Source organism: Tubulanus polymorphus, chromosome 6, assembly GCF_964204645.1.
Source record: "Tubulanus polymorphus chromosome 6, tnTubPoly1.2, whole genome shotgun sequence".
Classification (NCBI taxonomy): domain Eukaryota; kingdom Metazoa; phylum Nemertea; class Palaeonemertea; order Tubulaniformes; family Tubulanidae; genus Tubulanus; species Tubulanus polymorphus.
In genome coordinates, this window is record NC_134030.1 from 4281712 (window position 1) to 4353800 (window position 72089).

At 37.6% G+C, this 72089-nt stretch overlaps 3 protein-coding genes and 1 long non-coding RNA gene across 15 annotated transcripts in view; 2 read left to right on the forward strand and 2 right to left on the reverse strand.

The window, feature by feature from the left end:
- Nucleotides 1–860: 860 nt before the first annotated feature.
- LOC141906761 (CLIP-associating protein 1-B-like) lies at nt 861–38472 on the reverse strand. 10 transcript variants are annotated; one of them, XM_074796106.1, is made up of 42 exons: nt 38416–38472; nt 36752–37116; nt 36193–36271; nt 35364–35407; nt 34856–34912; nt 34618–34709; nt 34022–34195; nt 33855–33919; nt 27517–27642; nt 26557–26705; nt 26092–26237; nt 25514–25649; nt 25350–25420; nt 24975–25112; nt 24386–24583; nt 23945–23994; nt 23216–23347; nt 21910–22029; nt 20979–21161; nt 20287–20382; nt 19889–19950; nt 19701–19805; nt 18762–18824; nt 16776–16805; nt 16155–16258; nt 15701–15764; nt 15181–15344; nt 14706–14784; nt 13455–13514; nt 11436–11579; nt 11021–11107; nt 10759–10886; nt 9904–10150; nt 9399–9465; nt 8803–8856; nt 8216–8254; nt 7705–7771; nt 7200–7335; nt 6673–6801; nt 6039–6245; nt 5459–5575; nt 861–5116 (listed from the first exon to the last, which is right to left on the reverse strand). In XM_074796106.1, the coding sequence occupies exons 2-42, from the start codon at nt 36929–36931 to the stop codon at nt 5021–5023; spliced, it is 4485 nt and encodes a 1494-aa protein (XP_074652207.1). In that variant the 5' UTR covers nt 36932–37116; nt 38416–38472; the 3' UTR covers nt 861–5020. The 10 variants fall into 10 exon arrangements, with proteins under 10 accessions (XP_074652207.1, XP_074652206.1, XP_074652214.1 ...); XM_074796105.1 differs by having other exon boundaries at nt 19889–19953; XM_074796113.1 differs by lacking the exon at nt 23216–23347 and having other exon boundaries at nt 19889–19953.
- Nucleotides 38473–56994: 18522 nt separating this feature from the next.
- Nucleotides 56995–64377, reverse strand: LOC141907379 (cystathionine beta-synthase-like). Of its 3 annotated transcripts, none has more exons than XM_074797000.1 (16): nt 64305–64377; nt 62368–62490; nt 62171–62277; nt 61889–62023; nt 61405–61484; nt 60946–61150; nt 60741–60832; nt 60180–60305; nt 59986–60070; nt 59762–59873; nt 59479–59559; nt 59259–59393; nt 59068–59176; nt 58945–58971; nt 58106–58193; nt 56995–58028 (listed from the first exon to the last, which is right to left on the reverse strand). In XM_074797000.1, the coding sequence occupies exons 2-16, from the start codon at nt 62481–62483 to the stop codon at nt 57925–57927; spliced, it is 1602 nt and encodes a 533-aa protein (XP_074653101.1). In that variant the 5' UTR covers nt 62484–62490; nt 64305–64377; the 3' UTR covers nt 56995–57924. The 3 variants fall into 3 exon arrangements, with proteins under 3 accessions (XP_074653101.1, XP_074653102.1, XP_074653103.1); XM_074797001.1 differs by lacking the exon at nt 64305–64377 and adding an exon at nt 63388–63496; XM_074797002.1 differs by lacking the exon at nt 58945–58971.
- Nucleotides 63544–64693, forward strand: LOC141907382 (uncharacterized). Its single transcript, XR_012619477.1, has 3 exons — nt 63544–63727; nt 64069–64391; nt 64675–64693. It is a non-coding gene; the product is annotated as an uncharacterized LOC141907382 (long non-coding RNA).
- The window catches only part of LOC141907378 (uncharacterized), an 8032-nt gene continuing 632 nt past the window's right edge, over nt 64690–72089 (forward strand). The window contains exons 1-15 of the mRNA XM_074796999.1: nt 64690–64773; nt 64999–65089; nt 65512–65612; nt 65820–66052; nt 66556–66703; nt 67167–67322; nt 67400–67514; nt 67751–67907; nt 67986–68085; nt 68340–68523; nt 68878–69032; nt 69190–69332; nt 69593–69684; nt 69802–69846; nt 69929–72089. The exon at nt 69929–72089 is cut by the window's right edge and continues 632 nt beyond it. Coding sequence (XP_074653100.1) covers nt 64690–64773; nt 64999–65089; nt 65512–65612; nt 65820–66052; nt 66556–66703; nt 67167–67322; nt 67400–67514; nt 67751–67907; nt 67986–68085; nt 68340–68523; nt 68878–69032; nt 69190–69332; nt 69593–69684; nt 69802–69818 — 1776 coding nt within the window. The 3' untranslated portion in view covers nt 69819–69846; nt 69929–72089. The remainder of the gene's footprint in view (nt 64774–64998; nt 65090–65511; nt 65613–65819; nt 66053–66555; nt 66704–67166; nt 67323–67399; nt 67515–67750; nt 67908–67985; nt 68086–68339; nt 68524–68877; nt 69033–69189; nt 69333–69592; nt 69685–69801; nt 69847–69928) is intronic.

Consider the following 72089-nt stretch of genomic DNA (forward strand, 5'->3'; position numbering starts at 1 on the left):
GCTAGTATAGCTTATTCAATGTTTCGACTAAATTCTAGCATATATATATAGTCATCATCTTCTCTACTGACTTACTGAACACTGAGTTACAACAGACATTATGAAATTTATGTATATACAATCCAGAACAAAGAGACAACCAAGTAATCATAAGTGAGTGGGAGTTCACTCCCACCTCCCCGGTGAAACAAACGAAGGGAAAATCAATTTCATCAAATATTTTACCTAGAATTTGTCAAGGCTTGCGCAGTATAACTTCAAGCGAATAATAATTCCATTCAATTATAATCCCCGCCTCTTCACCATATTTTGATTTCAACCTATATATATTAACATTCGTGTATGGCAGTATACGCACATTTTGGTACTAATGGCATATATAGTACAGTAGACCCTACTTTATAAATATGATCATTTCGAACCAATGACATCAATCATGTTTATCATGAAAAATCTGTTGAAGCATCATATTTTACATGGAATTAGATTTGCACCATTAATTTCAAAGATCACCTAGTTCCGCCGCGCGAATAATGATAAATAAAACCAGGTTTCAGACTGATCCTTAGAATAATGCGGGATTTATCTGGAATACTGTACCCAGTTCCACAATTGTTCAGTTATTCTAATTTGACTTTTGTGCGCTGAAATTAACTTTATGTACTTCCAACTCTAGTTTCAACTGTAGTAACTGTGGAACTAGATCCAGTATCAAATACGATAATAAATCAATGATCCGATCGTATTATGTCGTCCCCAATCGCCTGCAGTGTGCTCAGACCGCATCGGCCTGCCTTCCGGAACATTGTGAAAAAGCCAGCCGAATGAAACAATGATAGCATAAAACGAAATCATATGATAGCATTGACATTTATTAAATTTACAATTTACATCCGAATATATTCGATATAAAGTATCTTAAGAGGCGATAATAAAAACAAGGCGTTCCTAATTTGAGAAACGAATTATAAAGTTTTTCACCACAAAGTGCATCTTCTCGTGTCCTTTCGCACACGCCAGAAATTACATATTTTACAAAACGAGGAACAAATAACATCGACCATGAGCTGAGCATTTCGCCGGATTCGAAACCGGTTCAGTGACAACTTCTCCCGCATGGCAGGAAACGCTTTCAAAACATGTACTTGTTCACATTTACAATAAGTCCGCTACACTGCCACAGGATTTACATATACATATATATCATCGATTTAAGGTGATAATCATCGGATGTTGTACAGATACGTCAATTTTGTTTGTCATGGAATATAAAATAGCATTATTTTCCTTCATAATTTATTTCTTTCAAGACTCCAGTTGAATGAACATATCTAATAACAAAATTATACTCATGTTTCGCATTCGTTTGCTTTTCCTTTTTTACAAACATTGACAGGATTTTGAGTACAACGTTTTCATTCATCATCGCATTATCAATCCTCTATTCTCTTTTAGCATTTTTCTAGTTTTCAGTTTTTTTTTATCGCCTGGTTTTAAACGTGCGTGTGTGTGTTGACACAGTGGTACTGGTTTATCAAACTAAAATTGTCGTGAGAATTACAGTAGTTGATAATGGAACATTTCAATTTTTTCTAACTAGGGCATTATGAAAGAAGTAATGTCATTTCAGAGCTTTAACCGAGTCCAGAAATAATGGCAAAATCAGACATTGATTTCATAAAGGACATACTTTATCGGGTTCACTAATGCAGAGGTTCAGGCAGTTTGATACAATGTTCCCGCAGTTATTTGAATTTCAAATTCCCAAGTTTTTCCCAAGTATACATCTGGTGATTTATCAATTTTCCCAAATGAAAATGTGGTCTTCGTAAAAGCGAACAGATACCATCATACCACAGTTGTGACTGGTTGAATGAGGCGATTTTCAAGAAAAAGAGTTGCCCTATGGTAATCAGTTGATATCCCGGAACAATGCTAGATGAAGTGAAGAGAATTTGGCAAATAATTCCAAGATTTTAGGGGAAAATTTATATAAAATTCCCATCATGAAATATTTCTAACATTTTTAGATAAACCTTTTAAACTCATTCAACAATTGCGTGATTTTTCATTCATTGTTTCTATCATCACGGATATCGAGATCTACCGATTCATACAAATCCTAAATATCTCTAAAGTGGAAAAACATAATTTTGAAATTCCAACTGCGGGAACCATGTCGATGCCGGCAAATAAATTAATATCACGTAAACTCTTTTTCACACGATATCGATAATGAAAACAACTATTTTACAATGAGAACAATATGATATTAATGATATAAAATGGTTTAAACATTAATTCATTCATTGATTCACAGCCGATTAATGAATTACGTAAAACAAAATAAATTAGCAGGTTACAATGCCGGGTTTCACATTTACGCAAACACATCATATGCACGAGAGGTGGTAACGAGTTTTTTTTTTTCATAGGATTTTTTCTCACAGTTAAAAAGAATGGATAAAACGTTCCACGTACTGGAAATTATATACAATAGTCATCGATAAAACGGACGATGGTTATCATTCAATGTTTGACGAGGAGAATAATATTCAATATCTAACGCAATTTCGTCCTATTGATCAATCGATCCATCTATCTATTTATCACTTTTTAAATACATATTCTCCCAGCGAACTACTAACTATTGACACGCGCTACGTGAAATGAGGGAGACGATAGTCACTGAATAGCTGGGTTTTTTTTCGCTCCTAAGTTATGCTTAAAACGCTAAGCTATAGAAATCCACCATAAATTACTTTTAAATCATACGATATTTTCTAAGGATACACCTGCGTGGACCAGGCTCACGAAGCTAAGCGGTGTCTTACAGGATGCATGTGTTAAGACTTCCCCTAACAGAGCATTTTACATATACTTGTATATATTTAATACTGTCCCGGGCAGGGCACATGACACTGAAACACTAAAGCTATTTTTAATGACCTTGAAAGACTACAATTAATGAAACGAACAATATTTCTATAATAATGATTATAATAAATCTGGAGCCAGTTGTTCAAAAGTTGTTTATAGCAGGGAGGTCCACCTCCCTGGTTAAAGAAAACCGGCGGATAATATCGTAGTAAGAATGAACTTTGAATTGTCATTGTGATGTATTCACTGGTTTACTCTAACCACTGACTGTAAAACAATCATTTTAGAGTTAATGCTCAAATCAACTTTCGAGCAACCGGCGCCAGGCCGCTAATATTTAAATTACTGAATTCCTTCACAAGGAAATAAAACAAATCCAGAGGGACCCGCCGTGGATCAATTTAGTAACGAAACACATGAACATAAACCACTCACGAGAGAGCGACACAAAATGAACTAAATATATGACATCATCTACGTACTTTGATATAGATTTTTTCTAGTCGGCAGATGTTCAACTAAGACTAAGTATGCTGTAAACCCCGGTATATTCGAGTTACAGCACAACAGGGTTTCAATTTCCAATTCATACAGTGGAACTGGGATATATAATGATTTTATCAGGTGCAATTGAGAATTTCACGCAGCAGTGAGTAGAGTGTCATGAAAAATCTGTTCGCCAACTACTTAAACGTAATATAGTCGGATTGGTTTAATCAACATTTTGCTCAATGTCCTTGTATTTCGTCTAGCAGTAAGTTAATTGCCACATTTTTTCATACAGATTTTCATTGAATCGTCTGAGGGTATCGAGCGAACTAAACAAGGCTACTCTCACCGATAAAAGCGCCAGTAGTTGCCACGTATGGTTTCCTACATCAACCTATCATCAAAACAAAATTGATTCACAGAAAAACAGTTGAACGATCTGTCATATGACATTGTATACGTAGCTGTTATTGTAGGCAGAATTTGAACCCAAATGGTATCTATGTATGATCACCTGAACAGCTGGTTAAATATTTTTCCCCTAAAAATATGGCATATTTTCAATTTTCTACAACATAGCCAACGATTGATTAAACAAGATTTTTTGTTTAAACAAGGGTTCTTTATTTTTTGCCACCAAATGTTATCCTAACTTGTGTCAGAAAGGTGACTTCTGCTGACTGACTTCTACTAAGTGCTATCAGAAAGATATTTTCAAAAAAGAAAATGTCTCTTACCGGTAATCTCTTTACGTAGGACCCTCAGAAAGAAATAAATGAATACCAAAGGTTTCGTAAGAGGTAGGGAGCATTATGTGTACCCTTACCATAATTAAACTGGAGTAAAGGAACTTAGATCTCGGTTAAAAACTGACTCAGAAATTGAACATGGGAAATGAACTAAATGGACTCCGCAATCGAACTTTACCAACATCTGTCGAAACGGAATCGATGTAGATATGATGTCATAACGTGAACTGACTCGCCACAGCTGGGAAAAGCGATAACACAGTTATAATATTTGTTCGGTTATTTTACAGCCAGGTGCCACAACAACTCTTGCATTCGCACGAATTCATTCTATCTTCAACTATTCACGTAATTACTCAGGTCTACATTTTACGTTTTAAAGTCAACATCTAATATAATCTTACAACACCGATTCACTATTCTCAAAGTCGACAACACTAAAGTATTAATATTATATACTGTACATTAAATAGGACGTCACCGCTCAGCTGTTTACATTAATACGCACGTTGTAATCAGTATTTGCAGCCGTAACACCGCGTAGAAGCAACAAAGAGTCTATGACGTGAGCGCTCGAAAACAACACCGCCCGAACCACTTCACCTTTACATCTGCGTCACTGATCCTAATCGAGGTCGCATTTATACTCAATGAAGTATGTTCGTATGTTTAAAACATCCACTGATAATAGCATACTATCCCCCGCGCAACGACGACATCTCAGCCCCACGACACGAATACAGTAATCCGTTTTCTATTTCCATATCTCCGTATAGTATTCATCATCGTTGATAAACGAAGCTGAGGAAACATCAATGATAATGATATTAATAGTTAGAATAAGCAGTCAGCTCGACGTGATCACGCGTCGTTATAGCACCGCGGGTCGGCTCGTCGAATATTCAGCTGTGTCCTTCCGATGACGTCGGTGAAACGATTCCAGAGCGGTTTTCACGACGAGCCTGTTCACGTTCGATGTAAACATTCACAAGTTTCAACTGTAACGAAATAAATTGACACAACAATCGGTTAGTCCAAACTGAGGAAGGAAATATCTATACAGGGTGGCCACTTTGATTAGACTTGCTCATTCTCTGACTTTTCGCCGACATGCACGTTGTTTACCCTGACTTGATCTGCTAATTATCCTATCAATTTACACAATCAATGTAAGACATAGATGATGGAAACAGTTTCATTTTACGCACGATCTAGCTATTTCAACAAATTTCCCCGCCTTCTAGTTTTTTTTCTAAATTCCCCGAAAATTCCAACTTGTCCGTGATTTCCAGGTATCGAGCGGCCAACCTGACTACTTCGTCAACTCGTAAAAATCTCACCTTGCTTCCATTCAATTCGGATAAATAAGATCGTAGCTCCTCACCAATCACCATATACACGGCAACAATACAGAATACACTAGCCTTCCGTACGGGACTCTCTTTATCATTACAGCCCTACAATCAAAATATTATACATTAAAGATCGCTAACAACGGATATAAAAAGCATTTGTCACAATTGATGAAATTAAAAGCATTTGTCGATCTTTTTGTCATCCATTGAATAATCTGAAGAGCATATTCGCATACTCCGCACAACGGCATAACACATGAGACGATTTAGCCCGGATTCAGGGACCGAGTCAAATTTGACCGGTGCGTTATCAGAGCGCGCGTTCACACGCAAGTCACTCACTCGTTACTAAAATGCTATCGGAACGATGAGGTGAGATACTTCCAGAGCCAGTAAGCATTCACGCAGAATAATTTGACCTGAGCTAAAATTTAGCACAGGCCTGATCCCGACATTCTTCAAATTTGGCCCTCGTCAAACAAGCACGGACCCATTGGAAGTGTAAATGATTGGCCCAGGTTAAAAACATTTGTTTGATCACAGTTCTTGGGTATATTGTATATACCTTTATCAGTCCGGGCATGATATCCGGTACTAATTTCACCAGGTCATCGTATTGCATTTTTTCGATGACTTTGTTCTCGATTTTGATGGCGGCGTGATTGATCGGCCAATCAGCTGTCTCGACGATCGGGCGTAAAATGCGTAAACACTGGTCGGCAGGTAGTGACTGTGATATAGTATTCGCACACTCCTCGGCAACTCGCACCACCTAGTGGAGAAAATCAGAATCAGATAATACATTCCCTATGTTATTCCTTCACACCTGATGATGGCCTCCTGAGAGAGAGAGCTTCTAATCTTTTATTTTAGTTCTTGATGAATAAATATCGTTTTTAATCTTCTAAATTTATATATGGCGAGTTTTAATCTTATCTTTTCTCCACGTCTGAGTGAACGGGTTAAAATGGTAATAACCATAATCATCATCTATCAGTATTATGACAAATGCAGAATAAAACAATCTCTTGTCATCCTCTTCCTATTGCGTAATTTCACTACGATTTTTTAATGATAGTTGAGATTCCCTATAACTATGGTGCTGCTGCATGGCATTTGTTTATAGACAAAAACTTTTTCAAGATTTTTCAAGATAAGCTATCACTGATAAATGCAACTGTAGTTCTAGATGTACGTACCTCTCTGACGGTGTCTTTGTGCGCTTCTAGAATCCGTAAAATTGTTAATTCTGCATAATCTTTGAATCGCGACGACTGACTCACTAACAATTCTTTCAGTGCTTCCAGCGTGAATGCTCGAATCTGATCCTGAAATAATCACAATATCGAATGTATCTCTCTTTATCTAAGGTTTAAAGGTAACTACTACAAGAGAGTAAGACACTACAACATTCAAAACACTTTTAATTTAGCGTTCACACTAATGAAAAGTCTGTTCTGAAACTAACCAAAAAGACCGATGAAGGTCCATTCTGAAATTTAGAATGGACCTGCATTTCCGTGTGCGTGAATAGAAACTTTGCTTTCATTGCCTGTCAATCAGTGTGGCATCTAGCTGGACCAGTGATAATGGCTCATTTTAAAACGTGTGTGAACGCACAATCGATTTTACCGGTCCTACATTGGTCTGTTCCAGTTATGAACCAAACTAGGCCAGACTAACCTAGCGATAGTGCGAACGCGGTTATAGATTGAACGGAGCATACCTCATTATCACCTAACGTTTCCAGCAGCATGAGTAAAATATTCTTAAAATGTTCGTCCCATAAACCTAAATCATCTACAGTGCCATCGTGCGTCACTTTGATTAATACTTTGAGGGCATTTTTTCGTTCTTCATTGCTGAAAACATGAAACATAAATTGAATGAGTTCCAAAACAAAAGGCCTACATGAAGGGAAGCACCTTTCAGTACGTCTACACCGCAGTGCGGAGTGAAAATCGGTGATGGTTTTTGCTAGTACACTGCACTGCGGTGTATTGATGTAATAAGTAATTAGTTTTTATCTCTATTGAAAAATGGCAGCACCTGTCAAACATAGTGAAATATTAGTAACTAACGATACACTGCACCGCGGTGTAGACGCACTATAGTGGTATTCCCGTTATTCAACACACTAGGGTGGAATTTTTCAAAATTTTCAAATTATCTTCAGCACTATAGGATATTAATTAGTCAGCACTGAAAGGGTTAAATGAATTATTACTTACCGTTCATTATGATTTGATAGTTCTGTGAGTATATCGACTATAACATCGTTTTGGTCAATTGGTGCTTCTACAAATACAAACGATAATCTTGAGATTATTTTCACATCCAATACTTGCCTAAAAATGATTATAAACAAGTGTTATTCTAAACTTATGCTACGATATGGAATAAAATATAAGGGAAACTATGATACTTTGTAATAATACATATCTAAGCATGGAGGTGGGGCATACGCAGTCCACATGGTTTAAGAAAATCAAAAGAAATCAAATCAAGTTTCCTAGTTAGGTAATCTTTGTTATAATTGAGGAAATCTGTGGTTACATCATCAATAATCTAAGAGTATTCGAGCTTAAGACAGTAACTAACTAGAGAAATATTGTTTGAATGAAGCCATGCAGTAATATATTGGAATACATGCACTACTATCAAACTGGTATAGATGCAATCTCTGAATTACGTAAAATCTAATTGAAATATAGGATCGCTATTCTTTGATTTATTCCTCACCATTCAACAAAGGAAATCCGAGCAAAGATTGCCACGGAGCTGAGAAAACAAAATAGAAACAATGAATAACGCGTAAACTGAAAATATAAAACCTAATCTACATAGGCAATCTCCGTGAAGAGATGAACTCCAACAACTAAAATGATAGAAAACTAAGAAGTGCAAGCTAGTTTGTTGATATGTAAGAAATATTGCAGTCTGCGTGAACTGCTGAACTATTTGAAGATGTACGAAAGATTTGCAATCATAGATACAGTAGTATGTTAAACTAATCTACGCTGATATATGCCAACCCAAATCCGAGTTAACAAGACATAACCTGGCCAAATAACCATTTGTTTATACTTCCACCGGATATGGAAAACCTTCACAGGGAATTTATCAAGCGCCAGTTGATCAGTTGTACGGTTTTAAGACCTGTCAGATTCTTAGTGTTCACATACACGGAAAAAATCCATATCACCAATAAATAGCGCCGATGATAATAGTACACGTTAGGAGTCAATCAAGCAAGATAAGAAATTTGTATGTAAATATATAAAATACAAGATGAGAAAACAGTCAGCAGTTATGAAGCTGCGAGATACCTTTTTTATTTTCACTGCTGCTAGTTACCGGACTTTTGTTTTTGCCGTTTTTGTCTAGATAGATAAGAAACAACAAACCGGACAGATGAGAAAAATGAGGTGACTTCATGTAATAACCTGTAGCCTCAGCAGGGCTGACTGCGGTGATAATGACATTCACAAATAAACGACACCGCGACGAGATACGTATTGAGTGTACAAATGAAAATGTGCGTTATTACGATGTGTAAAGCTAGAAATAGACATCCTCGCTTGCCAGGGTTTTATCGCCTGTTGCCGAAGCTAACGCCAACACAAACCGTCGCCGCAGACCCTTCAATGGTCTATTACACCACCCAAGATTTCTTGGGTGGACATGTTGCCGCTCAGCAGCCACCAGTCTATGTATGAGGCCAATCAGATGCAATTTTTTTCAGGGGCTGAGATCAGGGTTTGCATTAGCGTTAGCTTTGGTGGGAGGCAATCAAACCATGGCAAGCGAGGTTAGAAATAGAATGCAACGCTCAGAGAGTCAGAGCTGCCATTGGTGAATACAACATTCATTAATATATAGTACTCTTGAGTACTGCAGTTTTTGTGTCAAAATGTATATTCACCTTCATAAATTTCATTATCAGCGTCAAATACTGCTTCATCTAATGCTGTACGGTTATAACCATTTAACTGAAAAAAATACCAACTGTGTGAATTTTCAGTACAAGAGACGAACGGACATAAGTTAAAAAATTACAAATTTTTTTTTCTCGATCCATGTTTCAAATTCCCACTAATTTTCTATGAACGTCCCTTTACCCCCAAAATTAGGCAGATTTCAATTGGTTTCTACCTATTCTGGAATAGCATAATCTATCAACCTGATAGGTAGAGACTTCGTAATCTGGAATTGCTATTCCTAAAATCCGATGAGGTTCAATTGAAACCTGCTTTAGTTCTAGCACAGATATTGCGTGTAGGCAATACAAGGCATACAAATTCAAGTCGTAAGACCCCCCTTAAAGTAAAACTTATGATGCAACGCCCTGAAAATAAGTTAAGACATAGGCCATATGTGTTTACCGGGTAGTATGCGTTCTAAAGATAAGAAATTTCAGGTGCACTCACATCATCTTCATACTGTGAAGGATTATATAGTTGTTTTTTACGGTTAGCCGCCTCGTGAAGGTCGGTGAGGCTGCTCTGTATTCCGCTGTCTTGCGACGACGTTTCGTTCTGTTTTTTCAAGTCGTCGTACGGCGAGTCGAGTTTACTGTTGAAACTCAGATTCTGAATATCGGCCGACGTTTTACAGATCGAGTTATAAATCTCGTCCGGGTCCATGTTCTCCGTTTCCATTTCGTCGCAAATTTGCCTACGGAAAGAATTAACGACAAAAAGAGTTCAGTATCATTCTTTAAGATCACTTCTTCCCATACATATTAATATCAGTAACAAACAACAAGTATTATACACATGATAGACCCTATTAAATAAATTACATTTCATTAACCGGTATTTGAAATATCGGTTTTTTCAAATAAATCTCTGGAGATGGGTAGAAACATCCTCCCGAACTCGCTTCCACCAGCCTCCTGGCCTCACGAAGCGTGATTTCATTACTGGCGCTGTTGTGCATGACGTCATATATCGATTTGCGAAATATTTCCTTGTTCAGTAAAACGTTCGCTGATTGGTCCATTTAACGGGAAAACCAATAGAAGCCTAAAGTCGTTTGTTACAAGCGCTGTGATTGGTACGACCGGATTCTGGTCGGCTAGTAACGACTCCAACGACTCGTGAGGTCAAGGGGTTCGGCGAACAGCTTTAACGTAGTGGGTTCGAATCCCTTGACGCGTGAAGATGGGGTAGAAAGTACATGTATTCTACTCAAAACTTCAGAGTGACAGGTTTTTCATTTTTATCTTCAATAGTTTGGGTCTTTTATATACATTGAAACACACGGTTCATCGAAATACAAACCTAGAGGATGGTTTAATTCTTTGTGAAGGAGTGTGTCCAGCGTGGCGAGTGTTATACTTAGGTGCCAGCACATCGGTATCTCTGGATGATGTCTTCATATGACTCTGTAAGATCTTGGTGGCACTGTCCTGTTACAAAAATGAAATGTTTACAAAAAATTAGATCCTTTTTTTAGATCAAAATCAACAAACCAGCTGCTTATTTCTGACTAGAATGAAATATGCAACAATCTGGAGCCAGTTTTTTCAAAAACGAGACATACCTGGAACGCCTTCGGTAACCCGGAGACTAGACGAGAAAATTCAGCCGAATTCAGGTCAAACAAAGCCTTTATCACAGCACTAGAACCCTGTAAATATCCAATAACGAGGAAATTAGCTATAATGAATTATTTAGCGCATTGGAAAAAATGTACAATGTTTAAGGGTAAGCATATGCAGCAATTGAGGAAAGAGTTGTTCAGAGAAATTTGCTTAAGTTTCGATGGCGGAATCAGGGGTTGTGTAACGGGGTAGTTGATTAAATAGTCCATTAGCCGGGAAATCCATTCTCCAGACAGTTGAGCAATATCGCAAAAATGATACAGATAATTTCGAAAACTGTCATTATTGCACAGCGACGAAGAACATCAGGCTCTACAGACTGAATATCTGAAGCAGTCGAGTAAGAATTCCTACCTTCCTGACTTGGGCGCTCCTCGGTTCGGTAATCCACGTCAGAATACGAGAAACGGCCAAACGATTTTCGCTTGAATTCACGAAATCCGACGGATCCATCTGGATGATGATCGAGTGAAGAAACGTCAAAATGGCCTCTTTCACCTACAACGATGACCGAGACAAATTCATAATTGTAAAATCGAGACGAGACCGGTGCACGATGATCGAAGAAAGGCATTCTATAATATGTATATTCCCACTTGAATGGTTTCTAATTCATAAGCTTCATAATTACACGAAATACTCATCATAACAATGTTAAATTTTTGAGGAAAAACTCAACAAAAAAAAAAAAAAACTTCCAAAAGAATGATATTTAAACAGCTCCCGATGAATATCAATTTCACCCAAACAATTGATTTACAGAAGGAAAGGATGAATTTAAAACATGCAACAAATACATTTTGCTGATTCGGGAACTGTTTAAATCGAATTTTCTTAACAACGAAAGAATGAATAAAATATAAGAATACATCGAAATTGAAACAAAAATATTCCCCGGGAGATATACGTGTTTTGAGAACTTAAATATCAACTGTTTGTGTGAGCAGTAAGCTAGAGGTCATCTTTTAATAGATTTGATTCTGGATATTTGAACAGATTATTAATATAAGCTATAATTATGAAGCTATGCAGTAACAGCAGATGACAATTTCATATGAATCGCTGGCACTTTTTTTATCTGCTGAGGGTGGAATGAAGCTTCAATTTTTCGATTTATTTGATTTTCAACGTGGCAGAATAAAGCTATGTATATAGCATATATATTCTCTTGTGGGCCAGCAGCCATCTGAAGGTTGGCTTAAGGCTTCTTTTCATCGCAGTAAGATAATTACATATCGATTAAGGCTAATAAGTAAGATCCCTCGGTAGTTTCGAGGACTGCTTCCACAGTTTGAGAAATTTCTTCTTATATAATATGACTGGCGATAAGTAGAGGAGAGCGAATTAACAAGAAATGATGATCATATGTTTTGTGTTCAACTTTTCTGAATGTAGCCTACAACTGCACAAGCATGCCATTTACCAGCAGCATTCGTGAACTAAAACCAAAAACGAAAAGAAAATATTTCGGCCTCATGCCCCATGCAAAGCCATCTATATTGTATCATACTTCATTCAGAAATATTCTAAACCTATTAGCGTATTGGATGAGCGAATTTACTGCTCCGGTTACAATCTAATTGAACTACGGGTAGAAAATGATATCTCTGAGTGAATTTAGTTGAAGCGGCTCTCGTTAATTCCTAAGAATATTACAAAATATCAAAATCCCATGTGCACATGTAACATGGACGTTGCTGAAATATCACAAACATGTTTACAGTTTGTACTGTACTCCACTTACTAATTGACGACTTGTTTTTTCAGCGATATATTGCTTAATCCCGGGTACACGGCTCATTTACATCTTAATAACATGACCTTAAAAACCACTGCCATCGATGTTATGTCGGCGTTTGTGATTTTTATGGTCATGTTAAGGCCTAAATAAAGTAGGTACCCCCGAAATTAAGCAAAATATTGCAGAAAAAAAGGCTCGTCAATCGATAAATGGACTACAGTCTCATATATCAAATCAGTGCAATCAGTTCACATACAAGTGATATCTCCACAAAAATGATGTTTTGATGGCATGATTGTGCAGTTTGAATCTGATGAAATCTCTCGAGTACAACAATTCGTTTGATCTCATTATAAACGACACAATTCGAACGGAAAAACAGACATGGTGTCAAAACGAAAATCACAAAAAAAAAACTTCCGGAAACAACCTTCTGGATCCAATTTCACAGTCGGGAATGAGTTAACTCTCGAGTTGAATAAATCCATTTTCAATGAGTTAAACACTCGGTTCAAATCTAAACTCACTCTGACTGTGGAACTGGGTCCTGCTGGTGTTATGTTATAATGAGATCAGACCGACTCGACGATAATAAATGAACTGATTTTTAGACGCGTTCTGTTGTGTCTTACGGAGTTGATATTCAAGTAGCTGAATTCTCCAGCATGGCTGTTCATGTTAACACTATTATCCTACAGCAAACAACAAACACATTAAACAATACATCTCTCACTCTCTCATTGATCTCACTTCATTAATCGTCATTCAGCAGTTTTTCATTCACAGGCAAATAACGAAGTTCAAAAAGGTCAGGATAGTACTGGGTTAAAGTGAAGATATCTTATGACCTCAGCCATTGGAAGGGTCAGACTACAATAACTGACTATCAACAAGTATCATAACATGTAGTAAATTCAGCGGTCAATGAATAGTAGATCAATTGAAACCATTTGGCAGATACACCATGTATATGTGTGAGCTAAAACTAGTGTAAACCTTTCAACGAAAATATAGACTTTAACTCACTATAGAAGAATTAGCTACAGCTATTTCAACATCAGATTTAGTTTTGAAATCGAGTTGGACTTTTTTCTATCTCAAGCTATATTTCGAGCGTACGTATTTTGTATCTTATTAGTTCAACTAACGTTCAGACAGGAAAATGATGAACAACACATGCGTTTTACGAATGAACACGAATAATTTTGACCGTCGAGATTTTAAGAGTTACATACCGCGCACTTGGACTACAGAAAAATATACATCAGAATATAACATACGATTATTGAGAGAACTCGGTGATAACCAGGTTTCAGACTAGAAAAGACTATGGGGGAATTAATTCTATGAGCCAAAATGTTGTTAAAACAGTATTTTCTTCATGGCTTGGTGGATAAAGGTGTTTGACTGGCAACCAACCAAGACATGGTTTCCATTTTCCCTGATATTTTCCAGGTGGTTACACAAAATTCCCTGAGTGAATCTGAGATATTTTGAGGTTTGAACAATTCATTCATTTTTTCATTGAATCGTGTGCTGATTAACATGTGGTCAATAGCATTATCCGAATTCCCTTAGTTTTCCAGGTTTTCCAGGTCAGTAGCCACCCTGCAAGAGGTGGTGGGTTCAAATCCCGGTGAAACAATGCTATTTGTTTTGGTATATGTCAGTGTTTGCCAACTCAATGATCTAACAACAAATGTTGCATCTCTTAAATATACTCGTGAGGGTGCTGAAGTACTAACACAAAATAATGAATGAAAAGTTTGTATTTCTGACACAGACACAAATACCGACGAATCTAGATGTAGATTCTCTATGAAACGTCACTGTCGAATACTGACAATTCCGATGATGAGAACGAAGTCAATCTGAACACTCACCTTTGGGTTTATAGAAACAGTTTCTTCAATGATGAATTTGCGCACAAACACAAACAACTGTTCGAACGGAAAGCTATCCCTGTGAATATATTTGTAAAAGCTGAACTGAGACTAGAGTAGGATTCATGAAGTATACACATGTCTATTGAGGAGGTTAAAAAAATGCCAGTTCCCCGATGTAAATACATAATCGGTCAGAGAGGTAATAAGAGGTCAGGTTGATGGATTGGATTTTTCGTATATTCAGTGTTTTCAATAAGAGCCAGGTCTCAGGTTCCAGACCCGTCTGTCATTTGTAAAGGACCCGCCTGTTTTTTCAAACCTGCTTTCGTTTCAGGGAGTGTGAAATATTGCGGGACCCTCCTGTTTTTCAAAGGGACCTGGCTTGTTAATTCCTTATTGAAAACACTGATATTTTTCACTTTTTAACATGGCCAGGCTTCAAACTTTTTAAAGACAAATTTTCGATTCTAACCTTATCAGGTCCAACAATCGATTGATTTTAGCTTGAACCGAGCCGAGTAGATCGGCGCCCGATTTCACGAGTAATCGCGGTAGAATATCCCCGATCCAACCGGCTAACACATCTTTATATACAAACACGAATTCCATCAATACTTCCAGGAACAAACTAAAAACCTGAAATACGCGGAAAATAGAGAACAAAATATTTAAGGAAAATCAACATAGCACTTGCAATCTGGAACCAGTTCCACAGTCATGAGTTAGAGTTAACTCTGAGTTAAAGTTAGTTCATTTTCAATGTTTTAACCCAGGGTCAAATCTTAACTCAGAACTGTGGAACTGGACCCAGGAGTCTATTCTTCCACTGTTGTGAGTTAACATTTTACAGCCGCGAGTCGAATTTGGCTCATGCTTATCAGAGAGTGCGTTCACACGTAAACCACTCACTCGATATTAAAATGCTATCAATTGAAATCGAAAGAGGCAAACATTTAATGAGTATACTAGTAGTGTATCGAGTGAAGACTCACCTTCCCATGAGGGTCATGGAATAAACGAGTAAAAATAACTGAGACTTTTCGCACTTCATTCGGCCTGAAAAGAGATTTAACAATTGGCCAATAAAATTAAGAGTGATGCTATATATCAGGGTGGCCCCTTTTATTTGACTTGCACGCCGTTCCCCTTACTTGATCTGCTAATCCAATCAATAAATTATAATTATAATCCAATCAATAAATCAATAAACAGAGTCAAATACGCAAGACATAGTTGGAAACTGTTTGATTTTGCGCGTGATCTAGTGAGCTCCACAAATTTCCCTGACTTTTCCCTGATTAAAAGTTTTGTTTAAAAAAATTCTGACTTTTTCCAAAGAAAAGAAAATACCCCGACTTTTCCCAGATTTTGCGGTAATTAAGTGGCCTGGTAGCCCTGAATATATGTAGCCGCAATCATCACTTTGAATGAGACTCTTGAGCTTACGTTAATTCCTGGCCCGAACGCAGCATGCCCTGCAACGCGTGCAGACCTTGACGTCGATCAGACCACAGAGAACTGGTCAAATCGGTCGTTATCTGAGATACCTCCTACAAAAAACAAAAACATCCAAAAAATCAGAAAAAGCTGAAACGTGGTGCTGAGATCACATGAAAATCTACCGAATCCTTGAAATTATACAATTTAGGTTTTTAAAGATTTCTTGTAAGTGAAAGAATACACATAAAGATATTATAACTCATACAGTGAGATGGATACAACATAAGCAAGAAATGTTTGAGTGAACAGAAAACATAATTCTCAAAGGATTCCATCTACACTTTTCTTTACATACAATTTCACAACACTGGGAGTAAGGTTTGATGCGAGGTAATATTTAATCAACTCGCGTTCGTAAATCAGTAAACATCGAAATCAAATCATAAAACATCACATTGACTGAAATTGAAAAATTCATCATTTCACAAATCAAAAGCAAGAGTGGAGTGTGAGAACAATAATAAATAACTAGGAATCTGGATGAGCTGAGTGTGGTCAAAGGTAAATGCGGGAAACAATAATTTTCGGCATGATTTTAGCGGATGTGTTCGGATGGTTGTTGGTTACCTTCGACATCGGATCTCCAGATTCTACCAGCTATTGAATAATCAGAAAAAGTCAAACGTCATTAACACACATACACAAAGAATTTTTAATTTTTCGTTTAGAATTTTAAGTACACATGTACTAGAATAATCATCAAGAACCTAGAACGCAAAGATGTTGTAGATAATAACGTGATATGTAAGCCAGTTTTAAGATGTTGAGTAAAATGAAGAACCGCTTTGATTTACGAATAAGAGCTGAAAACAAAATAAAGAGTCTCATATGAAAAGTGATAAACGTAATGAAAACAACAGAAGACTTCCACAGTCACAACTTTTCAGTCTCAATCGCCAGACGGATGCTGCAGGTAAAAACGTGAGTAATCTCAATTGCTATTTTAACTCAAAATCTTCATCCAATGCAAACATTGTTCAGTTAATCTTGGTCCAGAATTTCAATCGAAATGTTGAAAAATTTCCAGGCCATTCTTTTTAGTGACCTTTACCAGGCCTAGATCATAGAAAGGAAAGGTTGAATAACTAAGAAACTCTGCCTAGCAGTTGAGACTGTTGTAGCTGGGGGTTTTTAACAGTTGATAGGTGGCAGCAGTGAGAAGGTGGTCATTACATACGTGGCAAATGGGAACGCGTTTGGATGGCAAGGTCAAGGTCGCATGATGCGCCGCATCAGATGCCTATATCCGACATAAATACAAACAAACAACCTCAAAAAATAGATAAGCACCAGAATACAATAAATCACACACGTTCAGGTCCGTTAGTTTAGGGAAAATTTAAAATAAAACCGAATTCAAATTCATACCTTCCCAAAGAGATAGCCGGGAGCCACCGAGACCTCAAAAGTGGTTTTACCTCTAAACTTAAAATATACCCCTTTTAGGACACAATTCAAATATTCAGATAGTCTGTGTAACAACCTATTGAATTCATAAGAAAATGTCAAATCATGACTCGAAATTTCTGGTTTTGAAATTTATGATTTACTAAAATGTTGGTGTAAAAATCAATTCCGGATACAAACCTGATTTTACGAACATAAATATCACAAATAATCAAAATACATATGAATGAAAGACACACTGAACTGAACACCGAACGGAAAGAGTTCCCTTCTTACGGAAGGTGGTAAAAATTCTTTTTTATAAATCACACACAGCCTATTTATGTATCTATTAGTGCGAGGTGAAGCCGAATGTCTATGTCATTTCAAGTGCAATGAGGTCACGTGCAATTACTCAGTCAATGTGCATCAGTGTTATTTCTCAGGTATAATTCGTAATCAGAGTTGACTGAGCTATAGCAGCAAACATCCGTCCGTGCCTTCGAAATGAAATAGACATTAAACTGCTAGTTGTTTTTTAAGGCACAAACTGTTGTAGTCAGGCTCTGTTACACCGGGAGGTGGTTACACAGACTAGTGAGTGAAATATACACATTACATATACTATAGAGAAATAAATACCGGTACACACATGTTCCCGCAACATTTTACAAACAGACATCTTTCCTCCGCATTTTATACAAATCAATGAATTGTGGAAATAGAATTCACTTGAAGCTTACATTTCAAAATATAATATACGCATGAAACTGAAGAATGAAATGTGCTATGAGCCATTTTCATAAACTCATAATGTTTTTGAAAATGGCTCATAGCAGTTGAGTTCAAAACATCAGAATCCTCTCAAAGCACTTCTTTGTATAGTGGTTCTATTCATTCCCATCAATCAGACAGTGGCTTGTCAATAATAATCATGCATGAAGCTGTTCTGAAGAATTCGATACCCCCTGTACTGGTTGGTGAATAAGAGGGTTCTTTCATAGCCTAGAATAAGATTATTTTGTTACTTCAGAGGAAAGATGTCTCGTAAAATTTTGTAATATTAAGATATAAAGAGGTAAACGTCCGAAGGGGTGCGCGTATCAACTACCACCGATGTTTCTATTCAAATGTTGGAATTGTTGGGATTTGATTTGTAAAACGTACCCGTCGAATGTATGACTTTGACCGTCGTCGTAGAGGTCGAAGTCGCCGACCCTCGTCGTCACTCTGCGTAGCGCGAAAACGTCGAAAAAAACGAAAACGAATCAAAAATAAAGACGAATAAATAAAATACGTACAACGTTTCGTTCGTTCGTTCGTTTGCGAAAACCGACCAGGTCGAGAAAATCATCACGCAATTAAAAAATATGAGAAAACGAAAAAACAAATGAATGATGATGAGAAATTATTACATGACACGGTAAAAAATCAGCGATGCTTCAATGATATGAACCCATTTCCAAAACATAATACAGCATTTACACAAACACAGCAGTATACTCTGTTGTCCAACCTGTTTTTAAGAGATACAGGGTTCTCACAGATCAGCAAATCCAAGATTCCTTGATATTTTCCACGATTTTCCCTAACGCTTAACCAAAAATCCCCTGATTATGTTATAAGATATCCTCAAGAGAGTTTAAGAGGTTTTTTGTACCACTCTCGTCACCAGCCAGAACAACGATATACCGTTAGAGACTGAGGAAGGGTGGTAGGAACCACCCAAAATATTTCAAATTAACTTTTCAGTCTTTCAACAATTGTGGGATTTATATCTAATTTTTCATCACGTATATCGTGATCTCGCTGATTCAATGATACAGCAAAAATAATTTTAATTGCCTGATTTTTCATGATTTTCAAGAAAAGAGACAGAACTCCTGATTTTCCCGATCTGTAAAATTGCTGAGGTTAGCCGGATTTGAGGTAGAGTTAATCTCGGGTTTAAGTTAGAATCAAACCGTCTTGGGTTGCATTCACGTGGAATCATTAGTTACCATTAGTCCTGAGAAACATTTGTTTAGAACGAACTGATTAGGTTTTGGTTTACACAGTTTTGTAACCTAAACCCTGGAATAGATCTAATCAACGAGCGATACTGACCTCATAACTTCTGCCGAACGAGCGATCGGAACAAACGCTCGAAGTTTCACTCATGTTATCATCGGATTCATCTTTCTTCACATTGCCGACCAACGATTTCAAAAACTGTGACAAAAAACAAAGCAATTCAGTCAGCAATTATACACGCAGTAATTACAGCACGGCTTAGATGTCTAACTATAACTTACCAACGCATCAGCGACAGCTCTTTCAGCATCAGTACCGAGTCCTAGAATTCTTTGTCCCATCGCTCCTAGGAGAAATACAGCTAACATTACAGATATCAAATTATCAATTACCATTTAAGACGAAGAACCGTAAAACCGAATAATCTCAGGCTAAACTTACTGTAAGGTAAGGGTGCTTAATACGCAAATGAATAGAACAAAGGATCCAGTTCCACAGTCAAGAGTTAGAGTTGATTTTTCAGTAAAAATTGCATTACAGTTAATTATTGAGTTACCGTTAAAATTACATTAACTCTTTACTCATGACTGAGGTACTGGGTCCAGGAATCTTCACATCGCAGAAGAACACGATTTGAATGTCGCAGTGCGAAAGGCAAATTAAACAGAAGAATAGCTACCTTTTGATTCACTGCGCGGGGTACGAAGCACTCGCGTACCGGTGCTAGTGCTATTATTACTACTACCGCTGTATCTGCGTTCCCGCATACCTGTAACTGAAGCCAGGGATAGGACTGGTTTTAATTTCACGCCACCATATACCGCGTACCTCATTGATTAACAGCGTTGGATTCAAGCATTCGGAAGGGGAGCAAGAATCATAATAATTTGATTGTTACGATCAACAGGAAATTAAACAACACTTTCTATCCTTATTATTCTCGTTCTTTCTAACGTTATTTCTTCAATTCTCACCAATCCTTAATTATCCACCTACGTATTTACTCAATTAACTATATCTTCCCTCGGTTATAGAATTAAATCACACCTGACGATGGTCACCACCGACACTCCAAAACGTTATTTCAATTTTCGATTTTTGATAAATATAGTTTATTGTATAATTCAAAAAGTCCGCACTCAGAAGAGAAAAACAACTCCACAAGAAGTTTCCTCCAGTTGGTGATTTATTTTCTACATTTAGACTATATCCAGTCGAAACATTGAAAATAAATCGTTAAATAAAGAAAACCTTTTGTGGACTTGTTTTTCTTATCTGAGCATTTTACCGATAGTTATACTAGCTCAAGGAAACTCACAAACGTTTCATCTTTAGTTCGGGGATTTTTATACTAAGTCCGACGTAACTTACGTGATTGTTTACCGGTACGCGTTGGACTGGTTTCTCGACTGGTGCCCTGACTGCGCGGTATCGCCGACCGACGGCGTTGACTAGTACCGATCGACGATGATTGTTGCGACGGCTCGTTTTTGGCGTTGGCGCCGTACGTGTAATAACTCAACCGCGACGACGGTGAACCTGATCTACTACTCGCTTTAACACAACACATTTAAACAAAATCAATTAATCAATCATCAAATTGCATCGATATCAAGCTAAAGCAAACAAACATTCTACAGGGTGGCCACTTATACTTGACTTGTAACTTTTTCCCGATTTTTAGGTTTTTTACCAAATTCCCTGACTTTTTCAAAGAAAAGAAAATTCTCTTGACTGTTCCCTGATTTCCAGGTAAGCGGCCACCCTGTTCAAAGCATAACGAATAAACTAATGTATTGTCAATATAGAAAATAATATATCATCTAACTATTGATGATATCTGAAGTTTATTATTCTCACAGTTTTGAGATTTCATGATAAGATTTATATCAATTTCGAAACCGTTAGAATAATAAAATTAAGGTATCATCAACTGTAAGATCTTTCATAATCATTCTAAGCACATTAACTAGGCAAAATTTGACGAAGATGCAACATTTTAATGGACGATTGATAAAAGCTCAGTCATCATTGATATGAAGGCAAGCATATATGGTCAAACTAGCTTTAAAATCACTGACAGATAAGTCATCAAAACAATAATGAAGATGGCTCCATCTTTTAGTCCCAATTATTCGCTCAATACAATCAAATTTTCCAAGTGTAACTCGTCATCAGCATAATCAGTTCTGACTATGACGACTTGGCGAGTTTGATTAAGGTACATATTTTGACGTGGCTTGAGGCTAAATCTTAGTACCTTAGTCTCGGTCTACGCGCTTCTGATAACGAATATACTTACGTTGAGATTGAGATATTCCTACTTTCGAACGAGGCCTGCTGCGTTCTGGTGAGACAATGTTGTGCGCGGTGCTCTGACTCGATGAAGGAGTTTTCGCGACTCCGTTTCCTTTGCCGCGAGCTGAAATAATAACCGTATGAATACGTACGTGAAAACTCTGCAACAACGAGAACGGATAATGAATGCTAGACAATTCGTCTCAGAGGGTACTGGTAATCAGTGTTCTTCATATGCTAGTTTTTTAGAGGGCCTGCATTCAGTATTGATTGAAAAAGTGACACCGATTCGAATACAGAGGCAACTGAGTTTTTAATGTATAAATGACCAGGGTAGCTGCCCTTCTAAAACCTCTTGCAGAAAACACTCAGTAATCCTCAAATATATTGATTACCAAGAAAATCCTCGAGGAAACCCATAAGCAATACTCATATCATTTGATATATATGATAAATGTTGGTATATTCTAAGAATTGAAAAATCACAAAGCATTTTTATTCATTTGTTTTTGCAGTGAAATAAACATCAGATTTCAATATGATTGAATTAATATAATGGTTAACCAAACGGTGAAAGCATCGTTAATTAGATTTGTGAATATTAGGTTTTAGTTTTCCGCGATTGTCCCTGTACTACTCCTACTGACGTGTATGCCAAAATAGAAAATATAGAAACATAATGAAAACATTTTGTCTTTCACGCATAGTTGTTGAAAGTGATTCTACACGAGGAATAAACACCAATCAATGAAAAGAAATTGACAACAACATATGTATTGAAGAGGAAAAATCCACCCTAGATCAACCAAATATTGCCAAAAATACACGTATCTTATATATTACTCAACACCACAGATGGAAGAAAACTACACCGATATATACATGCCTTTCAATTTAGGAGTTGGAGGAGAGGCTTTCTTGGCAGCTGAACTAGCCGTTTCCTTAGATGCTGCTTGTGGGTAAAAACAATAAACTCACTGTACTGTACATACCCGAATATATATATATATATATATATATATATATATATATATATATATATATATATATATATATATATATATATATATATATATACCGGTACATATATTCGCTCAATCGGTTTTATCAAAAGTTTATCACGGAAATAACAACCTCCAGAAGCATAGGCTCCACAGGCTAACAGCATATAGGATTCATAAAAGAAGTCGTTCTAAATATAATAGGTCTTAACGTCATATTCTATTCTCCACATCTGATTAAACAGAGGTTATTCTACAAACCGAAATATAGTGAATTCAGTGAAATCGTCATCGAAGAAGCGAACTTACGCAGTGAGCTGTATGAATTTTGCGGCACTCGAGCAGCGGTGGTGATTGGTCGACGCTGGTTAGTTGTCAGGTCAAGGTCGCTGCTAGAACGCATTATATGCCCGGACGTGTTTCGTGTACGGGAACCGGAATCTGCAGACGACAAAATGTTAATGTTATAGCACTCAGTGTTTGAAGCCTGCTCACCATCTAGACCAGGTTCTACAGTTATTGAGCGTTAATTTTCACTTAAGAGTTGAACTATTTCAAAACGAACCAAATCAACTTAAAACTTAACTAATGGTACCCACAGTTACATGGATTCAAAATTGAATAATTTCATGGCGATTTTTCAATTTTCCCAAATGGAAATAGAGTATTCGTAAAAGTGAACGTAAGTACCATCAAACTACAGGGACGTCAACACTTAAGTTGTGACTGGTTGATAGAGGTGATTTTCCAAGAAAGATTGCTGAAGAAAGTTGCTCTTAGGCAAGCAATTGATATCCTTGTTGACAATAGAGCTCCCAAATATTTCTGAACCGGGAATTATGATTTGAAATCTCCAAATTTATTTCCTGATTACCAGGCACTCACTGTGGAACCGAGTCTGGTTATGAAAAAGCTGGTGAAATTAAAAAGCGATAATCACCGCACGCAAAATCATTGAGTAGTTATCTGCATTATTTCAGTATTAGAAGCAGTGAAATATATCATAACTAAAGCTGGGGAACTTTAACTAAAACTTACCAACTGTAGCTTGTTTTACAGGACGAGTGGCTGTCCTCCGTGCAGCGAGGCTGTAAGATAAAATGATCAAAATTGTGTGTCACTAACCGAACTTAACCGAAAAATTCCCTGATTAGATATCCAGAGGTTCCTTATCACTCATTATCAGCAAGAACAACGAGGCACCAAAAATCAAAATTCCCTGATTACACATGCATTACATTGTGTTAGATATCCTCAGTGGGGGGTTGTTTCTTCTGAAGAGGTTCCTAGCACCACTCATCACCAGCCAGAGCAACGAGGCACCAAGAATTCAAATACCCTGAATTTCCTCGATTTTCAAGAAAAGAGTCATAATTCTCTGATTCTCTAATCTGTAAGAACACTGGACACGGCCACGGTACAAAACTCTGCCCAAAATGACAGCGACTGCTCGGAATATGACGAGAACTATGAACAAACCTTGATATATCGTATCCGCGATCAGTACTAGCCGAGCGTATTCGAGATTTCGGCGGCGCGCGTCCGATACTGTTTAATGAATTATTACTCGACGAGTTGCTCATTTCCCCTTCGAGCATTCGTTTTTTCGCCGGCTCCAACGAATTCAATAAACTGTCCGCTTGATCTTTGAAATGATTCGCGAATCCCCAAAATGCTCTGAAATTAGAATTTACGATAAGAATTCGGCATGAAATCCGAGCGTAGGTTGTTCGGAAAACATCAACCGCGAAATATGGAACTGGCTCCATGGCTTAGTTGCTGAAGAGTATCTGTATACAACATACTGTGAATTTCTACCTCTACATGACCTGTCCTGTGGCATGGTGGATAAGGTGTTTGACTCACAACCGAGAGGTTGAAACCATGTTATACAGGTAGGACACATATCAGTGCCCGTCGACTCACTGATTTAACAACAAAAGTCGTACCTGGCGAAAATCTTCGACACGACGAAGTTGGCCAGTAATAGGTAGAACTACGGCGAGTTTATTTTCAATAAAAACTGATGTTGTGTCGTTGCGCTTAAACCTGATGGTAGTGAACTTACTTTCTGGCTTTAGCTCGAGCGTCGGCGTCAGCGTCGTTGATACCGCGTTTAATAGCGTCCTGTAGATTAGCGATATGACGCTCTAGGGTATGAGTCGGCCACGTGTGTAACAACTGCTCCAAAAAATCACATGTATACCTGAAAACATAACAAACCAGTTTTAACGTACAGATTTTCCGACGGCTGATAAACTAATGTATTCTCAATGCTGTAGAATGATCGGATATTTCGAGATAAATCTACATTCTATCATTAGAGACACAGTAATGTGTTTCTCTGTGGATGAGATTCAGAAACGGTCAAGACGAATCAATTGTGGGATTGTTCTTCAGATTTGACGGTTTCCCGCCCGGGGTCAATAGTTTGCAGACTTACTTTCTGATGACATTTGATTTAGACGTGAGATTTCCAGTGATTATCGGTATCAAACGTGAACAATGAGTGTACTGGAAATGAAAGCAAACAAATAATGAACCGACTGTCCAGTTTCGGTGATATATAAAACCCTGAAAAAAATGTTCAAAGCCGAATTCTTTTACCTGTATAATAAACTGGAAGCACACCACACCGGAAGTGGCCATGATTTTAGCGCTATTTGGAATGAGTGAGATTATATTTGGCGTCAGCGTTTCCGCAAAGTGGTCGAATTTCGAACCCAGCTGTTGTGACATGTAACTGAAATATATACCAAACACAGGAAATGTTACACATATATTTCTGATGGAGGTACAAGAAGCATCAATTCTGAAGTATTCTATGGGTAACATATAAATTATTTTGAAATTGAAATGAACAGACACTATCACTATGGATGTCAACTTCTTGACGTGAATGGTTGATAAGGCTTATCAACCATTACGGTGATTTTTAAGAAAGTGCTAAAAGTTGCTCTTGGCAAAGGCTACATGAAGTGCCAATGAATTTTTCAATTTCCGGATAAGAGTAAAATCCATGAAATTTCCAAACATTTCTAAGCCGGGTAATATTATTCGAAATTCCTAAGTTTTTCCCGATTTTCAGGTACTGCAGGGACCCGGATTAATAAATATGGTATGTCACTCAAAGCCCACGTGCAGCGGGGTTCATCGTTGTAAATCATTCACGGACTAAAACTTACGCGATCGTAATACAAGCCTCGCGCACGACCTGCGACCTCAGGTCCCCGACAGCTGCTTGAAAACTAGCCTCCAACGGTCGTAGATTCTGGAAAAATTCGTCATGATTCGTAGCACCATTCACGATCAACGCACGGAAGATTTTCAACTGGAATTGAAAAATGTCACCGGATCATATAGTGGAAAATGAGAGCAGCATTGAGACAGTAAATACATGAAACTCTGCACTATTATCCAGTCAACCAGTGAGTCTAGTAACTATTGAGCAGGGCACTAGCATATGTAAGTAGTTTTTAATGAGATAACTAAGATTTTTGCTTTGATTCTCCTCATGAAGAACATGTTGTCGTTGGTCCGATTATTTCAAAGAACGATGAACCAATACAGGATCAAAAGATCATACAACGCCATGAGTTAACTACGTGATAAGCCATCTTCGCTTCATTCGATATACTTTTTATACGTACGCTTTCAACACGTTTTTCCCAATCACATTTCGGGTCGCTGAGTACGTTCTGTACTTTATTGATGTGTTCTTGAACTTCACGTCCGGAGAAAAACTGCACTTTCGGTACATCTTCGAACGCGGCGATAAACGCTTCTTCATCAACGCCACCTAGAAAACAACGTCAATACCGCGGTATAGAGAAAATATCAATCAGAAACTATTTCAGTTGTTTTGTATATACATTGACAAACATCGTATGTTCTTTTCTCATTGGTTTAAATTCTTAGTCGCTTCGTTTTACACGTATTCAACTGGATTCACACTAAATCACACTAAAAAATTGGGCTTAAGACTAGTTGTAATATCGAGACAACATAAGTTTCAACGGTGAAAATGATTTCTATTCAAAGGTGTCTAGCTTTCTATAGTGAACAATGAATGAATGAATGTTGTGTGGAAAGGCTGCAGCAGTACAAAAGTACAAAATATCACTAATGTATGATATAGAAGAAAGTAAAATCGGTGAAGTGACAAACATTTACGAATGATATTCTAGAAAGCGACATTCATACCATCACCGGAACGTTTCCTTCGATGTTGGGCTGTAGCAAAACATGGAAAATATCACCGTTATATAAACATTTTCACCTGACGGACTGACGTAATACGCACACACATCGAACCAAAGAGAAAATATCCACGACTGATGAGAAGATACGACATTCCAGGTATTACAGTTAAAATACACACGCAATAACTGAACGAACAAAATCAATAATGAACTCGATGCCGGTTGTACAACATTCGAATACATGATTCAACCCAAGAACAGTCAAATCTTACGACTGTGGAGCTGCATTTTTTATAAATGCTCTAAAGTCTCGATTTTTTCGAGCTTCTCACTCAACAAGCGGAGATCGGGGAGCCATGAGATTAGGCCGCACACGTATCGGCAGGGGATTGACACTAAAACACGAACCTGTGACCGCTTTTGATGAAGTTGATGGTCGTCGGCCGATTGCGGTGTTCGTGTTGCTTCCTCTCCTCGTCGCCGACATCGGACGCCGTGAAGATGAAGTTTCATCGTCTGTTTTCGACGCCGAAGCTGTAAAATATAAACGAATATTCAATGCGTTAATTTCATTTCTATATAAAATGCGACGATTAAAACTATAGTGAGAATCATCTCGGGATACGAGATCCTCCATTGTTAGTATCTCGCCTCAAAGTTTGGTGATATCCCAGTTAGTCTATGATTTAAGTTTCTAATCAAGAAGCTACATATCCTTCACAAGCCACATGAAAAAATTAAATCGAACACCTTTTCGGCAAATCGGGATGGTTTCATTTCAATTTTAAGAGAAGCCAAACAAAATATCTTCTAGGCTCAGGAAACGGAGAAAACCGAGCCCTACATAAACATGTATTCCTTTACATCGAAACCGTCTTATCATGATAGTGATAATGCATTACATGAGACTGAGAGACTTATTGTATACACATAAAACAGGTTATTATCATTATCAAATATCAGTGTAACTGATCTGATGAGCCACCTGTCTCAATCCACTTCAATTATAGGCCTATTTACAATTATTCGCCTACCGAGTACTGTGAAGGGTATAAATGGTAGTAACAGATTGTTATGATGGACTGTATTCTAAATCAACCCCTGGGCCTCATTTCATAGACACATATTATCATCATTATGGTATCTATAGCGCATGTATCCGTAGGATGTGATCAAAGACAAATGGCAAAAGAGTTTTTAGACATTGTCTGAAGATCGCTTAACTGTTTGACATACCCTAACAAAAGAAAGGGAACTTATTCCATTTGCTTTGGGCAACACTAGAAAAAGAGCGAGTAGATTAGTCAAAAGATCGAGAATTTTGTTGCGTCATGTCGTCCTGAAGATGCTGTATTGAATTGTCATATAAGGGTTGGGTGTACTGAACTGATTTTCAGTAGATTGGTTGAAAGATCTAGATTTTTGAGGCTTCATATCGTCCTGAAGATGCTCTCATAACGACGTATTAACTTTAACACAGGGGCTCATCATTAACACAGGGGCAGTCCAGGTAACCCATATTGATACCAGTCTATAAAACCAGCCCCTGGATATTATCGATGTATAGCCTAACTAAAACTCACACGCGTGGCGGCGCGTTAATGTGTGTTTACTTGTGTATTATCTGAAAAATACAGCAAGAGATTTCACCAAAAAAAAACACACGCAGCTCCCCACCACAGAAAAACATGATAGATCTGCTGATAAAAACCAATTTACATTCCATCCCGACGGACTTCCCTGTGATTTGAACTAGGGTCAGGTACCAATTGATATGGAGCTTGTTCTGAAAGATGAACGTATATTTCTAAAATGGTTTTAGTTGGCAGAGCTCGGATGACTGAAGCTATTCAATTGGGTACAGAGACAAGCTTAGACCGGAGTGAAAGCCCAAAGTGCGCAACCGTGCTCTGAATATATGCAACTAAGCCCACAGCTGATCCTAACAGTTGGCGGGATTGCCAAAAACGGCGCCTTACCAATTTTTTTGAACAACGATGTTTTCCATCCCCCGGAACGCGTCATTATTCCTGGCATAATTCCCATCTGTTCTACTGGTTCATAACTTCATTCATACTCCAAAAAATCGAGTCAATCAAAATGACATAAACCGACGCGTATCACTAATTAATTAGATCCGTTATCACCGGTTAGAATGACTCTCAACTATATTGATATTCGATAAGATAATAATGTCGACTAAAGATCCAAACTGAAGAATTGCGTGAAGAACGAAATAACACTTTGCATCAGACGCAGAAAAAGAGGTCCATCTGGCAAAAACGGCAAGTTCTCCCAGTATTATTCCCCGAGCAGAACTGAGTCTGAGCCAAGAGTATCCTCTCCCTCTCTCTCTCTTCTCTCTCTATGTCGTTTCTCTTTACCAGTGATGTAAAAGTTATATATACGTAAAAGTGAATGCACGTTTGCTGCAGAGGGAGAGGGATGTTTCTCCTACTGACGATGATTCATAAAAACATCGAGAGAAATAATAAATCTCCAGGCAATACTCAATATTAGTCTTACAATGAATGACGAAAGCTGGGCAAATTTTCATTCATAAATTGTGAAAATCAAACCAATTGCAGAAATTAAGTTAATTCGGATGCTTTTGCATAACAAAGCAGCAGACTGAGGTATTAAGCTTACAAAGCAAAATGAAATAAAATAAGACACCATGAAAGTGAAATTCCTTAGCAAATGAAATAGCAGCTGACACCATAATAATCTAAATATCACAATTTGTCAAACATAAATGGTCAAAGGGTCGATATTAATAGGTTTTGGAACAGGTGACCGGGTCGAACTCGATGACCTTAGATTAATTCAAGTGAACAAATCCTCATATGACTAAAAGCAAGGTCCCCGCAAGGAAAACACAACCTAGCGTAATAAATACACCATAGAAAATACTGAAAACACCTTCAGTCTTATTTATCATATAAACACTTGTACGAACAACATTGCTAACGTTTCTAACCTAAACCTCGCTACTCGACTGCCTGGTATTTTTACGACAGGTTGCTTTCCTTCTTTATCTATACAATAAAACAAGCGTAGGAACAATACTAAACAATTACTGCATCAATCATGTCATATCTGTAAGGTACGTAGCTATACCATCGCTGTTAAAGAACTAAGTCATGACTTGCCAAGGCTACTGAGTGAAAGACTTGGACTGATTAGGGGTGCAAGTTCTATACCGCCCTAAGACTGAACGTGCGGAGACAGGCTGAAGAACTAGAACCAACTGACCAGTGAATGCATAATGTTTATCAGTGTTTCTGATAATGATGCTCAAGATGTGTAGCACATGTAATGAATTGAATGAGATCAGGTGCTAAAATAGATTCCCAGTTCCAGTGGACAAAGAGGTATACTTCCAGTATAGTACATGATGAGGCGGCCTGCAAGACAGCCATCCGCAATGTTTCCCAGTATTGTCAGACACTGAAAACTATGGTTTCGTTTGTCTTCGAATTAGCTTACTCTACGTCAAACGGAAATAATACGCCTCACTTCTGATATAATATAGTCACGATTTGGAATTCTGTGAAATTTGGTCCGTGCTTAAAAACATTATCAAAATGATGCAGTGCAAATGATAGGAGTCAGTTCCAGAATCAGCTAGCATTCACATGGAATAATTTGACCTGTACCAAGATTTGGCATGGGCGATGATTTGGCCAGTGTCAAACAAACATCGATTGACCAAGTTGGTACCAGCGTGAATGGTTGACCCCACGTGCCTATTCAGCAATGGGCCAAATTTGGTCGCAGTGCAACATTATCAGGCGGTGGGGGATGTTCGAGTTTTATGAGTATCTCGAACAGTTGTATAATATGAATGAATGCTTTAGTTACAGATACACAACACGAGAACAAAGTCTGAAGAGAAACGTTTTGTTTGAGTTGAAGGAGTAAATAAACCGTGATGAAACGCTTCATAGCTTCTTTACGCCGTCAGTCTGCTGGGTTCGATTTCATAGCGCTGATACCCCAGATCTACTGGCTGATGTGTTTATGAAACTAGAGATAAATATTCTACTTCAAAAACTATGCACACGCTCTGATAATAATAACGTGAGGTATTATGAGCTGAACGTATAGTCTGGGATGTAGGTACATACACGCGATGCTTTCCCGATGTCTTCTCCAGAAACCGGTGCGTAGATTGGAACATGTGGTGAAGGTTTTGATGAAAATGAAGGGGGTCTGAGTCACCAGTGAGAAAATCTCTTGATTGAGTCGATCATTCCACCTTCGCTCTGCAACAGAACCGCACATCAGAATGCGCACAGCCTAAAGGCTATTAACAGTAGCTGCAATGTTTCACAGATGATTTTTCATCGAAATTTTTAACTCTTTAAAAATTAAGACGTCGGTAAGTATGAAATTTACTTAACGAGTTTGTCAATAGACGACTTTTCACGGTGGACCGTCCACGAACGGAGGCCAAGAGATGAAAGGCCTAAAAACCTTTACTTTTAGAATTGATCGAAATGAAACAACTTTCTTCGATTACGCACTCATACAATCTTACGCATGAATTCTCAAACATCTAATATCAGTTTACTGTGTAGCGAACTCACTCTCTAACACACGTCTTAATCAGGATTGTTACATGATAAGCATTCATCATTATCTTGTTAATTCATGAAATAGCTGAAGATTCATTAAACTATACAGTGAAACATCGTTAAAACGATCTCGAATATAACGCTTTATCAGTTATTACAAACATAGAATTTCGCCCCAAAAGTGGACAATTCTAATAATTTCATACTGGATATTACAAACTATTGGTTATAACGAACATATTCACCGGGGGCCAGTCGCACAAAAGTTCATAGTTATTATGGTATTTATCTGGTGGTTATCTTTAAACCAACTGGCGGTTACAGTTCGTTATAACGAGGCTCCACTGAATAGTTTTTAACTAACTTACTAGGACGATGCGGTACTGGAATTCCGGTTTTTTTCTGAGATTCAGAAGCCATCAGTTTGACTTATAATATCGCCGATCACCGCTTAAACAGAGCGCATTATTCCCGTTAAGAACAGTCGATTTTAAAGATATCTTCAATAATGTGTCCGCTCGCAAATACGACAAACCCAAATCACCTATGACCAACAGTTTTCGTGTATATTATATCTACTCCTGATATATATGGACGTAGCACAGACTTTAACCGATGCGAAAATCGAAATTATCAATTTCCGGTATTGAATGAGTAATATATTCAGAATAGGACACGTATAAAAGGAACTGTCAACGTCTTTCGACGTAAAAATGCTCGTCTATTTCAAGTGAAATCGTACGTATGAATAATTTCAGTGCAGATATTTATTCACTAAACCTGTATTCAACAACTAACTCATAATAACCGACACGTTTAAGACATTCTTTAATTGTAAGATATCAAAATGAAATCTTGCTATTTTCACAAATCTAGAATCCGAAATCACCATCGAATTCAACGAACGTTTTTCTCGAGCTAACCGATCACAACCTGAAATTCGCACCGGGCCTGAATTCCGAGGATGAATTCAACAAATTCCGAATACATCTGTACTACGCACGAAATTAGCAAAAATTTACGACGAGCCAAAATAAACGTCTGTTTTTATTATCTAATTTTACAACGAACACAAAGAACCCGCGCGTTTTCAATTCCTAAAATTCAATGAAGCGCTGTCAATTGGCGAAGACCAATGCGGCGTCGCTGTTTTTCGCAACTACGCGCAAAAATTGGGGACAAGTTACGGCCGAGCGACGTGTGATAAATAGACGCATTGAATTGGTTAAAATAATGAGAAAAACGTCATCTTGGTCGCCGTCAGTTCAATCATTCATTCACGCCGTTATTGAAGACATTTTAACGAGTAATTCTCTCTCTCTCTCTCTTGAGGTGAGTAGAAAAACTAATCTTAAATTTGCACATAAAATCTCAACGACGATTTCGCGTGTAAGTGTTTTTCTATTCATTTTACTTTAATCGATTTGAAGGAATGGTTTTCCGGTCAATATAAAGCGGTAATCATTGGGATATAGGTGAGGGCATTCTGTGACGCTAATGATTCCACTTGAAACGTTCTCAGGGACCGTTCATATATTGCTGACATACCGGTATCAGCTTTAAGTATTATGTAGGCTACATGGAATTGGCAAATTTTTCAAGTTGGTCCCTTTTTAGATTTACAGCATGCCGGGTATGAGAGTTATCCTCAATCTATAGATGATTTGAGAGAACCTATAGGATATCAACAAAATGACATATTCCAAGTTTTCCCTAGAGGGGTTTAATTGCTACTCTGGGACGGGTTCTGAAGAGTTAACACATTCGCTGCTTGCTATGAATATACTCGTACTACCGGTTCGGTCAACCCGTGAATATATTTGTAGCTTACTCTTCCTATTGAGTTAGATATTTGCATTCTGGCACACAGGAATGATACATGATTGGCCACTGCCGCTATGTGAACAAATTTGGCTTCATGCTCAACAATGTTCATTGGTCAATTTCGAGCAAAGGCTGACTACATAATAATAGCTACAGTGCCAACCTACGAGTATATTTGTGTTGGCAATTGGGGGCGCCACCGTATCATCGCATAATTCTCAAGATTCTAAGACGACTTTTGGAACTAAGACACTACTGCACTACATGGCCCTAGTCACAGCCCTAGAGTTCAAATAATTCCCACACACCGGTAAACGTAAAATCATCTAAAAAATACATTACCTTCTACAGCGACCATTTCACCGGCTTCATGAACCTCATCAAATCTTTTATACAATATATTCAATCTAAAAATTACGAAAAAAATTAATAAGTAGCGCTATTAGCAGATACGCATATGGATGAGACTTACGGGACTCGTTAACAGAAATGTAACCCGCGGTACTCACTTTTGTTGCGAGAGACCCTTTTTAGCGAGGTCAGTTCGAACTCGCTCACCGATATGACGATATATTTCCACTAATGTTTTAATTGCCGTATCGCGAACCTGTCCGTTCTGATCGTCCAAACATTTAACGATCGACGGAACTAATTTAGAGATTGTGAGAGACTTCGCGCCGTATCTAAAAAGAAGGAAATATTTTAAGCGAGATTGATCGTGTAAAAACTTACCTTTTTCAAAAAACATTCTCTCGAAATGTCACAATAAGTTTAATATGTGCCGGTATTTTATGTTAACCACTCTGATACACAGTGTGTGGTAAATAAACGTTACTACTTTCATCAAACTAAACCTTAAAAACTTCCGAAAATCATTGAGTCACATGATAAGCCACTTATTCAGCAACAACGCAGTAAATAGGGATGCGATGATGCGTGAAATCATCACTAGAAGGAGCCAGCAGCAAGCTAGTACTTCTCGTATACAAATACGGCATGACTCATAATCAGTGCGCGTATGAGAAAAACAAAGTGGTTCAATATTATGAGTTGTAATACAATAGTAACTAGTTTTGAGCATAAAAGAAAGGAAGCGTGCACTTACTTATTGATAGCTATGATCAGTGTTAACATGATGCCTTCGCGGATCTTCCATAATTTATGATTAAATGCAGTCATAACGCGTTCGAATAAAACCTGGAAAAAAATCCGGCCACGCGACATTAAAACTAGGCACTAAAATATTGATGACTAATGAAATTAAATTTCATTTTGAACTCGGTAAATGTCGTAGAGTTTGTTTAAGAGATTTTTTTCAACGTCCACTACTTGAAGTTACTCACTTGCGCTCCAATACAATCCATTATTGGTACCAGAGTATCCAATGCAGCTTCACGCACCTACAAAAACGATATCAGTATGTGACAGTAATATGAATGGAACTATGAAGAGAATAAGGGTGGGTGGGAGAACCCTTTCATCTTTGTTTTTGATAATTACAAATTCTACAAATCCCCTGAGCTTTCCCTGATTTTTCCATGTGATCAACACAAAATTCCCCACATGAATCAAGAGAAATTACTTAAATCTAAAAATCTACAATTCATTAATTTTTCATTGAATCGCAATTGAAGGTAACAAGAAGTCAAATAGCATTATCCGAGTTCCCTGAGGTTTCCATGTTTTTGGTAAAATTTGTCAAATTCCCTGAATTTTTCTTGATTTTTCTAAATTCCATAGTTTTCCAGGTCAGTGGCCGCACTGTATTTGATAATTGTAATTGATCAATGGCAAAAAATTGAAAATCAATTTTTGCAAGTCGAACTAGATCGTCAGACATGTACCACATACCTGGTCTTTGTTATCACCTGTCCTATCGATAATACTACTTATCACTGTAAGAGAGTAAACATTGAAATAAAGATAATACAGATTGTAACATAGGCCTACTTAAAGATTGACATAAATCGTTGAAAAAATCTCGAATGTAGGCTAAACGAACTTTTATAAGTATATCACCAACAGTCTATTCCAATTTCATATAAAAATTGAAGGGTATTCAGTAATGATTTCGATCTCAGTATTTGTCAGATATGTCTTCTTCTACTCTCAGGATTAAAATATAAAACATTTTTTGATTTTTGAAATTTCATGACTCAAAATTATTATTATTGGCGAAACAAACATATCAATTATGAGTTAACGCTATTATAGAGATTTAGTTCCTGGTCCTGTATATCGGATGATATGCGGGAGCGCACACATACTTCAATACATCAAACACTAATTTTCAATATGTGAATTATGCGAAGAACAATGTATGTTTACCGTTAATATGCAAATCTAACAAGGCTTTCATTGTACGCTATCCCCACCACCTACCGCTTAAAATAGATTCATTTCAAGTACCCCGCTAACCCTATTTATTGCGTGTATACACGTAAAACTATTCCCGACAGTAAATTTGCTCACGACGATTATACCGTAATTTGTCTCAAGAAAATCCGAAGAATTTCTCTTTTTAAGCAACGTAAAAATTCCTAGCAGGTATATGAGAAAGTTTGCCACCAAGATTGGACAGCAAGTGCCGCGATGACACGAGTATTTCTGGTCCTAACCAGATTAGGTCCTGAATTTTAACATGGATCAAATTATTCTTCCGGTAGATGATATTACTTACCATTCGGAGCATGATGTCTGAAACTGGGTCCCATTCTTTTGATCAGTAGAACTAATATTTCCATCCCACCGATACTAATCTGGAAGATGAAAATATAGCAACCGATTTATTCATCTTTTCAGGTGACAATTCATGGAGCCACAGACATGTGAGCTAGAGAACATAAACACATTGATTCCGGAAAACATTTTAGCCCTTTAGGCCTACCATAAAACCTGCATCATTCGGATCAGTCCAATCCGCATTTTGGTCTGTCCCAATATATCTAATTGATAATATCCATTAAAAAAATCCATAAATTAATATATCTAAAATATGATGATTTCTCACAAACCAGATGAATATTTATCAGCCAAATAGAGAGCTACGTTTGCAGCTACTGTCTGGACAGACTGAGTAATGAGCACTCAGTCTTACACTGTCATAATAAGTTTATCATGAATCAACACTGAATTTTCTAGGTTCCAAAATAGCAAAGCTCTACCACAGCAGCTTCATCAGTTCCTCGTTAATCGAGTTCTATTGTATCCTCGATTTAGAGAAATGTTGATTAGCCTACCTTGAAGTTACTGCTGCTAATCCAACCTGAAATCCCATCGACGAAGCGATCGATTCCATAATCCGTTTGTAAAGAACAATTCGGTTGGCTTAAATACACGACGATATCCTTCAGACTTTGACTGCGTTTGTGAATGTCCTGTGACAGGATCGACGGCATACACTCGTCTAAACTTTCCATTTTATCGGCCGTTTCAACTTGAAAGGTAGAAAGCGGATGTTCCTCTCGGCGGAAGGCGGGCGGGGTTAACGATGATTGACGGCGTGGGTGGGGGGGGGTTAACGATGATTGACAGCGATGATCTATGCGTTTTGTTGTCCGCGTTTCGTAATATCACATGTTTCAATTCCGTTCCAGAAATCGTCCTGAAATGTTGATAAGAAGAGTTAGCTTAGGAAACGATGTACAGTAATCCTAGAATAGACAGGTGGTTGCACAATGGGTGAACGCAAATGCTTATGTAGCTAACGAAGTCAGCGCCTTAAAAAATCTCAATACTCCCAAATCCCTTTCTTGAGATGTGTATGTAACCACCATTACTCTGATATCCGCTTGTTTCCATCTCGAGATTTACTACAACCAACTGTATCCACCTAATGTCTATTTATTAATTGATGAGACCTGTTTTTCTGGGATATTTTGCTTACTTTTTGGGATACATACCTCATTTATGTCTTAACAGAATGCCAAAAATCGCGGACAACAACTGAATATCCGATATATTTCCAGTTCAGTACCAATTAGATGGATTGGCAAAAAGACTCCTTATGTCCAATTGAATGAGAGAGAAAATCCTCCATTTTGTCAAATTTCTTGGATTTGAACATTGTTACCATGCCTACGCCACCCTGATTTAGTTGTTGAGACCCCACAAGAAAAATAACTTCATTTCGTAGGCATGGTGACAATGTAAAAATTCAAGAAATTTCACAAAATGGAGGATTTTCTCTCTCATTCAATTGGACTTAAGGAGTCTTTTTGCCAATGCATCTAATTGGTACAGAACTGGAAATATATCGGATATTCAGTTGTTGTCCGCGATTTTTGGCATTCTGTTAAGACATAAATGAGGTATGTACCCCAAAAAGTAAGCAAAATATCCCAGAAAAACAGGTCTCATCCATTAATAAATAGACATTAGTAGTAATGACTGAACTGTCTCTTTTTTCTTCACTTTTGGCATTGTGAGGCAAGGGATAACTTTAAGTCAACATTGAGCCAAACAGAGTGAATATAAGCAGCAAGCCTGGCAAAAAGTGGCAGGACTGGGTATGTTTTGAAAGACGAAAAGGAGCCCGAGAAAAGGTTAGGCATTATTCCCTTTTTTGTTTACTAACTGGGTATGGCCGGGACGATATGTTGAGATATGTAATGATGCATCTACTATGATAGCTGTTGTTTGAACCACTGATTGTTCATCTAATGCCGTGGTGCTAGGAGTGAGTACTCAAGCGGCGAGATGCTGGGATGCCGGATGCTGGGCCGGGTGTGTGGGATGGGGCAGCGCAAAAAAATGAAGTCTGCTGCTGATTCGATTTGCATGACCCAACAAAATACTGCATTGGATGACTTAACCTTTTCAATAAAACTATCATCTGCGTATATAAATAATCTGCCTTTAACTGAGTGCAATTCAATAATGTAAGAAAACGTTTATCTCTTACCTGCAGCGGCAGCAAGTGCTGAGAATCGTAAACCTAAAACCGAGGAGCCGTCCGCCATCTTTCTTTTTTCAAATTCATGACGTCACATATTTATAACCTCTTACAAAATAAATTCACGTTTGTTTTTGCCCGTAATCGTATTAGAATAAACCACTGTAAATCCAATTTGTGAATAGATGTTCATTTATCAAAGATTACAATTCAGTAATTTTAGTATCTTTGTTGAGAGTATGCGTGGGTTAATGCAATAAAATATTAATTGGATTTGTTAAATAAAACCCGGAATAGGATTCGGATTGAGGATCGGAAGTGAAAGAATGGAATCAGAATCGGAAATGAAGACTGGAACTATCGTGAAGTGAGCCCGTCATTCCAGCCTCGTATTCAGATATAGTGTGTACACACTGAACAGCTGCATGTAGATACTGGTTGATGTGAAATGTATAACCTAACGCTTTGACCTGACGAAACGACGATCATTCAATGAAGTCACCGGGGGCAGTAGAGTGCTCAATAATTGTTTTATATAATTCATTATTGTTTAATAACAATATGAATGATTTTCGTAAATTTCATAGATTCTCATCGAAATGTATCTTACATCAATAATGCCTGTTATTTCAGTACGATTGCGTGACAGGGTGCGTTATTTGAATTTTAAAATTACGCGTATTTCAACGCACGATTGTATCATGATTCAACATTTAAAATTAAAATTCAAAATCAGATTTCTCTAAAACTAAAACCTGAGGCTTTCTGAAAATTGAGTATATTATTTAGGAGACTCTATTCTTCAGGTCGATGTAATGCAGATGTCTGTGCATTGATTTGATCATAGTTAAAATACGCGTCATTTCAAGAGAAGTTTGCACCATGGCGCGATATTTAAATATTAAAATTCAAAATCAAATTTCTCTAAAACTAAAAACTGAGGCTTCCTGGAAATCTAGTATTGTGAAGGACACTCTATCCTTTAAGTTGATTTAAGGCAGATGTCTGTGCATTGATTCATAGTAAAAACGCAATATTGCAATACACGATTGCATCATGGCGCGGTGTTTAAAAATTAGAATTAAAAATCAAATTTTTCTAACACTAAAACCTGAAGCTTTCTGAAAATTTAGTATATTATTAAAGAAACCCTATTCTATGAGTTGATTTAAGGCAGATGTCTGTGCATTGATTTGATCATAGTTAAAAACGCGTCATTTCAATACACGATTACATCATGGCGGGTTATTTAAAGATTAAAATTCAAAATTAAATTTCTCTTAAACTGAAACCTGAGGCTTTCTGAAAATCTAGTATATTATAAAGGAAACTATATTCTTTAATTTGATTTAAGGCAGATGTCCGTGCATTGATTTGATCATCTTACTTGGGGAACACAAAGTGTTGTCCCAAGTAGGCTACCTGTGTATTGATTTTACTTTTCGTCAAGAACGAATGATGTTATTGACACGATCTTGATATTTTGTTTATGGCATTGATTATGCCTGCTACGCAAGTGTATTGACATTCCTAAAATTGGATGAGGCGTTGATAATTTTATGAGATACCCACACGATTGATTGGGGGAAAACTTAGGTCATTTCTCAAACATTTGTTATTCATAATTTACAATTTGTCATGGTACTAGTTTTGGGAATTTTTTGAGACGGATTGGGAAAACATTCAGATAATGATTGAGAAAATTGACGACTCATGTAGGCCTAAGGCCTACGAATGGCTGTGAACGAAAAATATGGCCTTAGCTCGGCTGGGTCATATTTGTAAAATATGAAAAAATTTGTTAAAAGTTCATTTCTACAGCGACCGGGTCTGTAATGGTAAAATTGATCACGGTTTTAAAAAAAAAAGTCATGTACAGGGACAGGGTAGATAGGCGGCAGGCCGGGTCTACTTTAAAGCTCGGCAGAGCAGAGAAACAAGGTTCCAAATCAATTTTTTTTAGCCTTAAGACATGCTTGCAACTGCTGTGATGATGAGGTAAGCTATTTAAACGAAAAAGCACCTTTCACATTTTTCGGAAGGCATTAGAGAGGATGGCTAGCCACCCTAACCCCCTAGATCCGCCCCTGCTACAGTAAACCGGCCGCCCTACTGGAACTAGAGACCCGCTAGATTGGCACTAGTTGTGCAGTGAATATCCGAGTGAGGTTTACTGTAGTTTTCTATCACCTAATGTATCAATAAACTGGAAAATATAATCCCAGGGACTATCAAGTTTAAATGTGCATGAGTAGACCGAGTTCTAACTAAAATCTATTAAAACAAGTGAGTACAGGTGATTGTACAGACGATAGATTGAGTTTGAAAGTGTCTGAGTCCGAGTCAATACTATAATTGATTAGTGTGATTCGAGTTAATTAAAGAGCCGAGAGCTGAGTCAACTGTAGATCACAGAAAAATAACACAAACAATTTGTAGTGAACAACTAAACCACGAATAGGTTTTTAGTTGTGATTAATAGTTCAATATGTATTTACATGCAAACAAAGGTCAACCAATTATCAAACACCAATCACAAAGCCCTTTAAATCAATTAAGCACCACAAAATCAATATAATTCAGCAATGTAACAAATAAAAGACAACATAAACTGGTAACGTAAGTACTTTCCACCTCGTTTACTATTCTACAGCAAGTTGAGAATACAGCTCCTCTACGAATCGATCATGTCATTTCATAGAAATAAATATGGTATTCACAAAAACAAACTAGTTAAAATGTATTGTAATTAACCAAAACCGACAGAAGTCAACACGAAGAAATCAAGGTCAGTCATCATGTCATGTCGATATTCAAACACACTACGGAACTGACTGCTGCATTTCATTTCGACCTCAAAACAACATCAACAATTCTTTAGAAGCGATCAAAGATATTCTAACTGGTTTTATTTAAATCAAAATAAATAAATAAATAAAAAATCTCAAATTGAACACATATGTTCATACACACGGTCAGTTGCACACACAAGAATTCTCAAAGTCTTAACACGCAGAAGAGTTGTCCAAGTTCCAGCAACGCATTAAGAGTTCTCCAAGTTCGAGCAACGCATTCGAGTTCTCCAAGTTCCAGCAACGCAATAGAGTTCTCGAAGTTCCAGCAACGCGTTAGAGTTCACCAAGTTCCAGCAACGCATTAGAGTTCTGGAAGTTCCAGCAACGCATCAGAGTTCTCCAAGTTCTAGCAACGCATAAGAGTTCTCCCAAGTTTCAGCAACGCATCTCGAAGTTCCAGCAACGCGTTAGAGTTCTCTTAGTTCCAGGAATGCATTAGAGTTCTCTAAGTTCCAGAAACGCATTAGAGTTCTCAAATGATTAACAGGCGCCATCTTATTATTAAATTAGATGTATCACACATTTTTTCACCTAGAAGACAAATCAAACAAACATTAAAGGATATTTTAAACAATCAATAAAACATTTCAAGTCGTTTTTCTATTACAATATACCTGATTTATAGTCTGTTCAGATTCATGACTCATCCATTCTTTCATCCTTTCAACTTTGGAAGAATATTCATGTAAATCCCTGCAGGTATTTTTCCATCTTGTAGTAACATAACATCTTTAGATATTTCCTACTTACAACACAAAAACTCAAAATATGAATAATTTTTGAATAATGTCAGATATGAAAATTGATTCATGTAATTTCAAAGTTATACCTGATTTAAAGTCAGTTCAGACTAATAATTCGACCTTCCTTTGCAACTGTTCACTTTGTGACACTACTTTGTTGTTGACTAAGGCAGATAACTCAGTACTACTGATCTCAGCAGTGACATTCATCTAACTGATGCCTGGTGATTATCTCATCTATAGTGACTCAGTTCTGTGGACCTCTCATTATTTGCTACAAGAAAACACAAAATATGAATACCGGCAATTTTCAATTTTTGAGATTTTTATATAAATTCAATATTATACCTGATTTATTGTCAGTTCAGACAAATGACTCGACGTTCGACTGGGACTGTTAACGTGTGACTCTTAATTGTTACTTCGTTCCTGACTTAGAGGCAGATACAGCACAGCGCCACTGATCTCATCTCACTTGTGATCCTCTTATCTCACTGGAGACGCCCAGATCTTACCACTTGGATAAACATAGTTCTGTACTGATCTCACTGGTGATATTCTCATCTCTGGTGACACTCAGTTCTGTGGTAAACCTCTCAATATTAGCTAAAAGAAAACAAAATATGAATAAATTTAGATTTTGACACTTTGATCTATAGTCAGTTCAATGACTGATCCTTCCTCTGGTATTGCATGTCTAATGATTTGCTACAAGAAAACATGTAACAGACCATCATAACGTTTGAGACTTTCCTAACAACAAGAAATCCATGTCTATCTAACTTAATATACCTCATTTATAGTCAGTTCAGACGAATGACTCGACATTCCTCTGGAACTAAAAACCTTCCTTGCGACTCTGTAACTCTGTTGCTGACTTTGACGGAGATGAATCAGTACTACTTATCTCAGTGGTGACATTCATCTAACTGATGCCCGGTGATTGTCTCATCTCTGGTGAGACTCAGTTCTGTGGTAAACCTCTCAATATTTGCTACAAGAAAACACAAAATATGAATACTTTTTTCAATTTTGAGACTTCGAAAATTGATTTATACAATTTTCAATATCCATACCTGATTTAAAGTCAGTTCAGACTCATGACTTGATGTTCCTCTGGAACTGTGAACTTTCCCTGTGACTCGTGTCACTTTGTTCCTGACTTTGAGGGAGATAACTCAGTACAACTGATCTGGCTGATCTGACACTACAATCTCTCTATAATCACTGCGACTTAATCTTCACTATATTATTTCAGACATTGATAATTTCACATTTCATTTTTTTCCATTTTACAATTAATCATTAACCTTTTATATTTTTTTCTACAAAATGGGTATCTAAGATTATTTGTACAATTAATGCTTTTCAATGACAAATACTGAAATATTATCACAAATTATTTCCACACACGAACAAAGAAAGATAGCACGCTACATGGACCCGCGGGTGTGCATGTGTATACCCTGAAATATACATAAACACAATTTGTGTGTCTTTATGTATTTAGTGCCATTTCATGCAAGTGCGTTAGTGCATGGATGCATCAGTGCAAAATGAGACGTCAGGTGCAAAGTGAGACGTCAGGTGCTTAGTGAGGAGACGTCAATTGTTTTCACCGGTGTTTATGATGATCGATCTTCACTTTATAGGCTATAATGGATAAGAGTTGACTCCAATGTTTTGAAGTTTTATCAACTCAGGTTTAGAGTTTATCAGCATTCATAAAACGCTCTGACCCAGTTTAGCTGATTCAAGGGCTATCTAACACCTAGGCTATCAAGGGCTATCAAGCAATAGCATCTTCGAATGTAACAATCTTAAAACGCAACTCCGTAATGTGATAATAAGTTGCTGATACAATATATAAACAGTACTAACACCAGTGAAATTTCAATGATACAACCACCACAAAGCTATCAATGGATAGCTGTGTTGAATATTTATAAATTTAAACGTAAAGTCGCGACAAGGGAGATCAGAAAACATAACAATCAATCCCAATTCACCGACTTAAATTAGAATTTATACACTGAACCAACACCAGCGACATTTCAATGATACAACCACCACAAAGCTATCGATGGATAGCTCTCCTTTCGATGGATAGCTCTCTTTTGAATATCTATACATTTAAATCGTTAAGTCATAATAAGGACGATCAGGAAACAAAACTCACCAAAACTCAATATCACCCAAAAGCAGAGTGTATCAATTAACACCACCAGCGAGCAGGAGTATTAATGAGGTCATCAGTGATGTAAGACACTGAAAATTCAGTTTGTCACGTTTCTACATGACAGTTGAAGATGGAAGGAGAAGACTCCTGAACTCAATATCACGTTTTAATTAACAAGCACCAGCAAGCAGCAGTATTAAAGGTGGCCATCAGTGTTGTAACACACTGACAATGCAGTTTGTTTGTCACGTTTCTACATGACAGTTGAAGAAGGAAGGAGAAGACTCCTTAACTCAATATCACCCCAAAACAGAGTGTTTTAATTAACACCACCAGCAAGCAGCAGTATTAAAGGAGGTCATCAGTGTTGTAACACACTGACAATGCAGTTTGTTTGTCACGTTTCTACATGACAGTTGAAGAAGGAAGGAGGAGACTCCTGAACTCAATATCACCCCTAAAAAGGTGGAATAATTAACATGGAGAAGGAACTTGCCAGCTTTTTAGATGGCCATAATGTGTAATTTGATAATGTAATTATGTAACAATTCATGATGTAATAATGTTTAATGTAATAATCTTTATTGTTATAATGTTTAATGTAATAATTCATGAAGGTAAGGGAAGGAGGTAAGAATTAACACCCAGCAGCAACGAGCAGTATTAAAGGAGCCCATCAGTGTTGTATCACACTGACAATTCAGTTTGCCACGTTTCTATGTGACAGTTGGAGAAGGAAGGAGGAGACTCCTGAACTCAATATCATCCCAAAACAGAGCGTTTTAATTTACACGCACCAGCAAGCAGCAGTATTAAAGGAGGTCATCAGGTAAGACACCAGGAGGACAATTCAGTTTGTCACATTTCTACATGACAGTGTTGAAGAAGGAAGGAGGAGACTCCTGAACTCAATATCACCCCAAAACAGAGTGTGTATCAGTGTTTTGTAGCACTTAACTTTCATCACCAACAATTGATTGAGCAGTAATTAACCCAGTGTTTTTGAACACTAAACAAGGAATTTCAATGATACAACCACCACAAAGCTATCGATGGATAGCTCCTTTGAATATCTATACATTTAAAACGTTGTCGCAATAATGACAATCAGGAAATATAAGAATCAATCCCAATTCATCGACATATATTACAATATATACACAAAACCAACACCAGCGACATTTCAATGATACAACCACCACAAAGCTATCGATGGATAGCTCCTTTGAATATTTATACATTTAAAACGTAAAGTCGCAATAAGGACGATCAGGAAACAACAATCCCAATTCACTGACATATATTACAATATATACACAAAACCAACACCAGCAGCATTTCAATGATACAACCACCACAAAGCTATCGATGGATAACTCCTTTGAATATTTATACATTTAAAACATTAAGTCCCAATAAGGACGATGAGGAACATAAAAATCAATCCCAATTCACCAACATATTTTACAATATATACAAAAAACCAACACCAGCGACATTTCAAAGTTTCAACCACCACAAAGCTATCGATGGATAGCTCCTTTGAACATTTATACATTTAAAACGTTAAGTCGCAATAAGGATGATCAGGAAACATAACAATCAATCCCAATTCATTGACATATATTACAATATATACACAGAACCAACACCAGTGACATTTCAATGATACAACCACCACAAAGCTATCAATGGATAGCACCTTGAATATTTATACATTTAAAACGTTAAGTCGCAAAACTGAGTGTTTTAATTAACATGCACCAGCAAGGAGCAGTATTAAAGGCCCTCAGTGATGTAACGCACTGACAATTCAGTTCGTTTGTCACGTTTCTACATGACAGTTGAAGAAGGAAGGAGAAGACTCCTGAACTCAATATCAACCCAAAACAGAGTGTATCAATCAACACCCAGCAGCAAGCAGCAGTATTTAAGGAGGATGATTCATGATGTTATAATGTTTAATGTAATAATTCTATTGTAATAATGTTTAATGTAATAATTCAAGAAGGTAAGGGAAAGAGAAACAATTCTCAATATCACCTCTAAATCAATGAATTAACACCCAGCAGCAAGCAGCAGTATTAAAGGAGGTCATCAGTGTTGTAACACACTGACAATTCAGTTTGTTTGTCACGTTTCTACATGACAGTTGAAGAAGGAAGGAGGAGACTCCTGATCTCAATATCACCCCAAGACAGAGCGTTTTAATTTACACCCAGCAGCAAGCAGCAGTATTAAAGGAGGTCATCAGTGTTGTAACACACTGACAATGCAGTTTGTTTGTCACGTTTCTACATGACAGTTGAAGAAGGAAGGAGGAGACTCCTGAACTCAATATATCACCCCAAAACAGAGTGTTTTAATTAACAAGCACCAGCAAGCAGCAGTATTAAAGGAGATCATCAGGTTGGACATCAGGATGACAATTCAGTTTGTTTGTCACATTTCTACATGACAGTTGAAGAAGGAAGGGGGAGACTCCTGAACTCAATATCACCCCTAAAAAGGTGGAATGATTAACATGGAGAAGGAACTAGCCAGCTTTTTAGATGGCCATAATGTGTAATTTGATAATGTAATTATGTAACAATTCATGATGTAATAATGTTTAATGTAATAATTCTTATTGTGATAATGTTTAATGCAATAATTCAAGAAGGTAAGGGAAGGAGGTAAGAATTAACACCCAGCAGTAACGAGCAGTATTAAAGGAGGCCATCAGTGTTGTATCACACTGACAATTCAGTTTGTCACGTTTCTACGTGACAGTTGAAGAAGGAAGGAGGAGACTCCTGAACGAAGGAAGGAAGGAGACTCCTGAACGAAGGAAGGAAGGAGACTGTTGAACTCAATATCATCCCAAAACAGAGTGTATTAAATAACACCCAGCAGCAAGCAGCAGTATTAAAGGAGGTCATCAGTGTTGTAACACACTGACAAGTCAGTTTGTTTGTCGCATTTCTACATGACAGTGTTGAAGAAGGAAGGAGGAGACTCCTGACCTCAATATCACCCCAAAACAGAGTGTATCAGTGTTTTGTAACACTTAACTTTCATCACCACCAAATGATTTAGCAGTAATTTACCCACAGTGTTGTGTAACACTTAAATTTTATCACCACCAATTTAGCAGTATTTCACCCACAGTGTTTTTGAACACTTAACGAGGAATTTCAATGATACAACCACCACAAAGCTATCGATGGATAGCTCCTTTGAATATTTATACATTTAAAACGTAAAGTCGCAATAAGGACGATCAGGAAACAACAATCCCAATTCACTGACATATATTACAATATATACACAAAACCAACACCAGCAGCATTTCAATGATACAACCACCACAAAGCTATCGATGGATAGCTCCTTTGAATATCTATACATTTAAAACGTTAAGTCGCAATAAGGACGATCAGGAAACATAACAATCAATCCCAATTCACCGACATATTTCACAATATATACACAAAACCATCACCAGCGACATTTCAATGATACAACCACCACAAAGCTATCGATGGATAGCATCTTTGAATATTCATACGTTTAAAACGTTAAGTCGCAAAACTGAGTGTGCTAATTAACATGCACCAGCAAGCAGCAGTATTAAAGGAGGCCCTCAGTGATCTAACGCACTGACAATTCAGTTCGTTTGTCATGTTTCTTCATGACAGTTGAAGAAGGAAGGAGAAGACTCCTGAACTCAATATCAACCCAAAACCGAGTGTATCAATTAACACCACCAGCAAGCAGCAGTATTAAAGGAGGTTATCAGTGTTGTAACACACTGACAATTCAGTTCATTTGTCACGTTTCTACATGACAGTTGAAGAAGGAAGGAGAAGACTCCTTAACTCAATATCACCCCAAAACAGAGTGTATCAATTAACACCACCAGCAAGCAGCAGTATTAAAGGAGGTCATCAGTGTTGTAACACACTGACAATGCAGTTTGTTTGTCACGTTTCTACATGACAGTTAAAGAAGGAAGGAGGAGACTCCTTAACTCAATATCACCCCAAAACAGAGTGTATCAATTAACACCACCAGCAAGCAGCAGTATTAAAGGAGGTCATCAGTGTTATAACACACTGACAATGCAGTTTGTTTGTCATGTTTCTACATGACAGTTAAAGAAGGAAGGAGGAGACTCCTTAACTCAATATCACCCCAAAACAGAGTTTATCAATTAACACCACCAGCAAGCAGCAGTATTAAAGGAGGTCATCAGTGTTGTAACACACTGACAATGCAGTTTGTTAGTCAGGTTTCTACATGACAGTTGAAGAAGGAAGGAGGAGACTCCTTAACTCAATATCACCCCAAAACAGAGCGTTTTAATTTTCACCCACATCAAGCAGCAGTATTAAAGGAGGTAATCAGTGTTGTAACACACTGACAATGCAGTCTGTTTGTCATGTTTCTACATGAAAGATGAGGAAGGAAGGAGGAGACTCCTTAACTCAATATCACCCCAAAACAGAGTGTATCAATTAACACCACCAGCAAGCAGCATTATTAAAGGAGGTAATCAGTGTAGTAACACACTGACCATGCAGTTTGTTTGTCATGTTTCTACATGACAGTTGAAGAAGGAAGGAGGAGACTCCTGAACTCAATATATCACCCAAAAATAGTGTTTTAATTAACATGCACTAGCAAGCAGCAGTATTAAAGGAGATCATCAGGTTCGACACCAGGAGGACAATTCAGTTTGTTTGTCACATTTCTACATGACAGTTGAAGAAGGAAGGAGGAGGCTCCTGAACTCAATATCACCCCTTAAAAGTGGAATGATTAACATGGAGAAGGAACTTGCCAGCTTTTTAGATGGCCATAATGTGTAATTTGGTAACGTAATTATGTAACAATTCATGATGTAATAATGTTTAATGTAATAATTTTTATTGTGATAATGTTTCATGTAATAATTCATGAAGGTAAGGGAAGAAGGTAAGAATTACTACCCAGCAGCAACGAGCAGTATTAAAGGAGCCCATCAGTGTTGTTTCACACTGACAATTCAGTTTGTTTGTCACGTTTCTACGTGACAGTTGAAGAAGGAAGGAGGAGACTCCTGAACTCAATATCATCCCAAAACAGAGTGTATTAAATAACACCCAGCAGCAAGCAGCAGTATTAAAGGAGATCATCAGGTTGGACATCAGGAGGACAATTCAGTTTGTTTGTCACATTTCTACATGACAGTGTTGAAGAAGGAAGGAGGAGACTCCTGACCTCAATATCACCCCAAAACAGAGTGTATCAGTGTTTTGTAACACTTAACTTTCATCACCACCAAATGATTTAGCAGTAATTCACCCACAGTGTTGTGTAACACTTAAATTTTATCACCACCAATTTAGCAGTATTTCACCCACAGTGTTTTTGAACACGTAACGAGGAATTTCAATGATACAACCACCACAAAGCTATCGATGGATAGCTCCTTTGAATATTTATACATTTAAAACGTTAAGTCACAATAAGGACGATCAGGAAACATAACAATCAATCCCAATTCACCAACAGATATAACGATATATACACAGAACCAACACCAGCGACATTTCAATGATACAACCACCACAAAGCTATCGATGGATAGCTGCTTTGAATATTTATACATTTAAAACGTTAAGTCGCAAAACTGAGTGTGCTAATTTTACATGCACCAGCAAGCAGCAGTATTAAAGGAGGCCCTCAGTGATCTAACGCACTGACAATTCAGTTCGTTTGTCACGTTTCTACATGACAGTTGAAGAAGGAAGGAGAAGGCTCCTGAACTCAATATCAACCCTAAACAGAGTGTATCAATTAACACCACCAGCAAGCAGCAGTATTAAAGGTGGTCATCAGTGTTGTAACACACTGACAATGCAGTTTGTTTGTCACGTTTCTACATGACAGTTAAAGAAGGAAGGAAAAGGCTCCTGAACTCAATATCAACCCAAAACAGAGTGTATCAATTAACACCACCAGCAAGCAGCAGTATTAAAGGTGGTCATCAGTGTTGTAACACACTGACAATGCAGTTTGTTTGTCACGTTTCTACATGACAGTTAAAGAAGGAAGGAGAAGGCTCCTGAACTCAATATCAACCCAAAACAGAGTGTATCAATTAACACCACCAGCAAGCAGCAGTATTAAAGGAGGCCATCAGTGTTGTAACACACTAACAATGCAGTTTGTTTGTCACGTTTCTATATGACAGTTGAAGAAGGAAGGAGGAGACTCCTTAACTCAATATCACCCCTTAAAAGTGGAATGATTAACATGGAGAAGGAACTTGCCAGCTTTTTAGATGGCCATAATGTGTAATTTGATAATGTTATTATGTAACAATTCATGATGTAATAATGGTTAATGTAATAATTTTTATTGTGATAATGTTTCATGTAATAATTCAAGAAGTTAAGGGAAGAAGGTAAGAATTACCACCCAGCAGCAACGAGCAGTATTAAAGGAGGCCATCAGTGTTGTATCACACTGACAATTCAGTTTGTTTGTCACGTTTCTACGTGACAGTTGAAGAAGGAAGGAGACTCCTGAACTCAATATCACACCAAAACAGAGTGTGTCAGTGTTTTGTAAAAGTTAACTTTCATAAAGAGGCAGCAATCAGAGTTTTAAATCACTGACGACGATTAATGTCGACGATGATGCGAATTGGAAATTCATTTCAGCAGTAATCAACAGTATTTGGAAGTGACAGCAATCAGTGTTTTGAGTCACTGACAATTAACGTCGATGATACTGCGAATTGGAAATTCATTTCAGCAGTAATCAACAGTATTTGGAAGTGACAGCAATCAGTGTTTTGAGTCACTGACAATTAACGTCGATGATACTGCGAATTGGAAATTCATTTCAGCAGTAATCAGCAGTATTTGGAAGAGGCAGCAATCAGTGTTTTGAGTCACTGACAATTAACGTCGATGATACTGCGAATTGGAAATTCATTTCAGCAGTAATCAGCAGTATTTGGAAGAGGCAGCAATCAGTGTTTTGAGTCACTGACAATTAACGTCGATGATACTGCGAATTGGAAATTCATTTCAGCAGTAATCAGCAGTATTTGGAAGAGGCAGCAATCAGTGTTTTGAGTCACTGACAATTAACGTCGATGATACTGCGAATTGGAAATTCATTTCAGCAGTAATCAGCAGTATTTGGAAAAGGCAGCAATCAGTGTTTTGAGTCACTGACAATTAACGTCGATGATACCGCGAATTGGAAATTCATTTCAGCAGTAATCAGCAGTATTTGGAAGAGGCAGCAATCAGTGTTTTGAGTCACTGACAATTAACGTCGATGATACTGCGAATTGGAAATTCATTTCAGCAGTAATCAGCAGTATTTGGAAAAGGCAGCAATCAGTGTTTTGAGTCACTGACAATTAACGTCGATGATACTGCGAATTGGAAATTCATTTCAGCAGTAATCAGCAGTATTTGGAAAAGGCAGCAATCAGTGTTTTGAGTCACTGACAATTAACGTCGATGATACTGCGAATTGGAAATTCATTTCAGCAGTAATCAGCAGTATTTGGAAGAGGCAGCAATCAGTGTTTTGAGTCACTGACAATTAACGTCGATGATACTGCGAATTGGAAATTCATTTCAGCAGTAATCAGCAGTATTTGGAAAAGGCGGCAATCAGTGTTTTGAGTCACTGACAATTAACGTCGATGATACTGCAAATTGGAAATTCATTTCAGCAGTAATCAGCAGTATTTGGAAGTAGCAGCAATCAGTGTTTTGAGTCACTGACAATTAACGTCGATGATACTGCGAATTGGAAATTCATTTCAGCAGCAATCAACAGTATTTGGAAGTGGCAGCAATCAGTGTTTTGAGTCTCTTGTACTTGAAATTTCAAGAACGAGTAGATAGGAGATCCCAAATCTCAACATCATCCCTAGGATGGAGGAGGAGGAGAAAATTCATAATTCTTTTAAGTATACCTTATTATTTCATACCTACTATTCATTTAAAATATCTGTTAAAAGAGTGAAGAAGGTCATATCAACTAGCCAGTATCATAGTTATTGATTATTCGTCAACATCGGACAATAATTGTAGGACAGGTAGTGATTTAAAAAGTTTACAAGCGCCACCCGTACAGTGCCCCCTAGAGATCAAATTGGGAAAATGGCTCTGTAACTTTTTAGCCCTTGGCCCATAGAATCTACATACCAAGTTTCGTCAAGATCAGAAAAGAACTGTAGCACTAGTAGCAAATTGAAGCATAAGTTGACGGATGGACAGACCGACGGACGGACAGACGACGACGGGTAATCCCCTAACCCATCAAAACCCATAAAAACTCATTGGAAAGCGGGTTTCATTGAATATCCCTTCCCCAAATATACCAATTTCAAATTTCAATGTAATACGGCTAGCATCAGGCTTAAAAATGTTTTTTGCGGCATAAATACCCACAAGAAAGCCATTTTGTTTCTGATCAAAAAATGTTTTTGAGATGGTGAAATAAAGGGTATTATAAATGTATAACCAAAAATCAAGACGAGAAAAAATATGCAAAATGTACTTATTTTGACCGAGAAACAACAAAGGCTGGCAGTCCGTTATCTTAATTCTGATAAGGGCCAATACTTAAGATTTGTTTACTGAATATTGAATTTCAACTAAAAAAACTATTCTGACAATTCTGATTTCTCAATGTATCATTTTATTGAAGTATTCACAGAAACCAAAACCAATAGAAACCGAACAATCAACAATCAGCAGTTTGTAGAATAACCAGACAGCGCCTACAGTTAACAATAATAAGTACTGTGCGTGGATGCGCTGGTATCACTGGTACTGGCTTGATGCACTGGTATCACTGGTACTGGGATGATGTACTGGTATCACTGGTACTGGGATGATGCACTGGTATCACTGGTACTGGGATGATGTACTGGTATCACTGGTACTGGGATGATGCACTGGTATCACTGGTACTGGGATGATGCGCTGGTATCACTGGTACTGGGATGATGCACTGGTATCACTGGTACTGGGATGATGCGCTGGTATCACTGGTACTGAAATGATGTAGTGGTATTACTGGTACTGGGATGATGCGCTGGTATCATTGGTGCTGGCTTGATACGCTGGTATCACTGGTACTGGGATGATTATACACTGCAACTGGGTTGGTGTGGGTTGATAGTACTTAAACTGTAGTAATGAAGAAGGCGGCCAATCTCACTACTGACTACCTAGTATCAGGTGCTGAACTCAGAAGCGGTGCTGCGACGTAGCATAACCAATTCATAGCCGGCTTCAAACAAATTCATTCTTAATAGAATAAACACATTTTCATCTACGTCGTCATAAAAAAACCAATATAAATCATTAAATAATGAATAAATGAGAGATCGATTATACTTACATTTAGTACATTGTTATTGTACGTTGCGCAATTATTCAAACTTTCTCCCACAACCAGGTGACTTCATATAAATCAATCAAATCCATTTACTACAGAATATCAAATATATTTTCATTCAATCATAAAACAAAACATCATTAAACAGTGAATAATGAATAATAATTGGAATCTAGGCCTATTTCACAAATACCGATATTTACAAGATATTTCAAATGAATCACTACTTACCCCTCGAATATTGAATCCATCACCGGAATAATTCACTGACACTGTCAATATAATGACAGCTACTTCCCCGCAGGAAAAAATGCTCATAGGCTGGAAAAACACTAGGCTGGGGTTGCTAGGCTTATGAATGGATAAATATTTGGATCCGGTACCTACCGTAGCTTTTTAGGCCTAATTGAAAATAATTCTTTCAACAAAATAGAAACCTTTTCTAACTTGCAATATAATGAGTTTCATCAATTAAACAGTTTCAAACTGTTTATTTGCCGTTTTCTGAAAGGAATTAAACAGCATCAATGATACATGCTTGGAGCGCATGATGGAAATTCTTTACAAACGGCACGTCAAATTTGGACCCGGAAATAGGTTTTTACATCATTATAATAAATCCCATCCATCAGAGTCACATTCTATTAAATTCAATTCAATTTTGTTCCGTGAATATTTGTGTCGAGAGACGGAAAGGAAATTCTATGTCGAGACATCAAGGATAGTTTTATCGTTATTACTTCAGTTAATTTACTGTTTTAATGCAGATATAGAAATAATTGTCTTTCCTTATTGAATGTTTCTAAATTTTTTACTTTTCAATAGAATAATTTAGATTCTACCTAGAATGAAATATTTAAGATCAGTAAAATTGAAAAAAAAATATATATTTGAGATATTGAAACGCCGATATTTTTGTGATCACTTTTGAGATTAAGAGTTGAAATAATTGAACTTTCAAAGTGACTGAGGTATTCAAATGAATAGAAAAATTATCTGAATAGAATTGGATAAGTCAGTTTAGATATTCTAGTTTAAGATTTCGGATTTGAGAAATATTTAAATGAAATTTCAGAGATTTGTGCTAGATATGTTGTGTATTTGATATAACCAAGATAAGTATATTTGAGGCATACTAATTGAGATAAGGTAATGAGTAAAAACTTACTTAAATTGAGGAACAGGTCGAGTGCCCCGCCATTTTTCAGCACCTCGACCTGTACGGATTTCAGCACGTCGAATAAAAAGTTACATGACATGATTGTTGTAGTTTTTGTAGTAAGTTGTCGACGTTGTTGTAGGTTCCGTAGAAGGTTCTGTTGTAGAAGGTTCTGTTGTAGAAGGTTCTGTTGTAGAAGCTTCTCACGGTTGTCGAAGGTTCTGTTGTAGAAGGTTCTGTTGTCGAAGGTTCTGTTGTAGAATGTTCTGTTGTAGAAGGTTCTGTTGTAGACTGTTCTTCTTGTTGTAGGTTCTCTGATTGCTGCTGCTGCTGCTACTGCTGCTGCAATATTGATAAAAGAAAATAATTAATACCAAGATATCAAATCAAATCAATCAAGAAACATTTCATCGACAGGAAAAAATAAAATGGACGCAGTTAAGCATACCGGAAAATGGCCGAACTGGAAAGAGTGACCCCGTGACCGGGCCTTATATACCGACACCGGTGTGACGTCATATTACACAATACTGACCAATGACAAGTAACTTGACATTCCCGCCGAGAAGTCAAAGAATGAAATTATTGCCACCGAATTGCCATTAGATTCGAATCCTGCAAACGGAACGATGGTTGATTTTCTATTAAGGGGTGCCTTCACGTTGGAAAGCGCCGATGCCCGGGCCACACCAGTCTACTTAGTTTTGTGGCCAATTTAACACACCGTAAATCGGGGTGACTTGAGACGCTTATTTATGATTTTTTCATATGCAGCTCGAGGACCTACTAACAATCTACCCAAATGATGATTATTTGAACAACAATTGGTCCCTCTTCAGTTCTAGGCGTGATGAAAAAATGTGTCTAATGATTTTCTAATTTTTTTTATTCAGAAACAACTGTCTCATGTCACCCCAAATTTGCTGTAAATAAAAGTCTGTTTGATTTTACGCCGATAATTTGATTCTGTTTGTTCACCAGTTGCAGACTTTAAGCAGCTTATACAACTGTGGAAATATTGGATTCAAAACTCAGTAGAACTGGATCCAGTGTAGAACTGAACCGCTGACTACGGCGTATTATTAGAAATCAAATAAGGCCAGAAAATTTGAAGGAACTCGCTGCTTTTGCTTTTGATGGCTGATCGGGTCTTATCTAAAGGTCGTACTCAAGCTGGTCAGGGATCGAGTTCAACTAATACACCTTTAACCTGTGGAAACAGTAGGATATTATGTACAGCCTTGCGCCGATAATCAAGTCTTTTTACTTTGGATCATTTAACCAATCCGTGAAATTGATTGTCCGACAACTATTTCCTAAAAATGTTGAAAGTCTCTTAAACTCTCCCAAGACCGACTGATGTGCATGGAATGTATGGTGACATTTGAAATTACCACAGGCAGCCGTTATCAATATAACTTTTTGAATTCATCGTGGGGAAAAAACCAAACTTTTTGAATTCTGGATCTTAGGTAGAGAGTCTAGATAATTCAAGATCCATAGCGTATTTGCTAAGGTCCAAATTTTGTTGAAAATAACCCCTCTCGCCTAAAACATCACGCTGGCCATGCTTAACAATGCAGGCCCAACTTAAAAGAATAGCTCTTAAGAAAGAGTTGCCTTATCAAAATACTCAATTTTGGAATAAGTCGAAATCATTTTTCAATGAATAGGCCTAATTCCAAAATATTCAGTATTAATGGAAATGGAAATTTATTCGAAGACTAATGTTTCAGTCCACTGGAAATCCACTGCCAAATTTTCCTTGAGATCTGAGAGTAGGGTATAGGCTAATATTTTCATTAGATAGAATAGGTTTGCGGATTTCTACTTCATCATATTTAGAAATATTCTGGGAAGGATTAGCCATGCATTTACATTATCTGATGCTGTACTATATATACATCATCGCTCCGTCATGCCGAGTTATACATTTCACATCAACCAGTATGCAGCTGTTCAGTGTATACACTCTATATCTGAATACGAGGCTGGAATAACATGCTCACTTCACGTAGACTGGACTCACTAGATAAGATTAGAATCAGAATGACAAAAATACAACTGAATACGAATTTCGACATCCTTTAATATCGCTATCTCTCAGAAGATAAATCATTCATAGCGAACTACGGTCTCAACAGAATGTCAACACGAATTACAACAATCCTGTTCTTGGCAAAATGAGAGTTGAGAAAGTCTTGGCCTCCGTTAAACCACAAAAGCAACGAAGACAATTTTGTTTTAAAAATCTGTATTTCCCAATGTGACTTTTGATATAATTTTTCGTTGTTATCGAAAAGAAACGACAAAATTTACACCATAAACAAAATTTGACACTAAGTTCCAAGATATGATTCAAAAGTAATAAAAAATAAACTACTAAGATTATATTAGCACATATTTTCCTCATTGAAATATGACCTACAAACCAATCAACCCAAACATTTCATTTTGCGAAAACTTTCGGTACATGTCCTTGATGCATGCAATACTTGGTTGAATTCATCAGTTCATCAGTAGAACACACTTGGATTTAAGTGAATAACGTTACAAAAAATAAAATTATACTGTGGAATACTTTAACAGCAGTCTTTATCAAAGCCTAAAGTTATTTATAGCACACAAATAGATTCACAAAATACATTCGGAAAAATACACGAAATTCAGCATCTTAACAATTAGCAATGGGAAAACAGAACATTACTATACTTCATACAGAACCAAGAATTTTGTAAGATTCCTCTGAAAAACATTGACACTAAACAAGATCGCTAATAACACCGGTAATAAGACGGTTGAAAATACTGACAATTTTTACCATAACCTCTCATATCGGACAAGTGTAAGATTTTCAATTACAACATAACTTATCTACTCAATGCACAGAACACCTTACTACATAAAGAAAACACCTACAATAGTCTAACTGGTTTTACTATCAGATACGGAACAGATACGGATGACCAGGAAGAACCACGGCAAGAAAACCTTGCTCATAATGCAGCCAAATGAAGACACAATATTCCACAAAAATCAACAGAAACATTTGAAACATTAGTATCATGTGAATTGGACGAGGTTTTGAAAAGCGAAACTACCGAACCATTAGTAAACTTATTGATATATCTTAAGTGAACTCTGCCATCAGATCTTTTCATTTGTTGGTGTGTGATATTACTCTGAGTTTGGATTATTCGTTGTGATGAACGTCATCAAATCGATTCTGGTTACGATTCCAAACACCATCTTTTTCTGCAACTCTGTACCGTCTCCAGCATCTAAAAACATAACCAGAATTAATACATGTAGTAACAAAGGTATCCTTGAAATATGCCTCAATGGTACTGGTACTTACATTGTCGTTGATCATGCATCACCAGTGCATAGTGATCTGTATCCAAATGTCGGGATAACTGCCCAAGAGTGGTTGAGTGTAGGTCAACCTACAAAAAGGCATAAAATATATCTGACTTTTTCTAGTGTATTTTCGTGTAGGGAAATAAATCTATCACACATTTCCCATCCTCCCCCGGCAGGGATTCGAACCTGATGGCATCGAGATTGCCACGGCACGAAACCCTGCCATAATCGACCGAGTGCGCAGATAAATGCGCAGTTCAGATGATGTGATTTTTAGCCAATCAGAAATCCCGTTTTATTTTAGCCCGGGTTTTCCCATTTATAGTTCTTCCTTGAAATTTGCCTCAACGATTATACAACGAGCAATCTGATTGGTGCCGCCAGTTTTCTTTTGGATAGCTGCGCATGTACCTGCGCACCTGGTCTACTGATGCAGGGGTTCGTGCCGTGGCTGAGTGTAGCGATGCCATCAGGTTCGAGTCCCTGCAGAGGGAGGATGCACATTTCCATACTAAGTAGCTATTAACATTCAAAATCAAAATATAGATAGCCACACTCCTGAAGGTTTCGTTCATTGGACCATTATTCTAAGATCCAAAATGAATAATAGGAAGACATTCAGTCCAAACATAAGCACGTATAGGAAACTAGGGAATTAATACAAGGACCTTTGACACTAATTTCTCATACATGTATTTAGCATTTTCAAGCCAATGCACTGATATCTACAGCATTTAACTGATTTTTACAATACATGTACATGCAATATTACAAAATGCCAAGCAGCAGCACCAACAGGGCAAAATGAAAACAGCAGAAATGAACAGTGTTCACCTGGATTATACCACCTCCACTGTCAAACTAGAAGACAATACAGTTTTACATGCGTTAGGTCTATTTCATCCTGAATTCATCCAACTCATACCTAAATAAACAAAAACTCATTTGTTTACTTACTGTTTTAAACTGTTTATAGATGGCACTTGACACTGGATCGGATGCTTGCACTTTGTTTTTCGTGATAAGCGACATCATATGACCGACCGTAGCCATACCGACTATTCCACTGCAATTAAACAAATATCAAGGTTCGATTAAAAAACTGCCACAATCTAAAATGCCAGTTTGCTTATTGTATTTTCACTTACCCAGAGGGATCGATCACTGGTACTTGATCGAAACCTTCCCTGTTTAGCAATGCTAATGTATCCTGTACTGACACATCCGGAAAAACAGTCAAAGGTGCGCTGAGATTCAAAGAACTGACTTTCAGATTCCACCACCTGAAACACAATAACCAGTCATATAACCATTGAGCTGTCATTTGTATGATATCATATTCAACGTTGTTTTTAAAAGTTTACCCACCAACTCTTAGAGAGGACATCGCGATTGTCATCCTCGATGAATCCTCTTTCCTGTAACCATTCATCACAGAGAAACTTCGACCTACACATGAAAGAGATTCGATAAGTAGAATAACACGTCATAAATACAGCAAACTGCCGAACTTGAATTCGCCAACACAAATTTATTTGCTGATTTCCGATCTTATTTTTTCTCATCCTAGGAGTTATTCTGCCTGTCCCAGTTTGTCTGAATTAGATGAGGTTAACTGTCAATCAGAGACAATTGAAAAACCAAAACTTACATATAGTTTCTAATACTATCGGGTAAAATCACAACACAACGCTGGCCTTCCTTTAAACCGTAGTCCTTTATAGCTCTCATCGCTGCATCCATAGCACTGCCACTGCTACCACCTGAGATATAGATCATCATGTAGATTTTAGAATGGAAATTATAGAGTTTGAAATACAAATATGTGCAGAATGTCTTTCGTATTTCTATTTTCTATCAATCTCTATAACGTACCGCAGAGAAAACCTTCATCGCGCATTAAGTGTCGGGCCATCAGGAATGACGCTTTATCTTCTGATTTATACCAAGCATCCACATTCTGAAAGTACATTTTACATTAAACAATTTGGCTGTAGTTTAGACTTTTCTATTTAGGGACACGATTCAATATCGACAACTATAACGAATCAACAAGCACACATTCGTACACTTCGATCGAGAACTTGAGGTATGAAATCGTATCCAATTCCTTCGACGTCGTAATACGTCGTCTCAGACTTATTCAACTCTTCGGGTTCGGCGAGAATGGAACCGTGTGGATCAACTCCGATAATCTACAGTGAAATCAAACATACACGAACTGATTAATATCTTCTTCTTCTTTAAAATAATGTGGAGGACCCGTAGTTGGGCATTGTCCCACAGCGTTTGTCAGCGATGCTCGTACTGGATGTCAGTTACGGTTGAAATTCAAATATGTACAGTTAAAAAAAAAGAAAAGAAAGCAATGTTGGCTGAGTAGGTGACGTCTATCCCGGAGGAGCGCAGCCTTGAATGCATCTGCTGAGGACGCAACACATATCTCTTCAGGTACACTATTCCATAGACGGGTAGTTGACGGGAACTTTAAACATGTGTTATCTATTGAAGTAATATGCTCATTGTACGATATGCAGGGTTCTTTACAGATCAGGGAATACAAAATTCCCTTATTTTTTCAGCCTCTTGACCGAAAAATTCCTTTAGCAGTGGGATATGAAAAAACGTACCTTACACTCGGGACACTTCTCTTTCATTTTACGAGCGAGACCAGAGATTGTACCTCCAGTTCCAGCTCCGGCAACTAACATGTCCAATTTACCTGAAAACCATAGTATTAACATAATATAGAACACAGAACTTAGAGATAGATTCCTCAATTTCAAAAGAATTTCACACTCCATTCAAAATCTTAATGGAACTAGTAAATACTACCTCCGCACTGTTCCAGAATTTCTTCAGCAGTTCCATCGTAGTGAGCTAGCGGGTTGCTGGGATTACAGTACTGATTAAGGATATGCGAATTCGGAATTTCTTTGAGTAAACGTTGTGAAACTCCGATATGCGATTCAGGTGAGTCGAAACTAGCGCTGGTCGGTGTACGCACGATTTCAGCCCCGAGAGCTCGCAATATGTTCACCTACAATATATACGCACAAATAATTAAGTCTTGCAACTCAATAACTGCCCTATTTCCCCGAATATAAAATGGGCTAAACTATCACAGTATGGCCGGTTTCGTTCCATTTCTGAATTGTCCATGATATAACACAAAATCAAATCCCCTGACTGAGTATCAGCGCGTGAATTGAGAAATTTCTTTAGTTTTCCAGGACAGTGGTCACCCTGTATGAGTTTCAATACCGGTACATTTTCTAAAAGAATGACACTTACCTTCTCCATGCTCATTTTCTCAGGCATTACTATGATACACCTGTAACCTTTTACTGCAGCTGACAAGGCCAAACCAATTCCTGTAATGGTAGAACTAATTATATGTAATTTTGACTGAATTTTTCATGGTCTTTGCACAAAATGTTGCGATCTTTTTTAACAGTCAGTTGGAGACTCGCCATAAATAACAATTAAAGATTATCTGGTAATTTACAAATTTTGTAATTTGAATAATAATCCCACATTGTATTGATGGCCAATACCTCTACACGAAGGGAAGACTTGAGCCAAGTTCTCACTTTTATTTGTATTGACACATCACAAATCATATCTGCACAAGACAACACTTTGAAAATTTCCAGGAAAAGCCCTTTCAAAACCCTGAATTTCTAGGAAATCGAGGTCCTGGGACCTGATCTTGCTCAAATTCTAGGAAATCCAACAATTCCTCGTGTATGAACCTTGGGAAGTCTGTAATTTTTACCTGTGTTTCCCGAAGTAGGTTCAATCAGGACATCACCAGGTTTCAGTCGACCGCTAGCTTCAGCATCTTCTATCATACGCATAGCTATACGATCTTTTACACTTCCTCCAGCATTGAAAAACTCACACTTCGCCACTGTAAAGTATTAGTAATATAAATTTCATGAAATAACCTCAGAAATTGGTAAAGTAATGAACAAAGCAATACTGCATAGATGCACTAAAGTGGTATTGTCCCTTATTCAACGGACTGGGTTGGAATTTTTCAATGAAAAGTACATACATAGTTCGCACTTGATACCAGAGCTTTTGGCGAGTTTATTCACTCGAACTAATGGAGTTTCACCAATCTGATGAAGAATATTCGGATAGATCTTTGGCTTCGGACATCTTTAAAAGAAATTGAAGTATAGAACAGGTGAGTAGTATGATAAATCGACAATTTATATTGAAACTCAAATGGTTTGTGGGTGTTCCTACCTGGTCAGATGGTTATGAGGAGATTCATTGATAGTTTTACCCAAGGCCCATTTACAGGTGCTTGGAGCACCAGGATTTTCCCAGTTATCACATTCTGATATCCTACAGTTAGCCATGTCTTATCTGAAATATAAAACAATAATGCAGATTTTCAACAGGATATGTAAATTCACAATGAACTTAATTTGGCAAACAATGACCACAATGAATTATTTATTATTTGAGCAAATGCCAATAGGCTTATAGAAGCCTATTGGCATTTGCTCAAATAATAAATAGTTCAGAAAACCAGATTTGAAATCCCTTCAGATAGGTCATTTACGAGAAATTTTTGTTCACCAGAATGAATTTCCTATATGTGTGTGGTTCACGCATGAATGGATGAATGATTGGCGAAAGGTTAAAGGCCACAGCCTGCCTACACTTACAGCCAAGCAGAAAATAAAGCACTTGCATCAGGGTCGACAAAGTTAATGTAAATTTCAGAGGGCCACAAATTGACCGAGGTAGAGGTCGTGAACAGAAATAAAACGATAAGATTAAGAACGACCTCCAGACACAACAATCACAATTGCAAGGAAACACACGTCAAACACACGACGACGACACGTCCACAGGGGCTCGTTACGATAGCTGGGGGTCCAAAATCAAAGATTTGACCCAGTATCCTAGGTACCACCTATAAAAAAAGAAAAGGGAGCTAACATTTTGACATACTAGAATTGACCTTCTCATTTCAATCGCTCATAACTTCGTAACCCATCGACCGATTCGCTCGAAATTGGTTTCGTTTCATTCCTAAGAGGTTACTTTTTCGTTTGAGACCTTCCGCGACAAAATCGGATAAGAGACACCCGAGAAATCACGACTCAAATCCGAAAAAACGAGTCAAAATGGCCAAAGCCGGAATTACTAGGACGTCTCGGAGTAGTCGATTCCCAACGAAAAACGATGAGTTGACGCGGTTCCCGGACGTTAATCTTCACATATCATACATCGCTGGAAAGCTTATGAACTGACCTTATTGAAAAATGCGTTTATTTGATAATCCGTTCCGAAACCGGCGACAAGCGAGGTGATAATACGCACCGAACCGATAAATACGCACTTTAAGCGTCACTGAACCGCCATTGAGGGTGTGACGTCACGGGCTCTGAGGACTGATAAATTCGCGATACGTGATTGGTCGACTGAATATGTCAATTATCTAGCGTTGCATGCTGGGATTTCTCATGACGTCACGCAGTTAATGGCGGCCGGAATACACTTGGAAATCGTATTTATCGCATCAATCTGGATTATCAGCTCGCCAGTCGCGGGTATCGGAACGGATTATCAAATAAACGCGTCTGTCAATAAGGTCAGTTCATAAGCTTTCCAGCGATGTATGATATGTGAAGATTAACGTCCGGGAACCGCGTCAAATCATCGTTTTTCGTCGGAAATTGAGCACTTCAAGCCGTCCTAGTAATTCCGGCTTTGGATATTTTGACCCGTTTTTTCGGATTTGAGTCGTGATTTCTCGGGCGTCTCCGGTCCGATTTCATCGGGGAAGGTCTCAAACGAAAAAGTCACCTCTTGGGAATGAAACGAATCTAATTTCGTGTAAATCGGTCGATCGGTTACGAAGTTATGAGGGGTTGAAATGAGAAGGTCAATTCTTGTATGTCAAAATGTTAGCTCCCTTTTCTTTTTTTATAGGTGGTACCTAGGATACTGGGTCAAATCTTTGATTTTGGACCCCCAGCTATCGTAACGAGCCCCTGTGGACACGTCAGTCAGTCAACTGAATTCATGTTTCGTGGTTGATTGACGGAATGTCATGGATACATTTTATAAATACGCAAGAACGAAATAAAGATTAGCATACAAAATAGATAATCAGCAAGTTCACTAACGTATTTAATGCATTTTTAGTGTATTTACAGAAGACAGACCTGTCGAATCGTGTTTACTCTTCCTGGTTCTGTTAAAAAGGGTCCATGGTCATGCCTAATCATTGGACATCGGCTTCGGGCATCGGAGTAAGCACTCTTCCCCGATTCGGGTATTATCGGAGTCACCCATTTCTGGACAATTAAGTGTAGCAAATTAACTCCAGGCGGGGTTCGAGTCCCATTTAAACATTTTATCAGCTGTGACTAGCAATGGCACCCGGTCATCGACAATCTGTGTGATAACTCGAGTAAACCATGATATTTTAAAAATATAATGGGTATTACCATGAGGATATCTAAAAAAAATCAATATACTGCGACAATTGGTGGTTTTGCAGTAATTTAAAAATTTCATTGAATTTGCATTGAGCTGTCAAATTTCAAAATGGCGTCAACAGAAGCTGGTTCTGATGATTCCCTCTACCCGATCGCGGTGTTAATTGATGAATTGCGGAATGAAGATGTTCAAGTAAGTTGATCTATCGCAAGTGCTCGTTTTAAAGCTCGTTCTGGCGAAGTAACGTAGCGTATCACCGCCTAGAACAGCTGTAATCAGTGTTTCGATTGAAAAATTACGCACTTGTCTTTCATTTTCACCTCTCTCGCGTCCTTGTCGATCTCGCTACGTTCCTCATTCCACGGGATGGCACTGGACAGTCAAAAGAAACAATTTTTTTTTCCAATTTCGTTGCAGCTGAGATTGAACAGTATCAAGAAGCTGTCAACTATAGCATTAGCCCTGGGAGTGGAGAGATCACGCACTGAACTCATTCCATTTCTAACTGGTAAGGCATTTCTGTTTTTTTTTGTGATCTGTTGAATTAGGTTTGGCTGATATGTAGACTTGCCAGCTCTCATGATAGTGTTAATATAACAAGCAAAAAACCTGTGAAAATCATATTTTTTTAGCCCAGGCACTACAGAGCTTTGTGTTTGAATTTAATACATTTTCGCGATTTATTGAGTGATGCATTTATGTTTTCAACTAACAAAGCTAGTTCATCATATCCATGCATATAGCTACTATCAAGATACATACAGTAACCATTGACCTTTCTTGTTTTAGCTATTCATAAAGATTGATTGAGTTTGTTCTACTTTACCTCTCTTGACAAATGATAGTCTAACCGCAAAGTTCCACAATTCTAGGAATATTGTGCTTTATGCATTATCAATGTTATTATTTTTTTAATTCTCCGATATTCAGATACAATCTATGATGAAGATGAAGTGCTTTTGGCCTTGGCCGAACAACTCGGACAGTTCACGCCGCTGATCGGAGGACCTGAATATGTTCACTGCCTTCTCGTTAGTATTATTCTTGATTTCGAATCACCAAATCTGTGAATTTCAGGGTTTGTACTAGTCAGTAGAAATTTGGATTAGTATTTCTCTAGGCTTGGAAAATTATGAACCACAGAATATGAAACACTGCAAATAGTACGGCGAACCCTGGGATTGATTTAGTTTTAGGGGGTTGTGAGCTGCCTGGTCTTATAATGATTTATTTTCTAGCCACCGTTGGAAAGTTTGGCTATAGTTGAAGAGACAGTCGTGCGCGATAAAGCCGTCGAATCATTACGGATCATCGCCGGACAGCATTCTCAGAGCGATCTCGAGACCCACGTCGTTCCGTTGATTAAACGATTATCGAGTGGAGATTGGTTCACGTCGAGGACATCTGCTTGCGGACTTTATTCCGTCACTTATCCCAACGTTTCCTCAACTCTGAAAGCAGAACTCAGACAGTAAGTAACGCGCACACACAGAGTGTGACATTACTTTGAATTTCAGATGAACTTGGGTCTTTCTTTCTAGGGTCCTCTTAACAGCATTTTCATGATTGGTAGACTGATATTAATCTCATTATTTCAGAGCTGATGAGCAAAACCAACAGTTGATGATTTAACAAATTATCAAGTCATCATCTGTGGGTTTGCTCAGATTTTCATATTGAACATGATATAAGTCAGGGAATTAAGAGAGTCTGAGAGTCTTGGAATTTTTTGTGAAAAACCAGGGAAAAGTCCTGGAAATTTGTTGAGATTGCTAGATCGCTCGTAAAATCGGACAGTTTCCTTGTATGTTTTATGAAATCGACAACTTTAATTAATTGGATTCTAAGTAGATCAAGTTAGGGAAATGACGCGCACGTCAGGGAATAGCCAGGGAAAACCAAGTCAAATAAAGCAAGCAACCCTGATGAATAGATTGTTCACAATTACGTTTCATGTTTTCTTGTTTTAATCAGGATGTTTCATACTCTGTGCGGAGATGATACGCCGATGGTTCGTCGCGCCGCTGCTGATCGACTCGGAGAACTCGCTAAAGTCGTTGAACCCGAATATCTCAAGTCGGATATCGTGCCATTATTCGCTTCGTTGTCGCAGGATGAACAGGTAATAGAAATACTCCTATCACAATGAGGGGCTCTCTGTGCTGTATTTGCTATCCGACTAGATGGTGTGCATGACAATAGGACAACTCGGTCAAAGATTAGTTAATTTTACATTGGACTTTCTACTTGAATTCAGTTGGCGGGTGGCGCATGTAACCTCTTGGTAACAAACAGCCCCCACTGAAAATATCTTAATATGATTTTATCAGGAAATTTTTGCTCAAGGTTTATGGAAAATCATGGACATATACATGTATCAGGATATTTTAGGATACCCTGATTTGTACGAACCCCTGGACCTACTTCCACAGTTGTGAGTTAGAGAGTAGTATCTGTATCTGTTGTTTTCATTGATGAAACCACTTCTGATATTAGCTGTCAATGGCGGAGAGTTAACTCTTCAGTGAGTAGTTAAACTGAACTGAAGATCTGAATCCTGAAGATGTTATTTCTGTTTGTTACAGGATTCAGTGCGTTTATTAGCAGTGGAAGCATGTGTGCATATAGCGTCATTGTTATCACATGATGATATTGATCAGTTGGTAATGCCGACTTTACGACAAGCGGCTGATGATAAATCGTGGAGAGTGCGATACATGGTCGCTGATAAATTCACTCAGGTTCGTCGTAATCACAATTATCGTTTTCGCGTCTTGTCATCGGCTCGAAATATGACGTAATTTTCTTACGATTGCAGCTACAGAAGGCGGTCGGTTCTGAGATCACGAAGAACGATCTCGTCCCGGCATTCCAAGGTTTATTGAAAGATTGCGAGGCTGAGGTTCGCACCGCCGCGGCTGACAAGGTTAAAGGTGAGCCTGTCTTTCCATTTCAAGAGAAGTTGTTGGACATGTTAACCTGGGCTCGGTTTCCTTGCGCGTAGTCCTTGTATATGTATTAGTAGTGAAAGTTCATATCTTTGATAAAATCAAATTAACCTTCTGTGAACTACCAGTCTTCAAGTTTACTCATTTCAGTGACAACATTTTGATTTTGTGTGACATAGTAAAAAATCGATTGTTTTTGATGTTTGCAATTTTATTGCCAGATTTCTGTATGAATCTTGACGAGGCGTCGCGTGAGGCAACTATCATGACGAGCCTGCTGCCGTGCATTAAAGATTTAGTCACTGACCCCAATCAGCATGTCAAATCAGCATTAGCCTCGGTCATCATGGGACTATCGTTGCTCCTCGGAAAAGAAAAGTAAGGAAGCCTTGACTGCAATTGATCCCGTTATTTATTCTGAAAATGAAGTATATAATGTTCTGCCATTTATTTCAGCACTGTTGAACATCTTCTGCCAATGTTCCTCGTTATGTTAAAAGATGAATGTCCCGAAGTTCGTTTGAATATCATATCAAACCTGGACTGCGTCAATGAGGTTAGTTTCGAAACAACTGCACTGTCCTGAAACTCAAAAGAAATTACGGAGCTGTTCCTGATTTTCAGTATGTTGTCTTGAGAAATGTGTAAGATGCTAATGAAGGTCTTGCCATTATTGATTACGTTTTGATTAATTTGAATATTTTCTTTCATATCTCAATGAACAACTTGATGCTACTGATAGCGCTTTTCATAGGTCGGCAGCCCTGTAAATATTTTACTTTACCTTCTAGTTATCAATTTTTTGTTCAGGTTATTGGAATCAAGACGCTGTCGCAAAGTTTGCTGCCGGCGATTGTCGAGTTAGCGGAAGATTCGAAATGGCGCGTACGCTTGGCGATCATTGAATACATGCCGTTGTTGGCTGGTCAGCTGGGCAAGGATTTTTTCGACGAGAAGTTGAACTCGCTGTGTATGACGTGGCTTGTTGATCACGGTATATCGATTTTACTGAATAAAATGAGCACACAGGGTTCTTAGAGATCTAAGAAATCAGGAAATTCGGGATTTTTTTCTATGCACGGAAAATCAGGGAAATCTAGACATCTTGAAGATCAGGGAAAAGTCAGGGAATTTCGAATTTCTGTTAGTTGTTGGTGATGACTAAGGAGCAGCTTGAGAAACACTTCCCTCTCAGGATATCTATTAATCTAATCATATTCTTGGAATCATTGGTCAAGGTTCAGGGAAATATCTCGGATATTTGGATTCCCTGATCAGTAAGAACTCTGATTTCATCACTCTTGTTTTGATAAAACCAAAATTTCAATTTCTGGATATCTGTTTTCAGTTTACGCTATTAGAGAAGCCGCTACTTTGAATTTGAAGAAACTCGTTGAGAAATTCGGCAATGATTGGGCACTACAGCAAGCAATTCCGAAGGTTATCCTGATGTCATCGGATCATAATTATCTGCACCGATTGACCTGTTTGTTCTGTGTCAATGTAAGTTCTCATTATATGTTTCAACTGTTATTGATAACATGATAGAAAACAGGACTCGGTTCCACAGTTGTAAGTTATGGAGTTTTAGGTCTATTAGTGCTTAAGATATGCCATGAATAACTCTTCAAAAGATTGATCGCTATAAATTGTTGTTTAGCTGTTAGCTGACGCGTGCGGCGCAGAAATGACCGTCAGAGATTTACTGCCGACCGTTCTACGAATGGCCACCGATTCTGTCGCCAACGTTCGTTTCAACGTGGCTAAAACATGTCAAAAACTCGGACCACGGTTCGATCAAAGGTGCGTATAATAATGGTTCGACTTTTCAAAGGAATCTTTAAATAATGTAAACTATACCAGCCCCTGAGTAGAAAAATTCATTCAATGAACATTTGGTCGGTCTTGTGATAAATATATGGATTCGGTAGCCTAAAAATTCAAAGTCGATTGATATAAACCAATTTTGACAACCTGCTCATCTGGCCTTCAGGCGCGATAGCTAATGTTGCAGTTTCCCTTCGTATTTCAAAATCTAAATACACATAATATGTATATTACAGCGTAGTTGTACAACAAATAAAACCGGTTTTGGACAAGTTATCCAAAGATCCAGATGTTGATGTTCAATATTACGCATCAGAAGCTCTAGAAGGTAAAGGCCTCTGTTGTGACTAGTTTTCATTCTATGCTCGAGTTTCGTCATGACGCATAACCCGAAAATTACTGTAGTATTCTATTCGAATTCATGAAAATTTTATTTTTCTTACAGCTCTTAAATTAGTGTGATATGATGGCCCTAGCGCTCATTTAAAAGGTACCTTCGAAATTCTAACCGTTGATAACCTGAAAGAGCTACATATTTGATTTAACGAGAAATTATTCTGTTATATTTCCAGCTTGCTTGTGATGTTGCTTTTTGATGGCGAATAAATGATCCCGATAATTCAGCCCTCTAAGATAATCTTTGCGCACGTAATTTTGCCGTAAGACTAATACACAGAGACATCCGATGTATCTAGAATTCACTTCATTCATGGAATGTATTGTTAAATCAGTTTTAAATACTTTCAAGGACTGCCATGCCAGTATAAATATGAATTAATAGCAAGAATTGTCTTGAAGGAATCTGTTTTTGTACCGCTACAGTAGACTCCGCCTTACTTGGTCAACTCGGAAAACCGCTCAAGTCGGGGAATTTTCCAAAAATGTTGATTGGAAAACCTATTTCTTTTCACACTGATTCTCAACTCGGTGAAATATTTCAGTCGGAACGGTACCGAGAAAGGTGCAGTTTACTGTATATACGCGTACGTACGGTATATGATGGAAGAAGTGATTGTATGAATTAAGTGTCAGTGATGAGAAATTTTATACCCATGACTATGAGGATGTATCTAGTGTTCTATAGTAGAGGAGCGACGTATATACAAATATATATAACTTGCGTATAGTAAATTTAGATAATTGATGAATCTAGAAATGATTTCACCGAAAATACGTAATACGTATACACGTCATGAACTGATTATTCATTGATTTAAACAAGAAATGTTAGTTTTTTCGTCGCTTTCAATAATGTAAGAATGATAAAGACTTGTTTTTATCGCTGGACTGAGTTTCTTAGCTGAAAAGTATTCGATTAATTGGCGTCCATTTATTCAGATTTGACGGATAAGAGTTTATAGAACGATAGCTTGAAGAGCGTGATAAAGTGCTAAGCAGTGGTAATCGTAGAGCATTTAATGATAATTTTGCCTGAGAAATTATATAGACAAATTTAATGCGGTATTCTGCACTTCAGAAATCTTAATTTCTGACCTATACGGATGTCTCACGTTCGTGCTATTATTGTTCAAATGCTCTCACTCGTTATTTTCAGTTTTTATGATTATTGATTCTTGGTTTTAACTCTTGTTTGTTAGTTGAATTTTTATTGCTATGAACATAACGAATCTGATTGAGTCGTAATGGAAAATCTCTAGCCATTGTCCTTTGCCTTCGAATTCTTCAAATGTACATAGACTATTCGAAGCTTCGATTCGTGCGATTTTGCCGTGAAATTATTTGCAATATATCAAAAATCACCTCGTAGAAAACGTAGTAGAACTTGTTTTATGTAGATGATGTCTGCGTTCAGATGCAAGTTGAGGGAGATTCTTCGAAAGGATAATCTCTATTAATATGATCTGGACTAGCAGAACGGTCGCGTTTATGCTATCTTACTTTCTACTGTACATTCCCAGCTATTATCTTTATATACAAAACCGTATTTATGAATAATACATGTATTTGAAATTAGATTTTTCGGAGGTGTATGTTCGCCTAAGGTATTATTAGTATAATCTACTGATTGCACAACAATATTGAATGTAAAATTCATAGCCTGTTCTATAAATAATTATATGATTGGTGTACTGCATCAGCGTAACGGTGAATTGCTATTTGTAAAAGTAAGCTGTCGGTATTTGTTGTCAGTGATGTATTTCTTCACAATCGCCAAACGTGATTTAGCTATTTCTCTCGCCGCTATGATGTGCTGTGTTCGGTTTGAATACTTTGTAAATTATATCACTTGTAAATATTCCTTTCAAAACATCGATGATATTTGACCAGTTAAATTCTAATTTCAAGCTATGTCGATTTTTAAATCAAATGTAAGAGGGATTTCACTGAAATTTCAAAAAAAAAAGCTTCATGAAAGTTGTTTCAAAAAGGGATTCACTACAAAAATTACGGTGAAAGATATTTCCTTCTAAGCTTTGATCAGAAATATTTCCCTGAGCAGAGACTATATAAGTTCGCCAGTATTTTGAGGCCAGTTCTGTGGTAATTTTTTAACCTGCTGGTTGATTCTAAATACTTCAACGCTTAGTAATTGCTAAGATATTCCCTATTCTCAATACTTACTAGAATCATGAACAGGGGCGGATTTAGATCGTCGCTGCAGATGCTTGAGCGACAATCAGATATTTCTGAACTTTTTTAAATGACACTATTTTGCAACTGCAAAAATAATTGTCTTGGAATGGAATGCCATAAAATGCTCTTAAAATTGCA

Coding starts and splice junctions, on each gene's coding strand:
- LOC141906761 (XM_074796105.1), bottom strand. CDS start 36,931: ATGGAAAGTTTAGACGAGTGTATGCCGTCGATCCTGTCACAGGACATT. Junction 16,259..16,775: donor CTGGAGATCCGATGTCGAAG/GTAACCAACAAC, acceptor TGTTTTTTGTAG/GAGGTATCTCAGATAACGAC. Junction 6,802..7,199: donor AAACGTTAGGTGATAATGAG/GTATGCTCCGTT, acceptor TGATTATTTCAG/GATCAGATTCGAGCATTCAC.
- LOC141907379 (XM_074797000.1), bottom strand. CDS start 62,483: ATGGCTAACTGTAGGATATCAGAATGTGATAACTGGGAAAATCCTGGT. Junction 62,024..62,170: donor TGGTATCAAGTGCGAACTAT/GTATGTACTTTT, acceptor AATACTTTACAG/TGGCGAAGTGTGAGTTTTTC. Junction 58,029..58,105: donor GATGCATGATCAACGACAAT/GTAAGTACCAGT, acceptor TTATGTTTTTAG/ATGCTGGAGACGGTACAGAG.